General features: G+C 40.8%; 5 protein-coding genes across 6 annotated transcripts; 2 read left to right on the forward strand and 3 right to left on the reverse strand.

The window, feature by feature from the left end:
• Positions 1 to 4,691: 4,691 nt before the first annotated feature.
• On the reverse strand, positions 4,692 to 6,628 carry eif1 (eukaryotic translation initiation factor 1). The gene is made up of 4 exons (XM_069676189.1): positions 6,453 to 6,628; positions 5,541 to 5,704; positions 5,277 to 5,378; positions 4,692 to 5,159 (listed from the first exon to the last, which is right to left on the reverse strand). The coding sequence occupies exons 1-4, from the start codon at positions 6,481 to 6,483 to the stop codon at positions 5,115 to 5,117; spliced, it is 342 nt and encodes a 113-aa protein (XP_069532290.1). The 5' UTR covers positions 6,484 to 6,628; the 3' UTR covers positions 4,692 to 5,114.
• An 814-nt stretch (positions 6,629 to 7,442) lies between these two features.
• On the forward strand, positions 7,443 to 10,822 carry LOC138604341 (GTPase IMAP family member 7-like). Its single transcript, XM_069676255.1, has 2 exons — positions 7,443 to 7,503; positions 9,145 to 10,822. Exons 1-2 carry the CDS (start codon positions 7,479 to 7,481, stop codon positions 10,011 to 10,013), a joined length of 894 nt encoding a protein of 297 aa, XP_069532356.1. The 5' UTR covers positions 7,443 to 7,478; the 3' UTR covers positions 10,014 to 10,822.
• A 2,461-nt stretch (positions 10,823 to 13,283) lies between these two features.
• On the reverse strand, positions 13,284 to 18,883 carry srsf2b (serine and arginine rich splicing factor 2b). 2 transcript variants are annotated; one of them, XM_069676220.1, is made up of 3 exons: positions 18,260 to 18,883; positions 17,293 to 17,617; positions 13,284 to 14,477 (listed from the first exon to the last, which is right to left on the reverse strand). In XM_069676220.1, exons 1-2 carry the CDS (start codon positions 18,661 to 18,663, stop codon positions 17,314 to 17,316), a joined length of 708 nt encoding a protein of 235 aa, XP_069532321.1. In that variant the 5' UTR covers positions 18,664 to 18,883; the 3' UTR covers positions 13,284 to 14,477; positions 17,293 to 17,313. The 2 variants fall into 2 exon arrangements, with proteins under 2 accessions (XP_069532321.1, XP_069532320.1); XM_069676219.1 differs by having other exon boundaries at positions 17,293 to 17,629.
• A 417-nt stretch (positions 18,884 to 19,300) lies between these two features.
• mfsd11 (major facilitator superfamily domain containing 11) lies at positions 19,301 to 28,067 on the forward strand. Its single transcript, XM_069675993.1, has 14 exons — positions 19,301 to 19,767; positions 20,368 to 20,530; positions 20,636 to 20,691; positions 21,841 to 21,948; positions 22,036 to 22,115; positions 22,207 to 22,303; positions 22,392 to 22,450; positions 22,565 to 22,724; positions 23,902 to 23,945; positions 25,579 to 25,644; positions 25,730 to 25,855; positions 25,969 to 26,143; positions 27,096 to 27,231; positions 27,355 to 28,067. The coding sequence occupies exons 2-14, from the start codon at positions 20,435 to 20,437 to the stop codon at positions 27,514 to 27,516; spliced, it is 1,365 nt and encodes a 454-aa protein (XP_069532094.1). The 5' UTR covers positions 19,301 to 19,767; positions 20,368 to 20,434; the 3' UTR covers positions 27,517 to 28,067.
• Positions 28,068 to 47,232: 19,165 nt separating this feature from the next.
• On the reverse strand, positions 47,233 to 61,046 carry ubald2 (UBA-like domain containing 2). Its single transcript, XM_069676314.1, has 3 exons — positions 60,817 to 61,046; positions 53,054 to 53,110; positions 47,233 to 47,586 (listed from the first exon to the last, which is right to left on the reverse strand). Exons 1-3 carry the CDS (start codon positions 60,934 to 60,936, stop codon positions 47,233 to 47,235), a joined length of 531 nt encoding a protein of 176 aa, XP_069532415.1. The 5' UTR covers positions 60,937 to 61,046.
• Between the last annotated feature and the right edge of the window lie 9,216 nt (positions 61,047 to 70,262).

The following is a 70,262-nucleotide window of genomic DNA, read 5'->3' on the forward strand; positions in this document are numbered from 1 at the left end:
GGAGAGTAATGTAAGTTTTAATGTCTCCTCATGTATCAGCTGACCGTAGGCAATCCTAAGCAAGTCAGTAAGGAGAGCTGTTTTGTGGTCACACTGTCGTCCCATGAGTTTGAGGCCAACAAAAGACATCTCCTGTCGGGTTATATCAACAAATAACTCAATTAACCTTTTAAAGGTGTCCTATCACAATATATGTTGATAACGTGGTACATAACGACGCTACACACTACGGTTGTGGATTTCAATCATATCAGCCACTCCGACTAGTTTGGTCTGAAAAAGTAAACATTTACAGATGTGAATGAAAAGAGAAAATTGAATTCAGCCTGCAAAGAAGGAAGCCGTCTGATGGCAGTAAGGGAGTCTTTTTCAGTCCTCTTCAGAGGTAAAAGTCCAAGAGAAGAATCCATGTTAATAACAACTCATAAGACAGTTGGGTTTAAGTCTGACTCGGGGCCTTTGTTGCAAATCATTCTTTATCACTCTCCACTGAAAACACTTAAAGGCTGACGGTTTAAAAAGTCACTCAGCTTATGATGGCATGCGTGCACCTGCGTCCTCTCCTTCTACTTGATCCTGATCTCGAAGCAGAGACAGTTGCAGGAGTCGCACTCAGGAGGCTGACAGCTGCAGTCAGGACAGTCCCACTGTGGACACTGTGGACACTGTGGGGAACATAGCCAGAGTTCATTAATATGAACTAGAATATGAAGTCAGCAGGTAGACGTCTACATAATCAGACCTTTTCTATCTCTGTCTGTATATGAGGTTGCTGGATTCCTTTATGCTGCTGCTGTGTTATTTAATGCTGAATGTCTTCTGTGCTGATCTTTACAGCAGGCTGAAAATGGATCTGATGCTGTGCTTTGGGAGATGGTCAGCAGAGATGTAAAGAGGACAGGATGTGTTTATGTTTAATGTTACTTACAGAGAGACAAGAGGGACATTCTCTCCAACATGACATCATGTCCGGTGGCTTAAAGTTACACATCTCTGCCAGTCTGAAGCACTGCTCAGAGACAGAAAGGTTCGGACAGCAATCACCACAGTCGCAAGAACAGCGGTCCTTTGGGGAGAGAGGGAAGTAAAATGAGCATCACACGTTCTGAATAGATGTTAAGTGCCTGTATGCAAACATAGAATGTGCAGCAGGCTGATCACTAAAAACATAATACTGACTGCCACACTGTCATCACAAGTGACAACTTAATATTGAAGAAGGAAATGTGCCCTGAATCAGGTAAAAGGTAGAAACATTTCACCACAACAGCGTAATGTCAAATGTATTGTTTTCCAAGAGGGAATAACATTGCTTATTACTTAGTGTCTTGTGTTTCTTCGGGATTGTATGTGTTGAATGTTAGACATTAGGGTGAATTAAATTACTTTGTAAAAACACACTTTTATGCACTTGGAACTGATAGAAAACACTGATTTAAAAAAGATGCTATAGATGAAGTACAATATGTTTGGGGTTTAATATAATTTAAAGACAGTATTTCAAGATTACTGATATATTAAGAATCCTCAAAGTTACTTTGTGTAAAATGTTTTATGATGATAGCATCTGTATAATGATTCTGACCAAATAACATTTTATTTTTCGAAAAAGAAGACGAACCATAGACAAAGATGGACGACATGACAGCTCCCTAAAAGTGAAGCCAAACCATCTCTATCGTCCCCTGCTGACTAGCTGCAGTATAGGTCCTAAAGCCCGCCTCCTCCATGTTAACAGATGGGACATGAGTCAAACTATGAAATCAAAATTCACGTCAAATAAATGTTTCTCAAACGTGGTTTCTGTCATTAAAGTTAGTTCTTATCATGCTGATTTACGTCCAAGTGTTCATTTTTCTGACAAGTTTATTTTTAATCAGTTATTTGATGCTGTCAAAATGATGATTGACAGCTCTGTTGACAAATACGGCTCCTGCAGACGATCTGTTCCGGATCAGCAGAGTAGAGGAGGAACGGCGAGAGGAGACGTAACTAAAACAATCACCACAGATATGGAAGTTTCCATATCTGTGAATGTCTGCTTCAGACCAACACAAGAAGCTGTTCTGCTGTTAAACACACCGACATGCGGGATGTTTGCCTTTTTTTGTTTTTAAGTTCTACTAAACAACACATTTCATTTATTTTACAAACTGTAGTGAAGAGAAAGGCCTTAGTGACGAGGCAAGACGCACTAACCTTGAGGCAGTATCGGATCCACAGCCCAACGCCCAGGATGATCATATAAAGACTCACAGTGATCATCAGCACAGCTGGGAGAGGGATGGCGAGCCCCCAAATAGGCAACACCTGAGGAACAGGTGAAATACATGACTGTATCTGACAGAAAGGAGGAAAGGAGATATCTCATAAAACGTATCCAGATAAAAGCTTAAAGTATTCTTCTTTACCTGCATTGTGTCTTCCTGAGAGGACATCTTTTACTGTCACAAGGAGGCTCACGTCTCGGGGAATTCTGAGAGGAAAAACAAACTGTTAAAACCTGACACTTACATTTTCCTATGTTCCATGCATCACAGCAAATTATACATCAGGTTACATGTTAAGCAATTTAATCAAGTACTGTCATTCAGTACAATTTGCATCTCTAATTTGTGCTACCATATAGTACTTTTTATTTTACATTTATTTCCCAGCTTTAGTTACTAGTTACATATAGTGATTCCGTTTTAATACAAAAGGTATAATGAGTTCATTCATTACCATCAATTTAAATAAGCTCTATATTCACCAGTTACAACACTAAAATGCTGGTTAACATGTGTTTATAATCAAATATGATATATTACATAACTTTCTAAGACTCAGAACTTCTACTTTTGAGAAGTAGAAGTACATCTACCTGAGTCAAATGTGAATGCAGGACCTTTACCTGAAATGTTGTATTGACTTTTTAAACAGCGATATACAAGTTTCCAAAACTGCTTTACATATTTTCAAATACGATAAACACTTCAATAAGCATAACTTTTGGTTTGGTTTAATATCTCCGACTTATAGACTCTAAAAAAACACTTTTAAAAAAAGGTAAAACTATCAATAAACAAAAACATGCTGTTAACTAACTAGGTAAGCGTACAAGCTAGCTGTTAGCTATGAGCATTGAAACTGACTCAAGTATAAGTACTGTAGCTGTTGGTGAGGAATGGACCTGCGCTAATAGTCGCTTGATAACATGTAAGAAGTAAAGAAAATGAAATACATTTGAAGCATTCCCCCAAGTTCTTTTAACTGAACAAAGAATAACGTACACGAATTGAACGTTAGCGGAGATTTTACTTTTTATTTTACCACACTGCTACCACCTTACCGTAATGTAGAGTCCTCCACTTTCATAAATGCGTACTTAATAAATAAAGCCGTTGGTATATTTATTGTAAGGTCACGTTTTTCTGTTTTATTGTTAATTATAGAAAAAGACCAAAAACAGCCGCATGCAGCTGTAAACAAACGGGATACGCTCTGGCGGTAGCTGCTTTCGTTGCTATGGTGATAGAATGGTACCGAGAAGGGACAAAATACATGCACGGAAGGGCGAATGGGGGGAAAAAATCCTTCTGCTTAAACGGGTGTTATTTTGTTTAACACAAAAAACGGCATTTCTTAATGAGAACTATTATAAAACGCTCAACAATATTTCAAGTTCGATGGAGGTATTTTTTAAAGACATCATTATAGGCATGTTTATCATTTTAGTTTGTAGGTTCATTAGTTCATTATTTTTGCTTGTGCCTATCTGCAGGGGACTATAAACATTTGATGCAGAAGACATGTAACCATACTACCACATAGTCTTGCCAATATATTAAACATGATTCATTGTATGAAGATTAAGTCAGGCAAGGTGCACAATTGAGCGTACATTTGTATCAACAGTACTAGTGTAAATGTATTCCTTCTTGGGTGCAGAAAATTGGACAAAAGGTACTCAGCCCCGTCTGTACATGTCATCTACACCCAGCAGTGTAATGCCCATTATTGAGTGTCTGCGAACTTAAGTAAAACCACCCACTCAAGTACAAAAAAACAGGACATGCTTATCAACTACAGAAATTTTATTGAACCAAATATGTATTTTTTTTTAAAACAGGCTTGCTCTCCACCACCTTCAGTCACAGGAGCACAGTATGACCTGGCCATGGCTTTGATTGTTACTGTATTACTTTAGCATCACTCCATCTTAATTGACATTTATAAATTATTGCATTACAGTACTGTAAATTAAAGATTCAAGTGTCCATAACCACAGGCCGCATTACAGGCCTCACTTTGACTAAAGTAAGACCACCTCTGAACGTCCATTTAGTTTTAATACTTGAATTGGCAGAAGGAAAAAAAAAAAAATAGAAAAATGTGCCATTAAATAAGAGCGAAAGCACAGTTTGCTGGACAGGATGGTGGAGATGGTATTTACTTTACACGATCACTGCTCTGTAACCTAAGCAGGCAGCTGGGCATGAAAAAAATGCAATGTGGGTTATTGAAGAGGCTGAAAAGAGGGAAGTCACTCAAGTTGGCAAACTCCCTTAACAAAAAGCATACTTCCCCTCCTTCCACCTGCAGCATTTATTCCTCCAAATTCACCCACTTCATTCACAAACACTGGTATAAAGTCTGACCTTTTGTTCACACCCAACCCCCACCCAATCCCATATGACACCACTCCAACATATGGACACTCATTTTATTTAAACACCTTTAAGTACAAAACAAAAAAGTTACACAAAACGGTGCCTCCTTAATGTGGCACAAGAACCTAAAAAGAAAAATTTAAAAAAAAGGAAATTAACAGGGGGGAAAGGAAGGAGGAAGTGTGTGTGGGGGGGTCATCACCACTCATCCCTGATGTTGTGTGGAGCTGCAGTGGTGTGTCTTTGTGAGAGCGAGCCTGCCCCCTGGTGTTGTAGGGGGGTGATGGTGTCAAAGAGTCCCATGTTTGTCAGAGGTAATTCACGTGTTAGCTAATAGGAGCTGGTGGGGCTGCGAGGGGGGACAGGAAGAGCAACAGCAGCACATAGGAGAGAAGGATGGGAGAGGGGGAAGGGGGCGTTTAATGGCCTTCCAGGAGAGAAGGGGGAGGGGGCTGCTAGCTTCTAGAAGCCGTGGACTTTGAGCTGCTCCTCCTTGGCCAGGTCAACCTACAAAGAAAAAAGGAGATCAATTAGGACAGCCTCTAACCTCCAATCTGTGGCTCAACTCTTGAGCCAGAAATGGTACCCATAGCAGAAAAACAGGATTGTTTCCTATAGACATACCTCCATGATGAATTGGCAGATATTCTTACGCTGGTCACCCTGAAGCTGAATCACTTCACCATACTCTGGGTGCTCAATCACTGTACCATTGCACGCAAACTTCTGTTGGGGTGAAACAAAGGACAATGAGTCGGTGTAAGCAGGGTAAAAAACAAATCAAAACAAGGGTACATGCATTATTTGTTTAAGGGGGCAGATTATGTTGGTTTAAATCATACTAGAAATAAACCATTTTAAGTGCCAGACCCCACCCAGGGCTAGTACCTTCTTGAAGGCCTTGACTAGCTTCTTCTTGTCATAGTGAGCGGCAATGCCCTGAACAGTGGTGAGGGTCTTCCTGCCGTTCCGCTGTTGGATTCTTATGTGGATGTAATCGTCTGTCCCGGCTGGGAGGCGGTCATCACCCTTACTTGCATCAGCAAAGGGGTCTGGAGGGAGAGAGTGGTAGAAGGCAAAAGAACATTAAAAACGATAACAATCTAAATAACAGAGGGCTTTAAAAAGAACTACAACAATATTTAGTTTTCCCAGATTATCTAAACTAATCTTAAAAGTGTGCGTTTTAAACCGGTCTTAAAATGGCTTTAAAAGACAACACTACTATCTAAACTCTTCATCTGCCCCTTGATGTCCATCTGGCAGATCTCTTTGGTGGAGTCATATTTCAGATAAAGAACTGCGCAGGCGCACGAGCTAAATATACAGCTTAACAGCTTAGGGCAGCGTTAGTTAGCTTAGCAGTACCCTTTAGCCATCCAAAAAAAATGCTAAGGAAACAACAGCAGTCATGACATGGCAACTTTCGTTTTAGCATTATATGCCATAGCTTGAATAAAGAAGTGAAACCGCTACAGCTCATTTCAAGCAGTAACGCGAATTCCTTCTCAGATCCGTTGAAAAGAATAAGCTAACTGATTAGTAGCTAGATTCAGGCCTAATGGCGGCCGTTCAACCATTAGCAAAGGCCTGCTAGGCGAGCAACATGACAAAACCAACTTGATTTGACTTTAAATTGTAACATAAAATTGATCAAAACATTGAACCATCATTTTAATCCACTCAAACAAATATTAAGTAAATCAAACTGCGTAAATTAGACGCTTAACAGCAGCTTCGCAAAATCTCGCCCTTCCCCCCACCTTGTCTAGGTTTAGTTTCAGTAAAATAACGACTTACCAAAAGTATGGAGGTTCTGGATACCGGACATACGATAAGATTTGCTTTCCTTTCGGATGATAACTTGGTTAGCGAGCGGTTCGTCGGCTAACTTTGACTTTTTGTGTCGATTCTGGGTTTTGCCTTTTCACGGGAACGACGCTCAGCTTCAGCAGTCTTCACAAAATGGAGTTTGTCGAGCCCGTAAGACTGAAAAACAAGGCTTTATAGCCCCGCCCCGAAATAAACGTCACTGCGTCGCTGACGTACAGATAGAACGTCGTCGGCAGCCACGCCTTATTATTTCTACACTTTACTGGAAAGGTGATGTCATCTCGTCAATGTAGTTTCTTCTTTGAAACAGGAAAATTACCATATATGAAACATTTCCTTTCTCTAATATTGAATAACATTTTTACTTGTAATATGTTATGTTCAGAAAGTGTTTTTTTACACTTGACACTAGTGGCAAAATGTATCCAAGTACAGCACAGGTTATTACTGATAGACTTATTTATAGTATTAAATCCTTATGTATCAATCCAAACACCTCTAATTTTGAAGAACTTATAATTATTTCCAAGCTTAAGTTATTTATTTTAAGGATTTCACTTACAAAATATGTGATAAGCACATAAAATATGCAGATTTTTAGCATTAAACTACACAAGAGGATAAGTCATCAAAACAAGTTAAGGTAAATGCACCAGTTGCAACATACAAATGTTGCTAACATGTTATTGCACCAATAATAATTTGAATAATTTTACAAGAATGATCAAGGTGTTATCCCATTTAATGTACTATGATTTTGTAATTATTTCTACCAAACAAAAAACAATACAATGAGATTGGTTGTAGTGAATTAATGAATGAGAGGAGACGCATTGCTCTTTCTGCACTTTCCAGTCTTTCAACCTGTCAGATGCGTGTGATTGAGGGGAGGGAACAGCAATTGTCTTAGAATATAATTGGCATGAAAGTGAAACAATTCAAAAACTAAACATTGACTCGAGCAGGACATCACAGATCAGCTGCAAGACAATTATGGCCCAGGAAAACGTTCAGCCCCGTAAGTTTATTTAATATAGTTATTATACTTTCTTCACATTCTTTTCTTTTATCATACTTTTATTTCCATGTGCGGCTGTTACATATGATGTTTTTGCTGTTGTGTTTATGATCAACAATGTCTGACAGTGTGGAGAATGGTGTTATTTATGGTCAATACTGACAGTTTGGGGGGTTAAATTTGGAATATCCTTATTTCTAATTGTCTCCACAATTATTTTTGTTTTTCCCCGTTTGCTTATTAGAAATGTATTATGAAGTAAGGTGCCGACTCCTTGTTAGGTGCAGGAGCAGGTTTTTCCTCCTTCTATAAATAATACTTATAATAGCAATATATTTTTGCTGTGGGTTCCCAAACTTTCACTTTATGAATATAAAAAACCCCATCAGACCTTAATTGAGACAAATTCTGTCCATTCATTACTTAAAAAATGGCTTCCTGGTGTGAAAGTAATGGTACAATATAATGGTGATATTCACTTTGACCTGTGGAAAGTTTTAAAGCATGTGACCTGATGGATCCTCCTTGAAGAGAAATCTAATCTAGCCTGTTTCTAACAATGTGTAGGTCTGGGTGCTGCCAAACAGTGAGCAGTTACAGTCTCTTGTAGTGAGAAGAGCTAAAACAGAAGTGATTTGTCCTGTTGTTTACTAATATACCAAAATAAGTCATTAGAGAAGCTAACAGGAGACCAAAATCTAATAAGTCTATTCTGTGTTACACACCATTTAACATCATTTAAGGTTTTAAAATGTTATTGAAGAAAAACATGATAATGATTGTAATAAAAGCATGTACAACATACTAAAAGTCTCTAAAAGAAAAAAAGTTTTATTATCGCTAATCACTCTAATGTAGAAAAAGCTAATGTTAATAATTTAAAAAAAAAAAAAGTACAATTTTAAGGTAGACAGAGGCCAAAGAGAATAAGCTTTACCATTAGTTCACTTTCTGGGTCCCTTACATAAAAAGCTATGTCTAATACTCTCACTGAGATGGAGAAAAGTTTGTCCAACCAACAATTCAAATAAGTGAGACCAAAGATTGTGTTTCACTTCTTTTTATGGGGAAGTACAGCTTTGTGTCATCAGCGTAGTAGTAATAAGGGATAGTGAATTTTCAAAATACATAACCCAGTCGAAGCATTTCCAATGAAAATAAAGCTGGGCCTAGGATGGACCCTTGGGCTACACCAGATAGGGGGGAACAGGTGCAACCTCTGTACCAACTCTTACATGCTTACGCTAGCAGTGTGACAGGCAAGTTGCTACCATGACAACACGAAAAAGGACTTTTTTGTGTTATTGCCAACATGCTAGCTAAAATATCTACAGCATGCTTGTCATATCACTCAGCTAACACAACATAGCAGAAAACAAAGGATTCACTTTTGCATACTGCATGCCCAGCTTACACCATCAGCTAGCAGCATGCTAGTCCCCTACAACAACCTAAAAACATGCTAAGTTAATTAGCACGCTATGCTATGTAGCATGCTGCTGTTACCACCAGATAGCCACACAATCTTCAATGGCTAAATTTTATTTGCAAGAGAAAAAGCATCCATTATTAAGGCAGAATATGTCCTGACTGATATATTTACATATTTATATATAAATATGATCCATGTTTGGGTTTCAGTGACAAAAGACCCAGAGCTCCAGATTGTGATGATTGGGAAGACTAAGGTTGGAAAGAGTGCAACAGGAAACACCATCCTGGGGAGAAAGGCTTTCAGGTCATTCATAACTAATTCCTCTGTGACGCAGGAGTGCCAGATAGAAAAAATAGAGTTGGAGGGACAGAATCTGGCTGTCGTTGATACTCCTGGTCTATTTGGAAGCACAACATCTGATTCCTCTGATGAAGAAAGCCCAGAGACGGTGGTGGAGAAGATCAAACAGTGCATGCTGCTTGCTTCACCTGGCCCTGTTGTGTTCCTGGTTGTGCTCCAGCCTGGCAGGTTCACAGAGCCCGAGCAGCAAAGTGTAAAAATAATCCAGAGTAGCTTTGGCAAAGAGGCAGCGCATTACACCATGGCCCTGTTCACTCGAGGAGATGATCTGAAGAAGGAAGGCCGTTCCATTGAGGAATTAATCGGCGCAGATCCAGCTCTGCGTGACTTCATCAGGGAATGTTGTGGAGGATATCATGTTTTTGACAACGGAGATGCAGATTTACCTCAAGTTACTGAGCTACTAAAGAAGATCAACGGCATTGTGCACAGAAATGGAGGAAGCAACGGTGAATTGGCCCCAGAAGGGGAGGGAGTCCCCAAGAAAGAAAATCATAGAAGAAAAGCAAGAAAAGAAGCTGAAGGAGGAAAAATATTAATGAAGGCCTGCCTTAAAGGGGCTATTGCTGGAGTGTGCTTTATGGTCTTAGTAGATCGGAGAATTATCAAATCATCTCCAATGGAACTTTTGAAAGAAGCTGTAGAGATAGGTGTGATTGGTGCAGTTGCAAATGCAGCAAGTAATGGGGTTTGTGCCCTGATCTGGGGAAGTTGATGCAAGTGAACAAGCCATACAAACTGAGGTGAAAACCAATAATGCTCCAAATGGAAAACCATTGTTACATTTGTTTGTACAGAAAAGTTCTTGTTCAGAATAATATTTGCCCGGTTTGTCTTCATATTTATCTGCTGCAGAAGAAGTTTCTCTGAGCTCGCCTTAGATGCCAGTTTAACCCTGCACTCGTAGTGTCGTAACAATTGGGTTTCGCACAGGGAAACGTACATGAAAGCCTCCTCAAGTCTGAACGAATATTTGAAAAGTTGAGTGAAAGACAAAGTGTAGAAAGAAAGAAAAAAGAATTAGAAAAATAAACAACAAAAGTGTGATATGGAGAGTTATATACCTCTAGCATACATCTCATTAATGGGACCGGGATCATTGGAAACTAAATGGACACTTCACTTGGGATATATTTTGTCTTTTACTTTTGAAACAAAAAAAAGTTCACTGTATAAATATGTTTTATAAGAAAGTTAACTAATTAATTCAACTAGATGCAGTTTTATATCCAATGTGGAGTGTTTTCTGTGTCATCTAACGTGATAGTATGTTTAAGCTGTAATCCACAGGGTTTGAATCTTTAGTGTTAAGTAGATTGATCTAATAATGCTTTTCAGGCTGAGGGGTGTGTGTGTGTTTGATAGGCCAATATCTATTCATTCTTGTTTTGAATAATAGGCCAATTTTATTTTCCTTAAACCACTAATTTAACTGTGTATACTTCTATACTTTCTTCTTCTCTCCAAAGAAGAAATGTAATGGAAAGCTTGGATAATGGTGCAATGAATATAAGGTTGCCAATGTTATGTATTTTGCCAACCTACAATAAAAATCTTTCCTTCATTTTGTTTGGCAGTGTCTGTCTGTTGCTGTACTGGTCTGACACACAATGACACTAAATATAGCAAAGCCATGCTAGCAGCTGTGTGAGGCTTTATGAAAGCACAGTGCTGCTTTGGGTTTAACACTTCAAGTTAGTTGGCATACACACAGTCTTAATCCCCCTTTACACATGCACTGCATGCCCGAAAATTTCCAGACATTGGGCCTCATTCACTAATATCTGCGCAGAAATGTTCTTACTCTCCGCAAAAAATAAGTACTTGCGCAAAATCACTGTCGGATTTATGACACGTGCGTACCGGCCAATTTTGTTCTCACCACCGTGCGTATGTTAGTAAATCAGAACCATTCTAAATTGACAGGCGCGTGTCCGCGATCTCCAATCAGCATACTGCCACGCCTCTATTGGTGCCGCATGAAGAGAGCGGTGTTACGGAGAAGCTGAAAGAACGTGAAAGATGGCCTCAAAAGGAAAAAAGAAACATTTCACATCAGCCGAAATAGAAACAATTGTAAAAAAAAGTGTTACATTTCAATATGAACATTTTCATATGGTCTACTCTATTGTAAACTTAATAAACTAACTCAACTGCTATAAATTTAGATTTTAATGATATGACAATAAATTATGAGGATGACACGGCATTTATGTTTGGTCCATACATTAGTAAATTCAATTATTGTCTATTAAAGCCTTTTTTTTTTTTTTTTTCAATAAATGAAGTTTTAATATAGTATGCATTTAGTTAAAAGGATGTGTGTTAACATTTCCTAGGACATTTCTTTCATCATTTGTGCGCACGCATGGTCTGAGGGAGTTCTAAATTTGTTCGCAGAGTACGAAGAAATTTAGGTAAGAACAAATTGATGAATCCCAGATTTGTGCGTCAAACGTACGTACGCACAGTTCAAGCACAGATTCGTGCGTACGCACTGTTCGTAAATGAGGCTCATTGTCCTGGTGGGCTGCATGTGTAAACGCAAAGGGCTGAATTTTGCACCCAGACTTTATATGGACTTTTTCCTGCTGACCTTCTAGTCAAATGTCTACAAGAAGTCAGGGTGATCTGATGTGTGAATGCAGCAGGTAATGCTCAGGACTGTAAGTGAGTGGGCAGAGTGATGATGTTTATATCACGATTCTGCGAAACTAGGAGCACATACAGGATGAGCAGGATCATTTACCAGACGATAAGAGCAAAGATGTCTGCAAATTGAAGAGATGAAGAGATTCAGGAGCTTCTAGCAGTTAGCAGTAAAGTACAGCTGAGGCTGATGGGAATGTCATTAGTTTAGCAGGTATATGTTAAAAAACACAAGGCAAAAAGGGATCGGAAAAAGAATGAGTTTGAAAAATATCATTTCATTTTGAGAATAAATCGAAAAGTTCACCTCTGAATTATTTTTACCTAAACCTGGGACAAATATGGAAAGTTCGACTTTATTTTGAGTATTTATTAGTAAAATCTTTGTTCTGCTGGGGACAGTTAACGTCATAGATTTATCAGTGTCTTTTGTATTGATCTTATGTCCTTCAGTTTCTCAGTGGTTATCTGATTTACTTTCAGCCGTCTGATTGAATCCAATCTAAAAAGGGATTCATATCACTGGAAGAGTAATATGTTTAAATGATAGAAGAGGGCAAAACACAACTTACAAGATCAGCAAAGAGGAACGTCTTTGTCCACTGGGGGGGGGGCACCAAAATCGACACAAACTGAAAGTTCCTTAAAGGAGCTTTAAAGGGGGGGTATTATCCGAATTTTAAGCTTAATATTTCACTCTGATACCTGTGGAGTAGCTTAGCATAATTTACAGTTTAAAAAACTGCTCATTTTCCTCACACTGGCGCTCTGTGCAGACCCACATGCAGCCTCTGCCTGAAACGACTCAGTCAGAAACCCCGCTTTCTTCTGATTTGGCCAGCCCTCCGCATCCTGCTGAAGCTGCACTTTTTGAAGCCACTTTTAGTACGGACGTCCAACATTGTATAATTATACTTAAAATGTGAAACGGCATAATACCCCCTCTTTAAGTAAAACACTGAAAGGGACCCGACACTGACTGCCTGTTCATCACATAGCTAGTGTTGCTAACTGATCCGACGCCCCTTTTAGAGATCTGGTTACCATGAAAAGTTTGTAGTCTAAGTGTGATTTCAAAGTCTGGATCATTTAAATTCAGATTAAACTTTTTGAACATCATGAAAATCTGAGGCTACATTTATGGCTGGATATTTCTGTCACGACCAACATGGTGGATCAACTGTCACTTCATCCCCTTGAAAGACACCATAATAACAAAAAACTCCACAACATTTAATGTGATGGATGGTTAAACTGTACTCAGCTGATGTGTCTTTATTTATCAAACCACGTTTTTACTTTAACTGTATACACCAAAAATAAAAAATCAGAGTCCTTTTTAGACAAAACACCAAAATCTTTAATGAAAGTCACATTTGTCATTCATGGTACAGAGGGTTGAGACTGCAGCGAGCGTACGGCTGGTAGTCACAGGAGCATTCTGGAGAATACCGGAAACACCCAAGCACTCAGCAGAGCAACACGCAACCTTAACAGCTAACCAGCAATACCCATCTGCTACACAACTGCGCCTAGTGCACAAAGAAAACATACAAGCAGGATTAGGATCAAAAACTTTTAACAAAAAGAAAATACTGTGTCCAGAGCTGAGTTAACAATTTCCTTTAAAATTACATGATTTGAGAAGATGCCTGAAAATCTGTGATGTCTCTGATGCTTTATTGTAGTCATATGCCGTTACAGTTAACACATTTATCACAGAGGTAAGATGATCTGCTGTCCTGTCTTACAAAAGACACCCTGAGCCGCAGAAATCAAAGATCGTAAAGGAAGCAGGTGAGTTTGACGGGTAATTTCAGTTGGATTATTTTCACTGCTTTGAAAACGATAATATGAGCAAAGTTTAACTGGATTATATCACTTTGGATGTTTATTTATCTCATGCCCAACAAGAAATAAACAGAAGGAAATGAGGAAAAAAAGCCCTGATGTGTCGGGCCTGTATCACTAAGCGAGATTAAAGTCTAATCCAGCTAACTTCAGGTTTAAGCCAGGCTTTTTGGTATCACAAAGTTTAGCTAGCTCACCAGGATTGATCACCATTGGGGACACAAAAAAACCCCACTTCTACATCACTGTAGGATCTTGTCATTGACTGAACCAATTGGTGACCAAATTTACTCCACAGTTTATACAGGATTAATGTGAGCTTTAACAGAGCCAAAAGAAGGCTGGACTATGTGCTCGCTTCTTGATACAGGCCATCGGGAGAAGAACTTAAAAGAGAAGTCGAGACTGACACCACCAGTACTGACTTAAAAACGTGTACATTATCCTGTGTTATTACAAAAGCAGGGCAGAACTGAAATTCCGCTCCACGTTGAACCAGAGTTTTAAAAATGGAAAGGAAATTAAAAAACACAGCACATTGATGAATAAAAAATAAGCTGTTTTGGGGCGAAATGAAAGCAAACCAAAGCATGGAAGACAAATAAAAACCTTTTACAGCAGGAAACTGTCGTTTGCGTTGGAATCCGGGTCTTGGACTTCCGAAGTCTTCGCCTGAAAGCTGTTGAGAGAAAAGGTTGCGGACATTTTTAAAATCAGATGGATATTGATCAGCTGCTTGATTGGCAGCATTTTTTTATCAAACTATGTAGACAAGAGGAATTTTACCTGGAAGGATTTTAAAGAAGAATTTTTTTGGCACATTTGACATATTTTGGGGACTAAATTACTAAAACGCAACAAAAACTTGTGGAATTGCTCCAGTAGATTGATTGCTAATTTCAAGCTTCATATTTCACTCTGTTATACCTGTGGAGTAGCTTAGCATAATTTAGTTAAAAAAAACCCTCATTTTTCTCACACTGGTTATCTGTCGAGGCCCTCATACAGCCTCTACCAGAAACAACTCAGTCAGCTCTGTAAGAAACCCCGCCCCTACAAGCCCACTTTCTTCTGATTGGCCAGCTCAGGCTGCACTTCGTGACGTCACAGTCTGAAACCTGGGGATTACTCCAACATACTTTTACCTACAGATTTGAAACTTTACCCACGTTTAGTCTGGACATCCAACATTGTAAAATTCTATGAGTCTTAAAATGTGAAACCGCATAATACCCCCCCCTTTAATTTCTTGCTTTTTCCATTGATGGGCAAATGCCAACATACTTATGTTGCATTTGCACCCAAAGCTATTACAGCCTGCTGAACGGCTACTGACAGAAGCAATTTCAAATATTTCTGTACTCATTCGCCATTTAGACCCCCAAATATGTAAAAACTGGGTGAAAAATAGGAAATATCCTTGAGTGTAACATTGTAATGTGGCAATCATGTCCAATGCAAAGCCTAAATGTCCATGTATATCCTCCATCATCTCACATCCTTAACAGGTAAGCACAGAGGACTTTTTGCATCCATCAACAATTATGATCATGAAACGCATACCTTCCTGCTTTTGTTTTTTAGTGTTATTTGTGCATTTTATGCATTTTTTATTAGACAGTCGACAGGTAGAGATGCAAATGATAAGGGGGTGGGAGATGCAGGGAATGATATGTAACGCAGGTCCTCAGCTGACGGTGCATTTCATTGTCAGCTCCTTAAATCCTGTCCAAGTGTTTTTTTCACTTGACATAAAAGTTGCAAGATGCCAAAAAAAAGTGAACTTTAATAAATTTTTCAGCTAATAATTCTCTGGCACCAGCTTATATATTTAATAATGTATGTGTCTCTTCAGGGTGTGGTGTTTATACAAGATATTACAGGTTTCTACCACACCCTCACAAAACACATTCCTTTGTTCCTTTTGTATTTATGTGAAACAAATTAACAGAAACTGGATTTGGACGCTTGTACAAAGAAGATGCATAGAGGCATCATCTTGGGATATGCATCTTTCTGACATTATGGAGAAAAATTGATCAAAACAAGGTACGAAACGTTTTTAATTGCTCCTGCAGATTGCTTCAGTCTGCAGCCGTGAAACAGGCTGTAATGGCTGCACAGAATCCTGGAGGGCAAATGCCCCTATGCATGTTTGTCCACTAAACATGCTTGTTTTTTTTTTCTTCCCCCATAGGCACAGATTGTTATTCTAAGTGTCTGGTAACATCCCAGAAAGAATCCCTATGGTTAGAGTTTCATGAAAGCAGACACAGCTTTTACATCGATGTTTTCCAGGTAATTGGCAAAACATGGGAGCTTACTGTCTACTGCTGCATTGATCAGTTAGTTTGTATTATTGTGTGTTCTGCAAATATTTTGTTGGATCTGTATTGAGTCACACAAGAACAAACTCATCCATCAAAGCAGCGGTAAAGCATCAACTTGCATTTTCTGCAAGGTAAAGTTGCAGTTTTTGTCAATGGAGTCTGGTGGATAAAAAAAGGATATAGGTCATTTTTAAGGAATCCTTTCTGTAATGTTTTCAGGCACTTAAAAAACTAATCTGAGCCTGTCAGTGGTATAAACAGGCCCTTTTAGTGCATGTACATTGATCAGTCACAATTGCCCCAAAGGATTACATTGCCAAAATTACAGCCTGATTCCAGGCTGCAGGCTGAAGCAATTCCTATATTTTATGCAGCTATTGTTAATTTTAGGCCAGAAATATGTAAAAGTAGGGTCTAGGTTAAAAAAAAACTGGAATCTCCCTTAATGCTCAGTTTTGCTGGACTACACTCTGCCTCAATACATTCTGTCATACGGAAATGTGGTACGAGTGTAGTTAGCAAAAGATGGAACTGACTGACATGGGAGGAAAGTTGGACAAACCTCAGCGCCCTTCCAGCACCTGTTCTGGAGCTGCAACCAGGAGGACAGTTTTTTGTCCAGTGGTGGAAAGACAGACGTACCTCAACACCAAACCCCAACACTGACAGCCTCCACCCTGCTGCACAGAAACCCTCACCAGCAGCAGCAGCAGCAGGCAGCCTGTGGGCGGCTCACCACACACCTTCTAACTGCTCATACTGCCTCAGCTCAGCTCAAACTCCGCTTTAGCAAACAGGATGCCGCAGCTTGGGAAGGAGAGAATTCCAGATTTGTTTACCGTCAGAACTGTACTTAAAAAGACTTAAGTGTTCAGTGAAAAATATGAGCTTTGTATACTCTGATAGAAAATGTAAGCTTAAGTTCTACAACTTGTGTTATATTTTTACAAGGGCATGAAGTTATTTTGAAAAGCTAACTAATCTAGAACTAACATAGTAGTAACTAGCTGAATTGGCTGCTTCAGAGGATAAGTTTACCTGCTTTATCCACATTTGAACAAAACTGCCCTCCACCCCGAGGCTAACATCTTTTAAAAGATAACTAAACTTTAACAGTAAAATCTGCTCCTGCCTGTGTGACATCAGCATCTAATCAAAACTCACCTGTTGCCAGCACGGGGAGATCTAAGGGGTTTCGCCTCCATTTTCTGCTGCTGACTTGGGCTGGCTTTTAGATCTCGACCTGGAGCCTCTTTTGGAGGCAGGGGTGTGGCTTCTGGACCTGGACTTGGATTTGGATTTGGATTTGGACGGGGATCTGGATCTAGATCTGGAACGAGAATTGGACTTGGCCTTGGGCTTCTTGGTCTTGGGAGAGTGGGACTTGGAACGGGAGTAGGAGCGGGACCTGGATCTGCTGTAGCGGGATCGACTCCTGGAGCGAGAGCGGCTCCTGCTGCGGGATCTGCTGCGTCGTCTGCGTCTCGGGCTGCGGGAAGAGCTGGGTACAATCAGTGGGCTGGGTTATCAACTATAATATATGAAACAGCTGAAACTGAAAATAGGACAACAGTGGCCTGCATAATAATCATTAGAAATTACTAAAGATTTTTATCAGGGCTTCCTTGGGTTTTCAATAAAATAATAAAGCAAAAGATTACCTTGATTACCTGGCATTAGCCGATAAAATAGCCTATGTAGCACCCATTTAAAAAAAACTCAAAATGTCTTGGATTAATGTTCTTAAAAAATGACAAAACTGACAGAGTTCATCTGATGTACAGCTATAGATTTTTGGGCTTAATCATCATTTAAATTATCCACCCACAAGTTTTTTATAAACAGCAAAATGTGGAGATGGTGCAGCTTCATTGCACACATTTCGCCCTCAGAGGTTAACTCTTGAATAAATAATCTTTTTTGATTTTTTTGTTGTCTAACCTGAGCCGAATTGTACAGCGGATCATGCTGATTCCCAAACATACTTATTTCGTTCTTTGAGGAATCTGATTTGACAAACTGAACAAGGCCACCCTAAATAAAAAAGTTCTTCAATGGAGTCTGGCAACCCGACTGCGTCCGTTGATCTGAAGAGGAGTTATCCGATTAGCAGTTTCGCGGTTATTCTTACCTCCTGCTTCGGCGTCCACTGCCTCCGCCGCCGCCTCCGCCGCCGCCACCACCACCACCGCCTCCGCCGTGTCTCCTTGGCGGCCCTCCTCGCCGTCCCCCACCGTAGTGGGAATCTGGGGGTCTTCCGTACCGGGCCATCTGGACCCTCAACTCCCTTCCATCCAGGAGCGCGCCGTCCATGGCGTCCATTGCATCCTCGGCGTCGCGTTTGTCGTGGAACCGCACAAAAGCGAACCCCCTACTTTCTTTTGTGTAGCGGTCTCGGGGAATGTACACATCCCCTACCCGGCCATAATCCTCGAAAACACTTCTGAGGGTTTCGGGCGACGTTCGGTACGTTAAGTTGTCCACTTTGAGGGAAGTCATGCCATCAACGTCTGGCGGAGGCCTACCGTAATTCATGGTGATTAGCTCGTGAGGCCTGGCAGCCTTCCTCTAAACAGTTTAGTTCTTTGCAACGATCGACCCCCACTGTTTGTAGATGCACAAACGCGCACACGATTGTGTGACTTAAAAATAATAGACTTGCCTGTTGGATATCTCGGCCTGCAAAGTAGTAAAATAAACGACTTCTTCAGTCACAACTTCGTCCACGTCGTTTCGAACTTCCCGAAACCAGACAAACCAGTGAGGCAAACTTCTTCTTCTTTAAAAATCAGGCGCTCCTTGGTGTTAAACTTACCGCAACGGCGCCCTCTCGTGGAACTATCCGGTAACTTTTCGAGTTTTAATTTATCATAAATATTAAGGCGCCAAATACCAAAACTAACAAACAAACAAACAAAAACAATTGTCTTCGAATACGGATATATTGACACTGATTCGTGGTAACGTATAGAATAACGTATCGTGTATAGAAAAACAATATTCTTGTATTCAAATGTTGTTTAATTTTTAACCGGAAGTAGTTTGACTTGACTCGTGCTAGCTTCCGTGCCATATGGCTTGATTGCTAGCTGTAGCTTTAGCTCAAAAGTAGCAAAAATACTGCGTCTTTTTAAAACAATACACGCATTGGTATTTATACGGGATTATTCAAACGGTATTAAATGTGGATACAAATCATTTAGCTTTTCGCCTGTATTTGAAAGAAGTGTAATTACTAAACTAGTGCCCGGAAGTAGAATCTTTATTCCACGAACAAACAAAAAAAGACTGGATAGGTGTAAGCACGTTGCTGTTAGTGAATTTCCTCCGCGTTCAGTATTTGTAAATCGACGGTTTAATGCTACAAGCACAGTCACAGCTCTACGGTCAGCTGATTTTATTCACATGACAGCAATTTCCACTTTGGAGCAAGTACGGGTTACCGGTGCTGTGAGAGTAATCCAGAGAATCAGTTTGACACGACGGAAAGCTTTATGTTACAGTTAGTTTAGGAACTACATGGAGAATATGAGTTTCTGAGGATACCGGAGGCGCCGCAAAGAGCCATGTCACCAATAACACTCTGAGCCGCACAAAGAGGAGCAGCCAGAGGTTAGCTAAACAGCGTCAGCATTGTTGGTAAGTAGTTTGCTGTGTCAACCCTAACTTAGTTGTTGTTTTGAGATTAACTTTACATATACTTAGAGACCTCTTTCTCTTGCAATCAGGCGATCCTTATCCCATTGTTTACGAAATGATCACAGACAACCCCGCCTTTAAAGAAATATGTCAATAATTGCCCTTTTAGCTATAATGAGATATACAACATACATTTAGCTTTTATTGTAACCTAAATTTCCCATTTAATAATTCACCACACAATTCATTAACTAAATAAAGCTTATTTTAAGGCAATCTGGATTGATTTCCAACAAAACACATCGAGACTGCGAAACAGTGGGACACTGTTGTAAAAGCTATTATTTTATAGAAACAAAGATGATATGGATCTCTTGTATGCCGAAATTATAAGTATGCACTGTCAAAACAATAGTGTCTAGAAATGATGATGACATGCCAGAGTCGTCTTATGCTACTGTATTCATGATAAAATAACACATTTTTGAATGAAGTTTGGTTGAAAAATAATAATTGTTTAAATGTGTTGGTGTGAGTGCATTTATGTTGCTTAAATGTCTCACGCTCTACTGATGTCTGCTTCTCTTCTTCTGTTATCAGATGTGCTGTTCCTCTCGCATTTCTTCTTCGATTCACTTCCTCAAGAAATTAACAAATACCCTTCAAAATGAGTCCAGAGGGGAAAAAGCTGTTGAACATCATTATCCTAGGCTTCGGCTTTATGTTCATGTTCACTGCTTTTCAAACATGTGGCAATATAGAGGTAGGTTCACAAGACTTTCTGATGCACATTCCAGATTGATCCCAAATAACTTCAGATCAGATAATCAGTCAGTCTGATAACAGCCCCTTCACTTCATCTTTACAGCAAACAGTTATCAAGAGCTTCAACAGCACAGAGTTCCATGGGAGCGGATACACAAGGTAAAGCTCTGGCTTTCTTACAGCCACATATACTTAGACTATGTTTTGCTTTTTAAATAAGGCCTCAGTACACAATGTCTTGGCAGACAGCAGTCTTTAATTAAATGTGTCGTCCTCACAAAACCTTGAAGGATTATTAAATCTTGGGTAAACTATTTAAGGGAACAAAGTTTGCTTTGAGTTTGCAACAGTCAGACAAAGTGGAATACTGTGTTTTTAAATCCTGGTATTTTGTTTTATTATTGTTTTTTTATATCTATAAATATATCTATCTATGTATATATTTCAGGTCTAAATAACTGATGGATACAAAAAGTTTTGTATTGCTCCAAATTTCAGTAACAAACAGGCACTTTAAGTGGCAGTACTTTGATCGGGTGCAATTGCCCCTATGGATTATGTTGCAGCTGTTACAGCCTGTTTTGTTGCTGCCAGCGGAAGCAAGTCGGGACACTTAAAGGAGCAATTCGCCCCTGGAAAAGCCACTGTCGGTCAAAGCTGGTGTTCTCTGTAATCGATAGAAGAAATAATATTTGAAATTGGCGGCAAAGCTTTGGAGAAAGTTTGCGGTTTCCCCCATTCTACATTACTACAACACCCAGCGAGCATTGCGCCCCTCCCTCTGAAAGAAACGACCCAGCAAGAGACACCGGAGTGAAATACTACCGTTACGCGGCAGGCAATGGCTCAAAGCGGTATAGAAACCGAAATACAATAAGAATATACCGGTGGATCGTCTAAAAAATCTTCAGGTCTGCAGTCTACATTTCAAACCTGACGATTTTGAACGAGACATGACATCTGAGGCGGGCGTCCTAGAGTGAGGAAGTATCGTTTCGCAAGCTCCCTGGCTTACGCAGTCTGGCGGAGGTTTTACGGGGCCCATTGGAGAAGCGTATAGCATCCTCCAAAGGCACAGAGCCAAATTGTATTTTTTTTCTCCCATAATGGCATTAGCTCCCCATAATAGCATGATAGGACTGAGGTTGAAAAATGGCAAATTTATGTATCTATTAGTCATTTAGACCTAAAATATGTAAAGAATAGGGCCCAGGTTTAAAAATACTGGAAAATCTTTGAAAGACACAGGGAGAAAGTTCTCCATGGCCTCTGTAGTCTGTTAACTGTTCTGCCATGTGTCACTTGCAGCATGGCCATCATCTATGGCGTTTTCTCTGCTTCCAACCTGATCGCCCCGTCAGTGGTGACTGTCATCGGCCCGCAGCTATCGATGTTTTTTAGCGGGCTTTTGTACAGGTAAACCCACACAAACTAAGACACGTGTTGCCTTCTATGTTTCATGCAAATTCACATTTCTTATGTGTCTTAATGTTGTTTTTTCAGCGGCTACATTGCTATGTTCATTTACCCGTACACATGGAGCTTCTACACAGCGTCTGTGCTTGTTGGAATAGGAGCAGCAGGTGAGGAGACTTTATCTAAGGACCACTTCTACATATCTTTAAATCGTCTCCATGTTTATATTTTCTGATCTTTCTCCTCTCTGTGTTTTAGTCTTGTGGACGGCTCAGGGAAATGTGCTTGCAATCAACTCTACTGATAATACTATAGGAAGAAATAGTGGCATATTTTGGGCGCTGCTGCAGTTCAGGTAAGTCTATTGCCTTTTTTTATGGAGTGAAATTACAGATCGCTGTGTTGTTTTGGGAGGTTTTGAACACAAAATGTTTTCTCTGCAGCTTATTCTTTGGAAATCTCTACATATACTGTGCCTGGCATGGACACGTCCACATAACAGGTAAGAAGCAAGCTGCGTTTAATAAAATGTCTGCCTCACATGTTTATTTCTATTCCCAGAGTTCAGTCCCCATGCCGACTTCTCATACAGTGTGACTCATGTGTTGTGTCTCAGACAAGGACCGCCAGACGGTGTTCATCTCTCTCACGGTGATCAGTCTGGTGGGTTGCTTCCTCTTCTTTCTGATCCGGAGGCCGGACCCTGAACCGGCTCCCTCTGAGGTGTCGGAGTCGCTGCTGCAGGCGGAATCCATAGAGAGCAACTCAACAGCGAGGTGAGGAATCCCGACAGTCCTGGAAAACATAGAAATCTGTCACTGCGTGTTACTAAAGGGTCACGGAAGAATCCTGGGAAATGACACGATTTCTCAAACTTTCCAAGGGAACACAATTTGTTTTCCTGGAAAGGTTTTAAATGTGCAAACAAGTTATTAAAAATAGAAGAAAAGCAGGAAGTGAGTGACATGATTAATATTGCAACTTAAAACTACAAATGTAAAACACGTTTGTTTTTTAAACATAAACAGCAGTTTCATCGCTCTTTTCAAAGCCACCAGACTCCATGGAAAAAAACACAAATTTTACCTGGTCGAACATAGGAGGTTCTGGTCTACCGCTGCCTTTATCAGTCATTTTTTTTTGTGTTATATAATGAACCATTTAAAACACTAGTTCCATAATATTATACTTCTACTATAGCACCTTTTGTGGTGTTCCATTCAAAGCACATTCACTCACTTAATAAGTGCCATGCAAGGCAACATTAGCAGCTAATCTAATCACACATATTAAAAGCAATTTGAGGTTCAATACTTCGACGTTCCGACTGAACCACCGATCTTTAGATTAAAGGACGACCTGCTGTACCTCTGAGCCCCAGCTGACTTTCCATACAAAGAAATGGAGGCAGCGATTCACCAGTGACTCCCGTATTCTGCTATGTTAAATTACTGTTTTTGTCAATGGAGTCTGGTGACTTTTAAGAGAGGGGAGTAATGTCTGTCTCTCGGCTCCAAAAAAACAAGACAAGTGGCAAAAACAAGCACTTTTAGGTCACCTACTTTTCATGTCATGCGTATGTCCTCAAGGTTTACATTCCAGTCTTTGTACCTATAAGTCATTTAGACCCCAAATGTAGAAAATAGGGTTTAAAAACAGTGGAATCACCCTTTAAGCCCTTGATGGGACACAGTGCACAGGCTCAATATCCGTTTTGCTGCTCTGCTGGAGGGTGTGATGAGTTCAGTTTCCCACAACTTGAAGTCTGTGTTGAATAATATTAGCTACATGGGGTGTGCAATTTGTCCTGTTAATGGTCACTGTGTTTAGTTCCACTGAGGTATCATTTGTGGCTGAAATGACAAGCCTGTGAAAGGTCGAGTGCTTTTAGACTAAAACATCCATGCACTTTTATCATCATGTCTTTAACAACTTTCCTTCCACTCTTTGCAGCTCGCCGCACCCAGGCCTCGGGGCACAAGCTCTGGACGCTTTTGGTAAGTTTAAGACATGACCTTCACTTCACGAGCTCTTTAAAAGGGATATTTAAACATAGAGTATATCTTGTACATTCCTTTTACATATTTAAGGGTCTAAATGACTAGCAGGGAACAAAAGTTTTTGAATTGCTCCAGTAGATTGCTTCAGCCAGCAGAGGTGGGAGTAACGAATCACAAGTCCTCACGTTACTTATAATTGAGTAGCTTATTTTGTACTTGTACTTTTTCAAAGTCAGTAATTTTACTTTTACTTAAAGGGCCAGTTCCCTGGTTTTCAACCTCAGTGCTATTATGGGGAGCTAATCTCATTATGGGACGCTATCTGCTTCTCCAGTGGGCCCTGGAAAACCTCCACCAGACTATGTTAAACTCGTCATCTGGCGGAGGCCAGGGAGCTCGCTAAACTACACTTCCTCAATCTAGGACGCCGCCTCCGATGTCATATCTCATTCAAAATCGTCAGGTTTGAAATGTAGACTGCAGACCTGATTTTTAGACGATCCACCGGTATATTCCCATCGTATTTCGGATTCTATACCGCTCTGAGCCGTTGCCTGCAGAGAAAACAGTAGTATTTCACTCCAGCGTCTCTCGCTGGGCCGTTCCTTTCAGAGGGAGGGGCGCAATGCATGCTGGGTGTTGTAGGAATGCAGAATGGGCGAAGAGAAGTAAAGAAATTCAGTATATTTGTACATCCATCCATTACTGAGCATAATGTTTATCCTTGGTTATTGCGAGCTAGAAAGAAAACTAACTTGGACCAAACACCAATCACATGCATCGCATCAAACTAACCAATCGAGGCAGCGGTAGACAATCAGTATGTCCCGTGTTCTGCAAGGTAAAAATACTGTTTTTGTCAATGGAGTCTGGTGGCTATGAAAGAGGGCTATATAATTGTTGTTTCTGGTTAAACAAAGGATCTTACTCTTTAACAAAAGGTCCATCTCTCGTCATTTTGACACCAAAACATGTTAAAAAAAAAGGGCCCAGGTTTAATTTTATCACATCTGCATAGGATGCATGTGTACGGTAACCTTGGGAAAATGAGTTTATTATAAAAATCAGCTGGGTGGAAAAGTAACAATTTCAGTCAAGTAGCAGTACTTCTACTTGAGTAGAATATTTCAGTACTCTTTACACCTCTGTTAGCCAGCAGCCACATGACGGGCTGTAATGGCAGCCTGTTAGTGTCTGACAACGTTAAAGAAAGGATCCCTACAGAGCTTCATTTAGAACGACAGGTTCGTTTTTGGTACTGTGTGACTTTGGGGTTTTAGACCTATTTGCATCCCACACAAAAGTTGTGTAACACACCAAACTACATTATAAAACTAACAGATCAAGGCAGCGATAGACCAGCAACTTCCTGTTCTGCAGGGTAAAAATACTGTTTCTGTGAATGGAGTCTGGTGGCTTTGAAGAGAGCGATGTGACAGCTCTGTTTCCCCCATTACAGCCCGTTTCATGGCTGTCAGCTGAAGGAAAATACTCTTTCATTTGATTTGTCATTTTGATCTCAAAGTAAAAATAGGGCGATGTTTTTAAAAAAAAAAAAAAGTTGGTACATTTATTGAGTAACAGTGCTGTCTCATTGTGTGTTAACGTCCACCTTCTTTTTTTTTCGCAGTCAGAGCATGTAAAATGTTTGTCACCAAGGAGATGCTGCTCCTGAGCATCTCAATAGGATACACAGGTGGGTGAAATGAGAGGAAGATGTGTGAAGGTCAAACTGAAATGTTTGTGGAGGAAGTCACTAAAGAGTCTCTCTGCTGTGTCAGGCCTGGAGCTCACTTTTTACAGCGGGGTGTACGGGACGTGTATAGGAGCCATGAATCGGTTTGGCCAAGACGCTAAGAGTTTGATTGGCATCTCTGGCATCTTTATCGGCATGGGCGAGATCTTAGGTGAGTCTTCTCTGCTGTTTGCCACCTCCTTTTGCGATGTCTGTCACATAAAAGCAGGAAATGAGGCAGCAACTTATTTAACTTCCTTCTTCTCTCTGCCTCTGTCTGGCCAGGAGGGGGCGTGTTTGGGATGCTGAACAAGTGCAACCGGTTTGGAAGGAACCCCGTGGTGCTGCTCGGGCTCATCACTCACTTCATTGCCTTTTACCTGATTTTTCTTAACATTGCCAGCGACGCTCCTCTGGCCCCAGAGGCAGGAACAGAGCTGCAGGCCTACATCACACCCAGGTAGGAAGACCACAGTGAGGAGCTCAGAAGCAGAATAAAAAGGGCTCCTTTCAGACCAGTATTTATTAAGTAGTTATTACTAGTTTAACCAATACAGAAACTATAGAATTAATTTGGAATAAAGTGCAGGCAATGACACAATCTCTAACCTAAGTCATGTTCACAGAGCAGCAGTAAAGGGAAACTGTAAATGTAAGCACGCACAGTTAACAGCCCTGATATCTACTGATATCCTTGGGACCATCATCCAATATGGCTGCCAAATTATGGCCATTGTTTGCCATTCCAGTCAGCCATCTTTAAATCAGGAGACGCCAGCGCTGCGTCTCAATTAGGGGGGATGCATCCTTCAAAGGACGCGGCCTACGGAGGACGGGTCGTTCGTCGCCTACGTAGAACGCTGAGGCCGAACTGAAATGAAACAGTCCGGTCTACGGAGGATATCCTGTTTGTGTCACCAGCTGCTCTCGTCCTTAACCTTGCGTCACCAAACACGGCTCCTGTCGCCTAGCAACAGGTAGCTAGCGGGCTAACTAGCTATCATAACTAACGTCGTATACGATTGAGTTGAAGCCAAAAACTTTGACATTTAAAAGTGTATTCCTCGGCCGTTTAAGAGTCCGCCATCTTGTTTGAATTGGTGCGCAATCAATCTTAGGATACTGTGGGCCGCAAAGATGCACCTGATGGATCGTTCGTGGCCCGGGAAAAGGAGGACGCATTTGTCGGCCGCATCTGAAGGAGCCTTCGAAACAGGACAGCCTTCGATGAGCCGCTGTGGCGCAATCTGCCTTCAAATACGCCCTTTGACGGATGCAGCCCCTGCATTGGGAGACAGCTCAAATTTGTCCTCTAGTAACTTCATCATAGCACCCTACAGTTAACCTGTGTATGCCCAGTTCATAGGACTTGTGTGTTATCCATATTATAATGCTTTTGTGTCTCTGTGTAGTGTCCCTCTGGCGATGTTCTGCAGCTTCCTGCTCGGTCTGGGTGACAGCTGCTTCAACACTCAGCTGCTGAGCATCATCGGCTTCACGTTCCGCGACAACAGCGCCCCCGCTTTCGCTGTCTTCAAGTTCATACAGGTGAGACCCAGGTCACTGTGATGGTAACTTCAAAGAACACGTGTAGGCAGATATTTGGAGTTTATAGTTAAGTGATCCTTTCTTTCACCTTCAAATATATTGTAACGTGTTTTTTCCCTTTAGTCCATCATGGCCGCTCTGGCCTTCTTCTACAGTAACTACCTGCTGCTGCACTGGCAGCTGCTCATCCTGGTCGTGTCGGGTTTCCTGGGCTCCATGACCTTCTTTATGGCCGAGGCGCAGGCTGAATCCAGCAGGCGGGAATCGGACTATGACAGCATCTGATGCGAGACTGGTGAGGAAGAGGAGGATGAGGAGGGCGCAGCTGGAGATGTTTAGCTCTCCACAGCTGGAAAACTCAAGCCTGGACGATGATGATGATGATGAAGGTATCACAGCCTGACACTGTGACCTTTACTGAACCATGGGACTGTTAGACGCCTGGAAATCTAAATCTTTACATTTAAATCAAAAGGTATGTACGGTACTGTGTGCACTCAAGTTGTACCTCCTTTCGGTTTATCCCTGCCATGTTCCCATTACTTTGTGCACAAACATATAAAATTATACCTCAACCAGATGTAGGCCTCGTGGGTAGAGATTTACTTATCAAACAAAAATCACTTTTGATTCAAGCCCTAAAGAGGGTAATGAGATCCCACTGCTGGTGCCTGTACAAAGAGATACTCATTTTGTGTGAATCAGCTTTACATTTAAAGACAAATCCCCAACAGCTTGTTGTCACTGAGGCTGCCGCCATGACTTTGAAGGAAATTCCGGTATTTTAAAACCTGGGAACTATTTTTTTTAACATATTTTTGGCTGTAAATGACAGAAACCTTGGGAATTGCTCGAGTAGACTTCTGCAGCCTGCAGCAGTGAAACAGGCCATAATGGCTCACAGGCTCTGATGGTTATTCTTAGTGTCTAACAACATTATAGAAGGGATCCCAACATGAATAGACCGATTTATTAAGGTAAGATCCTTTTTCTTTACCAGAAACAGCCATTACATTTCTCTCCTTAAACACACCAAACTCCATTGACGAAAACATGAATTTTAGCTCGCATTACATGCTAATCTAACCCCGCTTCAATATGTTGGTTTATTTGTATAATTGTGTGATATTAGTGTTTTAAAAGGTTAGTTCAGATCCAACGCAATATTTATAAGGCACACAATAACACCAACAAACTAATTCAGGAAGCAGAAGCCCAGAAACTCCTGTGTTCTGCCAGCTAAAATGGAGAGTCGGGTGGCTTTAAAAAGAACGTTTTAAAGGTTGTTTCAGGTAAAAAAAAAATGGTAAAAGATCTTACTCATTGAGAAAAAGGTCTATCTTCGTAGCGATCCTTTATGTGATATTTAGTCATTGAATCTGTCAGTGGTAAAAACAAGCACTTTAAATGGACGTAAATTGATTGGGCACATTTGCCCCCAACGTTAAGTTGCAGCCGTTAGAGCCTGTGACACAGCTGATGCAAACTGTTTGTACCACTTAGTCATTAATGGGTAAAAATAGCAATACAAATACTGTAGTTTCCCTATTAAAAGTTTTCCATCCTCTTTAAACATCTACCCAGAGAAGCACGTCGTGCACAAATTCAACTTTGATTACAAAGACTTACTGAAAAAACAGTCACCTTAGGCTCCATACGTCTGGTAAATATTGTTCATCCATCTGTGCAAGAGACGCTGTGAAATACTGATACACTGAAGCAGTTGTGTTGTGTATCCACTTGCTGTACTCCACAGTTTATCCTAGCTATGTTCAGCTGCAGTTAAAAGCGAACCACAGCCTGAACATTGACTGTAAAGACAGATATTTATCAGCCGAGCTCTCTTTGGCTTCGGACGTCTGACTATGCAGTTTAAAGGGAAACATTATCAATATTTATGTGTGTGGAATTAATTTCTACCCTAATTATTTTGTGATGCTGTTTTCTTTTTTCCTTTTTCGTTCATTGTACCCTTAGTGCCATGTAATTGGTTTATTTGTAATAAGATCCAGACTGGCTCGAGGGTGACCCCTCACTCTGCATTCCAGTAAACTTTTCATAATCACATGCCAGTGACTGCATTTAGTTCAAATGAAATTATAAGACACTATTTGATTTGTGAGAAAATCAAGTCATCGTTCTTCCTTGCTACTTTTTCTCCTTCTCTAAAATGGTCACTAAATTAAAACTGATGCCAAATCAACACAGTGCTAAAAATGGGCCTTAAGACATGTCGTCTTTTCCAAACCGCTTTATGTTATGTGGTTGGAGGGAAAACGGCTACACTATATCATATGCTGTATTTTTTCTTATGTTTAAAGAGTCAGTATATGGATAACCGTACATTATTTTGGTTAACTTATTGCTAAAGAACCATTCGGGGTTGGGTTTGCTCAAGTTTTCTTTGGTGTTGCAACTGCATTGGATGTAATCAATATCAAGGATATTAAGGGAAATGCATGTGTACTATAAGAAATGTGATTTTATACTTGAATGTAATTATGAAGAATGGCACCAGAAATTTTGCTTGCTTGTTTTTATTATCAATAAAATCTTATTTTGAACATAAGTTGTGTGCTTGATCATGATAAACCAAAATCCCTTAGCGGACATGCATCCATACATTATATTTACTCCGTTCTCCCGTGATAACGAGTTATTTCTGGTCGTTTTCTCGAGATCTGGACTAATTTTTCTCCTTATTACGAGTTAACGACACGCCGCCACCATAACGTCAGATGATCATAACTCGTAGTTGTAAAAGCACAAAACGAACATAGAGACAGGTTTAACTTAGCTCATAAGTGATGGCAATGGCAGCATGTAGTATCGCAGTGATCAGCCTGTTGGTTTGTTTTTCTAGATCGCCGGAAAATAATCCTGTTGTCATGAGATAATGTCGAGATAACGAGAAAATGACCAGATATAACGCGTTATCACGGGAAAACGGTATGGAGGCATGTCCGCTAAGGGCTTCCGTAGCAATGTACTGGAGGTTTAATTATTTTAAATTAGATTACTCGCCCCTTTCTTAACTTATTTAAGTCATTTTGCTGGAAACTGTGAACTTACTAGTATGCAAGAGGACAGGAAGTTGCTCTTATCTGGCAAAAAAAATTATTCCCCTTTTAAAAGATCACTTAAAAGTATTACAGCTAGTAGTAGGTGGTAGTATTTCTATGTTTGACAGTTTTATTGTATAAATTCACATGAAAGTAAATAAGTTGGGAGTGCCTTTTGCCAGGTTTCATTTATAAATAGCCTAAAGTATCAACAAGTTTACAGTGAATTCGATGTTAAACTTTACATGTTTAACCGTTATATCCGTTTGTTTTGACTACACTGGTCCCGCTGAAGTTGCTATTTGTCTTTAAACATGACTACATTCTAACACAGGGGTTCCCAAACTTTTCCATGCCAAGGCCCCCCAAACAGCATTAGCTTCTGGCCGGGGACCCCCAAACCCACAGACAACAGAGAGTGGGACAGCGTCGATTTTTTTGGCAGCATCCTCACCAAGCAATTCTCGGACAATGTCTTTGGTAGCTGGTAGAATCAAATCCTCTCCAATTGTGTGAGGTTTTTTAGCACGAGCAATGTGGTATGAGGCTAAAAATGATGCCTTCAGGGCCCGCTCGGCATGGTAGCTTGCTGTGTGAATGCAGCAGATTGCCTGACCAAATGCTCTTCTTTACGTTTGAAGAAGTCTACTGTTTTATCGGCCTCTGCCGGATGTTTTTGCATCAAGTGACGCTGAAGTTTCGAAGGCTTTAAACACTCGTTTGAGAGGGTCTCCAGACAGAGGACGCATTTCGGGCAATCATGGCCATTTTTCTGTATTGCTGAATTTGAGAATCCGAGATTACGGCAGTTTACGTGTTGTTAGGTTCAGGACAAATGGTTATTAAAAAAAACATATATTAAAAAAATAATAATTTTGTTGTTGTTTTTTGCATTTTTTTTTCTCCTATATTCTGAGGCCCCCCTAGCGCCCCCCACTTTGAAAACCACTGTTCTAACACATCAACGTCCTCCGAGGTAACGGTCGCCGGTTGGCTTCAGTATCAACAGCGGTGGCGGTAAGATGTCGGCGGCTGTCACCGCATTTGAAACGGACCAGCACACTGAGGAGGAGCCCCAGATTCAGGGGAACATCTCCACAGGTGCCCCGGCCGACGGCCAGAGGAGGCTCCGGTTGTCCGAGGTGAGTGAAACAACTTATTTTAATTAAACAATTGTTGGCTTTTTTAAGTGTTACTACTACTACTTTTGTGACTAATGAAGTTATCGTATGGTCTTTTATTTTGAAATGATTGACTTGTCATGCTCGCAGTTCCTTTTAAATCAGTTGCAGAAGAAAATATGAGCTAAAGTTGTAAATAAATTCGGTTGGGCATTTCTCTGAACAGTAAGTTGATTACGCTCACATTTTCTGCTTTAGAGTCAAAGGAATTTTCCTCATGATTTACATTTTTTGCATGCAATGAAAACCTAATTCTTATAATAATAACTTGTGCATAATTCAACTTCAGTAACATATTCAATGCAGTGACTTTTATAGATGGTCCACTACTTTTGCATAGGTAAATGATACTTCCTCCACTACTCCACAACTTTAGGCACTGTCTCTTTTGCATTAACCCATACATATTTTATTTTTCACTGATATTTGAGTTGTTTTTTGTATTTCTCTTACTTGTACTATATTTATTTGAAGCTATCTGGCACTATAATTTCCTTCAGGATTTATAAAGTTCTTTCTATTAGACATATATTTTTATTTAGTCAGTAGTTGCACATCTTCCAAAAAACAGAAGCCACCTTTGCTGTTAAAAAATGCCAATGGGTGTAGTAATGTTGGGAGAAAAGTTAATTCATTTTTGCCTGCAGCAGGTAATGATTTACTGTCCAAATAGGCACAAAAGTTAAGAAAAAGTATTGTGGCCACACCCCATGTAGTGATGTCACAACAGGTGCTTTTCTCCTATGATTTTAAAACAGATAAAGCAGGACAGCAGCATGTTTCACAGCGTGTTCTTTTGTCCTTAGTATTTATTTGTAATCCGTCCTCCTCACCCTGAAAGACCTCTGAGTCAGAGCCAGCAGCATACTCCTCTTCTTCCCTGGCGTGCAGCGATAAACATTTCAGCGTAGTATTAAGCTGTCGATGACAGAGCAGAGGACAATAGGAGATGGGTGCCACCCTGACATCTCAAATGACCTATGCGTGTGTCCCTTCGGGTTTCTGCTTCCAAAAGAAGCGCAGGAAGAGGCGAGGAGCGTCCACACTCTGCAAACCATCAGCTGTTGATTTAAGAGGAGATTGAGTTCCAGTGGAGGACGAGTTTTATCTCTGCAGAGTGGAGATGTTTTTGTCTGGATCACCTTTTTCCTATCTCGCTCCTGATCTCCCCCTCTCTCCCTCCCTCTGTGTGATAGGGGGTAATTAGTCCCCCGCAGAGATGACTCTGGTTGTCAGGGGTTGAATAGATCTCAGGTGAAAAGCAGGTGCAGGCAATGCTGTGTCTGAATCATTCATATCCTCTCTGGGCATCATTGGGGTCAGCCGCCGTATCCGCTGACTCAACTATGATGATTTGGCCTGGCGTGCCTTCGTCCACCTGTGTCATCCCCATGAAGGCCGCAGAGCTCATTTGTTTAAAGCGTGTCTGCAGGGGTATCTGCCACATGTCAGGGGGAGCAGGACGTTTGCCATGATGCACCTCAGAGAAATTGTTTTCAGCTGGTCTTTGTTGTTTAAAGAGCGATAAGAGTCGGTTTCAGTTAACTGAGGAAACAGCGATAAAAGTAACAAAGATGAAGCTCAAGGCTGCTTCTCTTTATGTCACCAGAGTCGCCATGAAGAGAGCGAATTGATGGAGAGGCTCAACAAACTGGAAATGATTTGTTAAAGGCAGCAAAACGCTGTTCAACATCAGAACCAACAGAGGCTCTGATGATGGTATTATCTGTCTGACTAAAGCTGGACATTTTGGAGGAGACGGTTATGAACCCAACGAGCCCAGAGCCAGCTTCAGGGAGTGTGGATCCACATAGCAAAGCCTATCATGAGCTCAGACAGCAAATATAATATGTTATTATTAACATCAACCCAACATCAGGTTCTGACGTCGTCCTTAAGTCAGGTTCTAACGTCGAGTTTCTAACGTCGAGTTTCTAACGTCAGGTTTCTAACGTCAGGTTTCTAACATCAGGTTCTAATGTCAACTTTTAACGTCAACTTCTAACCTCAGGTCTTAAAGCAATTATTACCTTTCTGGCATGTCCCTCAGCACTTAGTTAAAATTTGAACAAGAACAACTCCGCCTATCTTCAAAGTCCCACCCTCTTCCCCCTGCTTTGTTTGTTTACAGTCAAATGCGTCGTTTTTCGACAGAATTAATATTTTCTTGCTGTCATAACGTCTTACCTTGCCTGAATTGTCCCAGTAACGTTTTTCATTAAATTAAGAGTAGTTGAAGCAGTTTTGTTTACAGGTTAACTTTGTTGAGAACCTGTTTGTCAGCTAACGGTAGCTAACTTTAGCCCTCGTTCAGACGTTTAGCTTCAACATTTCTTTGAGATGTTCAGCAGCTTTCTATATTTGTGTTGACATCATTGCTCTTTACAACAACATATATTGACATTAATTAGTTGTTTTTTTTGCACAAAAAAGTGTCTTGTAAATGTTTACATGTCTGTTGCTGCTTTTGAAATTTTCTTTTTGTGTGTGTGTAAATTTTAAGCCATTTTGTGTTTAAAAACAATTGTATATATACATATATTTTTATATTTCTTCATATAGTTTTGTATTTTTTCTTATTCACGTTGTTCAATAAAACCTTGCATTATATAATTGTCTTTGTACTCACATAAAGTAATGTTTATTATGCTTTACTTCCATTATGCCCCTTTTTTCATATTCCCACTTCATCTGAATGAACTGCAGTGAATTGCTAAAATACATTTTTTAGAAAACATTTATTATTGTACACAGTTTATCTTTTTATTTTTTTACAGCTGTCTTCTATAACAAAGTAGTTATTTTGTCCCAATAAAAAAAGCAAATAAATAACAAGGCATTTGCAAGATTACTGTTTAGTAATGCAAACAAATCTTTTCGATGTAACATTCAGATCTTCATGAGTTCCAGGGGTACCAAGTCTTGGCTTGTGCTGGATGTCCTCCATTACGGTGAGAGTGGTGTACCTTGACAAAGAGTTAAAAAAAATAGAAACGTGACACAGGATATAAATTGCATAAACTCAAACAGGCTAGATTTTATATAGATCTTAGGCTGCTTTGGCACAGAGTGATGTTATCACAATGTACAGTAAGTGGAGCAAGTGTATGTATCAACTTCTTACAATTTAAAATTCCCTACTGGTAAATAGTACTTCTTCCCAAGGATGGAAAAAGTCACAAACATAGACAGATCGGTCTTATTTACACAGATGTCAGCTAGCCAGCATTATCTATTAGCCGGAGAAGTCTTCTAGCAATGTGCTGAACTAGCTCTGGTTACTGTACAACCAACCAAGTCAAACGCAACCCCGGACTTATAATACTAAAACTGGGTTAAAGACAACTTCACAATAAACACTGAGGCTAACGCTGAAGCTAACGTCACCGGTAGTGTAACGTTAAACAAACCAAGCTGTGGAGTCAGTTTGTTTACACTACCGGCGCTAACGCTGACGCTAGGCTAAATTTCCCTGCACAAATAACATAATATTACAGAACGATAGTAACTGGTAACTGATGTTATCACATGTAATGTTGTGTTCTAGGATTAGGCAAACTAAAAGGACCTGTCCAGCAGAAACTCCGCGACCATCTCATCTCTTTTTAGCTCCGGATGAAGCTGCATTAGCCTCCTCCATTGCTGGAAAGCAGAGCCGATGTTGACTCCAGTCTTGCCTCTTGCCGCATCAAGCTCTTTCTTTATGGCAGCTTTTTGTGAAATAGTCTTCTTTGTCCTGATAATTTTCTCTGTGGGGGCAGCTGATGATGGAAGTGGCGGCTCGCCTTGGTCAGTCATTGTCAGTTCTCCGTTCCTTGCTCTCTCTCACCGCTCTACTGCTCTGCCAGAGAGGCGCGCGACTTGCGAGCCGTGACAGGGGTGCAACTGGGAGGGACGCGGCGACGGATGACAGACAGGAAGCTCAGCAAATCAATTTACGCGGACCGAATAAAATGATTGGTCAGACTTTTATCAGAAATATATGAGAATTAAATATTTATGAGTTTCAACACCTAGTGGATTTCTTTTACATTTTATTGTGCTATACGCTTTTATGAGCATTTTATGATTACAAAAGAAAAGTGTAAAAATGCCAGAAAGGTAAGAATTGCTTTAACGTCAGGTTCTAACATCAGGTTCTAACATCAACCCAACGTGGGGTTCTGACGTCGTCTAAACGTCAGTTTCTGACTCCAAGCCAATGTCGGGTTCTAACGTCAGGTTCTAACATCAACCCAACGTCGGGTTCTGACGTTGTCCCAACTTTGGGTTTTGGTTTTAACCCAATGTCAGCTTTTTGACATTCACACTTCTAATGTTGTCATCAATCCATTGTCAGGGTCTGATGTCATCCCAACAGTTTCAAAGTAAGGTCTTGAGACTCGTCAGTCCAAAGTCAAATCCACACAGGTTTTGACGTCCATTTCTGACGCCAACCCAACGTCACTTTCTTCACCAAAACAAAACATTCATATGAAATTTGGGTGTGTTCCGCTATAAGCAGCTAATGTAGCCTGGAGCCACTAGCTTACTGCATGTCACGGTTACGAGTTAAACAAAAAGGTGAGGACCCAGATGCAGACTGAAATAATGGATTTAATAAACAAAAGGCAAAAAATGCAAAAACAAAATCTAACTCCAACAAAAGACAAAAAAGGAAAATCAAAAGACACAGCAAAAAAACTTACAAACAAAACCAGGAACAGGGTAATCCAAGGAACACTAGGAAATCAGGGGAGGCATGAAGATAATCCAGAGTAAGGGACATAGACAAAACTCCAGAGAAGGACGACACAGGATGGACGACATAGACTCACGTACGATGGATCACAATGAACAGGCAACAAGACGGGAGCACAAAGACTAAATAAACTTAGGAGGTGAGGCTAATCAGACACAGGTGAGACAATCAAGGGGCAGGTGAAAACAATCAGGGCAGGGCACAGAATCAAACAGGCGGGATACACAAAGGCAGGAAGTGGACCAACACGAGAGACAAGGTGACAAAGTAAAACAGGAAATGATCTAACCAAAGAGACACAAGTGAAATACTTAACTAAACAAGACTAACTACTGACAAGAACACAGAATAAACTAAATACAAAACTAAACGATGAAAACTCATGACAAGGGACAAAGTGACAAGGTAAATCAAGAAATAATAACTGAACATCGAAATACAAGACAAAAACAGAACTAAACTAGATTGGCTTATGACACTGCATAGATGAGCAGCTACAAAAGTCGGGATAGATTTCTCTAATTTCCTAACATGTATTTTTCAGCCCAAAATGATGCTCTGACATTTTACAGGCTTCATACTGTTTATCTTAGATATGTAGTATCATTCCCTGACAACTGATAACACACATTTATTGTCACAGTTAAAAACAGGTGGGACATTCATTCATCATTAGGACACGTGTCTCTTAACAGATTCATACCTTTCGTCTCTTTCAGTAAACTGTGAGCTGTTAGTAATATTTCACTATGACCTGTTTGTGTGTGTTTCCAGAACATGGAGCTGGTGAGCGAGGTGCAGAAGGTGATTTTACAACTTCTAGAGTCCACCAAGTGTCTGCAGCGCTATATTGAGGTCCCAACATAAACAGCCCTCAGCAGTTTTCAAGTTCTTGTTAACACATGCATCTTTGAACTTCGTGCATCATATTTTCTTCTGCTATCCTCTTTTAAATTGTTGCTTAATATCACTTTTTTTCAGGAACTGTACAGAATAACAGAAGAGCTGGAGGAGAAGAAGGCAGACAAGCTGATGATTGACAGTGTAATTGTAAGTGGGTTAATTTTGACTAAAATTCTATTAATACTGTGGAGAAAAGATACCATGTTAGCTTTGGTGGTAGTTACTCATTGATTAACAGGAGGGAGAATTCTTGATTATTGGCAATGCTCTACATAGAGAATTAGAACAGTACAGTACTCCCAGCCTGTGTTCTTACATCCTCCTAATCCTTGATTTATCATTTCACCTGCATGCAGAAGGCAGATAAATGTGCTCTGGACAGCAAGGTGAGCCGAAGCAAAGTGGAGTTCGTCCCTGTGAAGGAACAGCTGGAGGGTCGCCGGAAGACGATTCAGGAGAAGCTGCTGGCTCAGGAAGCTCCGGAGCTGGACGACTCTGCTGCTTTAAGAAAGTCAGTATTAACACCTCACTCAGTCATGTAATCTGAAGGTTGTGGAGTGACAATAGCATCAGTGGATGTAGTAGTAGTCAAAGTTTTGGACTGTGTTGCACCAGCAAATGCATCAAGTGTGTGTCTTAAAGGGGGGTATTATGCTAATTTCAAGCTTCATATTTCACGCTGTGATACCTGTGGAGTAGCTTAGCATCATTTACAGTTTAAAAAACTTTTTCTCAAACTGGTGCTCTGTGCAGGCCCTCATACAGCCTCTGCCTGAAACAACCCAGTCAGCTCTGTCCCTTTAAGAAACCCCGCCCCTACAAGTCCACTTTCTTCTGATTGTCCAGCTCTCCGAAGCCTCCTGAGGCTGCACTTTGTGACATCACAAAGTGCAGCTTGTAGAAAAAACTGTGAAACCTGGCGTCCACAGTGGCCTGCAGACTGAGCTGAGAAGCCTGGGGATTACTACAACATACTTTTACCTACAGATGTGAAACTTCACCCATGTTTAGTCCAGACATCCAACATTGTAAAAATTGTCTTAAAATGTTATACAGCATAATGCCCCCTCTTTAAGTCTAACTAGTAGTTAGTTAAAAACCAGTGAACATCTGGTGCACCATCAAACCAATCAAAAGCAAGTAGTAATATTAACAGGAAGTTGCTGTAGCATTTGAAGAGTGTCAAAAAAGGCCACAATAATTTTCATTGTCAGTTAATCAATTACTTGTTTTGGTTTTAAATGTCAGAAAAATGTTTAAAAAGTGTTGTGTTTCTCAAAGCCTCTTCAAAGTGAGTGATTTAATTGTAACTTCCTTATTAGAAATAACCCCTTGAGATGTACCATCTCATTTTCAAGGGGGTACTAAACACTGTAGTACAGTAAACACTAATTTAGATCAAGCAAAACATAACAAGATTATTAGAACTAGAGAAAATGTGACAAACAAACAGGAGACAGAAACAATAACAAAACAGAAGTTAGTTGTAGCCTGATATATGGCTCAGCATAATCCAAAATTGGTAAAATAAGTTGTAACGAAAGCTTCTTTCTAACAGTAAAAGAAAAATATTTCCTGGATGGGTAAAGAGTACCAATACTGAGGTTTGTTTTCTTCACAATATAATGATTATGGCGTTTAAATGAGAGACCCAAATATTTGGTGTGTTCAACACTCGCAGTAACATACCATCAAGACAAGCAGTAGAGCATGGGTAAGCTTTGGATTTGAAAGCCAGTGTTGCAAGGTAAAAAAAAATCAGACCGCGATGCTGATTCAATCAATTGTAGATTGGTTCTGGACGTGTATATCAACGTATTATCTGCGTAAAGTTGAACACAACATTCAGAGCAGAATGAGGGGAGGTCATTATTAAAAATAGAAAAGAGAAGTGGGACAAGAGTTGAGCCTTGTGGCACACCTCGTTCATACAGTAAAGAATAAGTGTAAAATATCAGATTCCATAACTTAACTTACATTATTAGGTTATTTATATTAAATATTGTGTACATTTATATTGTGTTTTTTTTTATAAATTTAAAGTTGGAAAAATGATCAGACACAGTGTTACTTCATGGAAAGGCATTAGCTTTGTTTTTTTCTTTTCAAATAAGTTGTCTCTGCATACATTTAAAATCATTTGTCACAAAAACCTCCATCTCAGACACGCAGATGTAATCTTTATTTAATCTTTGAATTATGCTGTAACAAAAGCATTTGATATGTGTGCAGTTAAGTAGTAAGACATGCCATATCTACCTCATACCTGCTCACTACATTATTTTCATTACTTGCTGTGAAAGAGGACACCTGTGTTCAGTCAGCTGTGAGGAGTTGTGTCATTTTTTTTTTTTTCTCTAGACAAGTGGTGGACGGATTTCACTGCCTCTCCTGTGACCGACCTGTCAGCAAGAACATCTCTGGACCGTGAGTGAACACTGAGAACGCCCACTGTTGTGTTTTTTAATCATTCCAGAGATAACAACATGAAACCACTTTAAATGTTCACTCCGCTGGTCTCTTAAATCATCTGCTCTTGGGTTTTTGTGTCCTATCCTTGGGGAATAAAAGGAATTTGGTAGAGCTGCCAAACTCTGCTTGTCCCCCCTCACACAAGTTCGTCATGCCGTTTGGACATCAAAACAGGTGGCGAGATCAGTCGAGTTACCTCCCCTCTATTTATCTTCTGTGTCCTCTGTTCACCAGCAGGGGGCGCAAGATAGCTTACAGTAATCCACACAAACAGGACCAGAGGCAGAGTTGTCATAGGAGTATTAAAGTCATGTATGTAGTCAAACTCCAGTGCATCAGCAAGCATGAGAGCATACATGACAATATAATTGCTGGAATGTAAAACAGCATGGATGATCATCTGCATCAAAAGTCACAGTTTCTCTATCAACAGCGAGCGCATCTCAGCGATTTCAAGGAGCTGCGGCGGAAGGGACACGATCATAACCCGCCACATGCAATTCAGCAACCTGAAGAAAATGAGAGACAAAAGAGCCAGAGACCGAAAAAATCTTCTGCAGGTATCTGTTGCACTTTTTGGAACCTGTTAAAATCACAAACAATCATTTAAAGTCCTGGAAAATGGCAAAATATGTCCAGTGAGTTCTGGAAATCAAGTCTCCAAACCATTAACTACTTCCTCTGTTTGTGTGTGTGCGTGTGTGTGTAGTCGCAGCAGGTTGACATCGTCGGACATGACAGCCATATCTACAAAGGTGGCCTGAACGAACCTGCCAGCAAAAATACAGAAACCAAAAGACCTACAAGCTCCACCAAAGACCGGGAATTCTATTGTATGTAAACTCCCCCATTAAGAATCTATACCATTCTGAGAAGCAGGAAAATGTCTTGAAACATATGTTATGTCGCAGCATTATACACATCCATATGGAGTCTAGGAGTGCCATAAAAAAAAACATACAACTGTAAAACAATAAGGAAATAAATGTGGAAATGTAAAAAATAAATAGGCCGAACTATGTGAGGAAAGAAAAAGAACTGTGCAGGAATGTATGACTCCTGGGCAGGAAGACCCGCCCAAAGCTGGTTGATTGACAGCTTGACCCTAAAAGGAATAGCAAAATCAATGGGGAAAAGGAATAAGGGAGAAGTAATGGATAATGTAGTGAGCAGGTGAGGCAATATCATAGACATATATGAGAGACATAGCAGAGGAACCCCTTCAGGGTGAGACACAACCTGCTCACCCTGTCTGGGTTCCATTCCGCGATAACAGAGGTTTACTGTCTCGTCACTTTGAGTCTGTTGCCTTTTCCATTCACCGTCTTTAAACACCGCCGTATCCCGTACTGTGTTCCGTATGTTTACCTCATGTGTCGTCATTTTGTAGATCTCTCTGCCGTAGCCTTTCGTTGTTGCATCTTGTAACCTTTATTTCTGTCTCTCTGCTGTTTTCATCCCTTCTTTTTTTCCCCTCTGTAAACAAACCAGTGTCAGATTTACCTGACTTCTTTTGGCGGATTGATATTATTACAGTTTGTCCTCCGGATTGTGAGATTAGAGCCGCATCCCTAGCAACGGTCTGTTCTTCATAGCAACGGTCTGCTATCGAGAAATAACACGTCGGAATGCCGTAATTAACCAATCAGAATCAAGTATTTAACAGCCGTGTATTAAAAATTAATAAATGGCAATATATAGAAAGCTTAATACAGTTAAAAGAAATATAGACAGAGAAAATAGACACACTTGTATAAAAAATGTTCTAAAAAAGATCTAAACAAAATGTGGAATAAATAAAAATGCTTATATTCTTTAATATTCTGCTTTTTTTCTAAATTAATTTAATTCACTATATCTTTAATTTATTCTTTATATACTATTATCTTTTTAACTAAGATTGAATCTGGAAAACTATATTTTTATGGCACTGTGACTCCGTAGATGGCAGCAAATACTGTTATTCTTCTCTCAGGTGCCTGTATGTATTATTATTACTTTAATATAGTTACATGAGCTGTCAGCAGCTTTAGCCAACATGTTTTGTTGGCTCTTTGGGCCTTGAAGCCAACTAAAAATTAAGCTCTGTGACAGTTTATGTGAAATTTCGGTGATGGACGAACACAAGTGTCTTTCTGTGTATTTTGGAAATGTCAAGTTGAGCTGCAGCAGGTGTGTTTGTGTTGCTAGTTGTTAACCTTTGTCCCACTGTGTATTTTCTTGTAGACAAAGCCAGGTGCTCTCCGTCTCACCAGCCCTCTGCTTCTGTGGAGGTGGCACAAGGCACTCCTCTTCATCAACCACACAGTGCCAAGAGCGCCCAGTTCAGCCGCCCGGGCCACTTTTGACTCCGAACGGCAAGTTGGGCTCGCCTCCATATGGAGCTCTGAGGAGGGGATTTCTTAAATAAAGACTAGCATATCAGACAATCGCTTTCCGAGTTTTACTCAAGACATTTGGACTGAAAGAGATCAATGGTCTCCACAGCCAAGGGCAAAACTGTCTGCAGTGTCTCTGCTTTGTAAGAGGTAACACACTAGGGAGGGGCTGTCACACAAATGTCACAAAAGATAATTAATCCGTTGCTGGGAACCGTTGCGTGCAGCTATCTCATCTTAACCAAAGGTTGGTGGCATCATGAGGTCAGTTCAGGTTGATAGTTTATAAAGGAACTAAATACTAGCTAATTACTACAACTGTCACATTTCTGTAGGAAAACATGCATTTTTGGGGACTATTTTCACTCGTGATTAAACCACATCTCGTGCAGTTGTGGGTAATTGAGGCAGCAGTATGGTGAATGTGGGATTGAGTCAATATAAACTTGTAAATGTTATTGGTTGTGTAATATGGTTTTGTCACACCCTGGTGAAAAGCCACACGCTGCAGAGGACACTCAATAGGCTGCTTCCGTATATATATATAGGCAGCTTAAGTAATAAAACTTTCCCATGTGTTGTTTCCTTCAACTGTCAGCATTGTGTAGCAGATCCCAGGGGTTGCATCATGACAGGAAACGCATCACTACGATAAGCAGAACTGTACATCCTGTTCACAGAAACATCAGAATGAGAGTAGGAAGGACACTTTGATGAGTAAAGATGAAAGTATTGTTCTCACAGGGAGGAGGGGACGGAGGGGTGTGAACTTTGACATGTGGTCACAGCTCGCTCCGTATTATTTCCTGCCGTTGAAGAATTTGGTTTGATGACGCGTGATCTATAAACGTTTGCCTGGAGTCGATGAGAGCGTAAGGACACTTCATCACATCAATCTAAAGTCTCTTATTTTGAAGATGCGCCAGCTGTAGTACAGTACATTTACTTAAGGACTCTACTTAAGTACATATATAAAGTACTTGCTATTTCACTTCTACTCCACCATGTCTTTGTGATGTAAATCAGTGTGTAGCTGCAGCTCCTTTTCACATTCTCAGATGTGTATATCTGTAAAAGTATTAATACATAGGTGTAAAATTACTCTTTTAGAATAAGATGTCCTATATACGAGTTGTAGCTTATATAGATGTGGATGTAGCCTCTGTATCTGAAATACGAAGCCACTGCAGAATTACCTTTTACCTGCATTCTATGTAATGACCACCAGGGGGCGACTCCATAGGTTGTGTAAACATTTTCCTAGTACGTTTATGCTGTCAATTACACATTTCAAGTCTGCTTAAACACAGCATGATATTTATTTTATAAATTATGATCCCATTTCAACAAAAAGTAGTATTTCTGCAATAGGGCGTGGCTACTTCGTGACTCACAAGATGCTACCACGGCAACCTCAAAAGTGTCTCGTTCAGCGTTCTATTATAAAAAACACTCTTAGGAGTTGGTTGTTTTGTTTAAACCCTTTTTTTGTCAGCCAAAATTTGCATCCAAATGACACTATGGCGCCATGTTTGTCGTGACTACGCCATGCTAACCAAGCTAGCAATCGTAACATTGAGATTGCTAATCGCTCTCCTCTCCAGCGCCACCATCTCGTCCAAATATGGTCGCTTCTTCCTCCAAAATACAGCAACGGCAAAAGTGCCAAACTAAAGGCTTCAAAACATTAATCTACAGTCCAGTGGGTGATGTCATGGTGGCTACGTCCAGGATGACCTGTTTAATAATCCCATAATGTATATAATTGGGAAAGCATAATCCGCCATTGGTACCTTAATTTGTGTTACTTAAAGTTTCTCTTTTCTGTACTTTAAGATAAAATAATTCAACACAATTTTGAATGCAGGATACTTAAATTGATAATACTTCATCTCCTGCTGAATATAGTCTTTTATTCCACTTTTTTTTTTTTACTTTAGTCACTGCAGGGAAGCCCCACACTTTGTCTTTTCTAGGCAAATGAAGTCTGATGAGAAACAGCAGCTAAGTTTAACATTCTGCTCTGACCACATCCTTCCTCAATCTTCAGTCTCTCCAATTCAAAGACAGGCTGTTCAGTTCTTGAGCATTCTCAATCACCCTTCAGCTCTTTGACTAAAAACCAAAACAGAAGCGATGAAGCGGCAGTGAGACATGAACGCATCGAGAGCAGCAGATCATACATTGTTTTATTAAACATATAAATACAAATTTCAACAGAGGAAATGAACACAAAGTACTTGAGAGAAATCTCTATAAAAGAGTGGAACAGAGTGAATCTCAAAGAGAAAAAAAAAAAACGTCATCCACCTTGTAAGAGCAAAATAAATGTTGAATGGGAGGTAAAAAACCAAACAATAACATCACCCAGTTTGTAAAACCCTCAGAGGTGGCTGGGACACATCAGCTGTATTTCACTAAGGTCTTGTTACAATTCCTAAAGGAAGCTCACTCGTTAAACATTTGCCTTAACTTGTCCACAAAGCAGAGTTTGATTTAAAGGAAAAATCCACCCTCAGGACACTCACTCATTTTCATTGCTGATTTAAAAGGGCCATTCCGCAACTTTTCTTGTACTATCCTGTTAACTAAAAATCTATTTTGATCGCTGCCAAACATGTCAGTGTGTCATTTCTTTCAACCGTCCATTGACCTCAACTCATCCTTAACACTTACTTAAGCCTTATAATCCATCACAGTGGACACAACCGTGATTTTTAAGCATATACGTCATTAGAAGCTTATTAGCTTAGCTATATGTGATATGTCATATGTAAATGATTTCCGCCTTCATTGAAGGCTCCTTAAATCTAATACTATATCATAGTTTAAGTACCTTAAATGTGTTCTTCAATTCTTACTTGGGTAAATGTATTTAGGTACTCTCCACCATTAAAGCTAATAAGGGCAATTTGTAAAATTAATTATTCTAATGTTGAAGTAATTGATTTAAAAATGATTTTTTTAGAATAATTACTAAAGTAAAAAATGTTTTTTCCATATCTAAAATTTATTCATAAAGTTTAAAAAAACTCAAGTTGAGTTCAAGTACCTGAAAAAAAAACTGTACGTGTGTTTTTTATATTTACTTTTCTTTACTAAAAAAAAAAAAAAAAGATAAATCAACCAAAACATTTGGTGATGATTTGATTAAAAATGTGAGAAATTGCTTCTTTTACGCATCTCACATGATAGCAAACAATATTTTTGATGTTTTGGTTGTTGGTCCAACAAATACGTGACATTTAAAGACGTCACAGTCAGGATTTTTCAAAATTGGAGACGTAAGCTGCACCAAGCGTTTAAGTTCTCTGTGATGGATTACTTTACTGTAAAAAGCTTCAACAGCCTCCAGACAAATGTAAAACTTTCAGAATGATCGTAAAAAAATGTAAAGCTCACACATCATTGAAGTCGTAAAAACAAAGGCGTGGCCCTTTAAGAAGCTTAAATAAGCCAGAGAAGGGGCGAGTAAACATCTGGTCGTAATGTCGGGATGGATTTTTCCTTTATATTTTGTCACATTTCTGCATCGGATGTTCAAAATCGGATCTTTATCAGGCTGTTGGATTTGATCAGTACTCAGTTATACATTACATAGTAACCGCTTTGACAGTGAAGCCTGACCTCCCCGAGACCAACAACCTGCGTTAAAAGTGAGCAGGCGTGAGAAGAAAGTGCAGGACAGTAAAATCGAACACAGAAAAAGAGGGAACAGTTTGATTGTCTGCAAAGAACGTGTCCTTCTCTCTGCGTCCATCGCTCCCTGACAACAACTTCCCCTTTTATGGTGACTGTGTGAACTAATCTACGGGTGAGATCCTGTGTGAAGAGGACGCCGAGGTTTTTTTTTGTGGATCTCGACAATCACGTCGGATTGAGAACCCTCTGCTCCTGTCTGTGTGCGCGGCAGAGAATACATTCAGACACACAGAGGTAGGAGTGGTTGAGTGTCTGACAGGTTGTGTGGAAAATCACTGAGTTGGCCTCTAACCCCTCCTCCCGCCACACACAGACAGCTGCCTCCAAGTGTTCTCAAATCAGATACTCATGTGTGTGTGTGTTTTTCATCATCAGTTCATCATTTGGCTGAGGTTTGTATTTACAAAAACTGCCCCTCATTGTCAAACCGAACAGGATCAATCGGAGCCTTTCAGCTGGACGATTAAAAATACATCCTGCCGAGTTCTGTTGAAGTAATTCATGAAAGGATATTAACATTTCTGTCATCAAATTATTGCAGACTTCTACCAAAGTCCTCCATCATATCTTCATCATCAATCACCTTTATATTCACGTCAAAGAGCCTGAAAACGTCCTGCTGTTCTCAAGGTATTTACTCCTCAAACGGTGTGGATGCAACATACGATTCTGCGGCTGGATTTTCTCCCCAGGTCTTTGGAAACAACGAGGACGTTCTCAAACTCCACACAGGAAGGCCCACTACGTCCGAACTGGGACGCGAACTAGGAAGCTTGTAGCTGTGAGGCGACAGCGCGAACCACTGCAGCACCAAAGTAATCATTCTTTGTAGCTTACGTGTCTTAAAAATACAGAACGTAGTTAAGAACGTGACTCGAATAAAACTGATGTTAAAAATGTAGTCTTTTTCCAGCAACCATAAATTGATTAAATATATTTCTTTGTGAGGTTTTAAGAGTCTTTTGATCCTGGAAATACCTTGAGAACAGTTGGAATTGTTCTCAAGGTATGAAGTTACTTAACTTTTCCTCTGTGAAGCATTTTGAAGGCGACAGCGTCTCTGATCCAAAAACTGTCCACATTCCGCATCCACTTTCTGAGCAATTTCATCCCCAAGCTTCTGTTGATCTGCTGGTTATTGCCGACTTCCTGCCAGATTATTTCTGAACCCCGTTAGAGAAAGAGAGAGTTTCTAAAAAAAACAAAAAAAGAGATCACAAAGCAGTTCAGCAGGTAACATGGCTCCTCTCCTCAGCGGGTGCTCCGTGGGGTCCTGGGCGTGTTTGCATTGATGATTATAGAAAGTTTCCGTGTTCGGCTTCCTCACAAAAACGACTTGCGGCGAAGGCGGAGAAGAAAAGTGTCCAAACTGCTCGTCTTCACGTTAGAAAAACAAGAGAGGAAAACAGCAGTCTTTGTCTTTTTCCATTTCCTCTCATTCCACCTCTAAACCCCCCCGCCCCAACCCCGGTTGACCTCCCCTTCCCCAAACAGATTCATTTGGCTAGACTTGAACCAGTGCCCGACCTCCCTCCCTCCCCCCTGCATCCCACCGCTCAGTCTCATCTCTGGCCGTGCAGCGCCGACACGACAGGCGGCTGCTGGGAGCCGCTGGGCTGAGACACGGGGGGCCACATGGGAGTCTGTTGCATGTGGTGGTGGTGGTAGTGATGGTGGTGCATGTGGTGGCCCGTGGGCGACGAGGGGGGCAGCCAGGCCGGCTGGTGGCTGGGCGGCGAGGAAGCCCAGAAGGAGCCGAAACCCGACGAGGGGGCCGGCGGGGAGCCGGCCATGGACACCTGGGAGGGGCCGCTGCCGGCGCTGGAGCCGCAGTCTGACGCCCGCAGCTTGGAGAACATGGTGATGGCGTCGGGGAAGTTGGGCGGCGTGGCGGGCGTGTTTCTGGGAGTACACATCTAAGGGAGGAAGAGAGAGGAAGTAGTTATTAACCCTTTCTGTTTTAGACTATCTTACTTGTTCTATGCAATTTATAGTACATTAATGGCACTTTCTAGCCTTTTACAATTTTTTCTTGTCATAAAAATATAGGATTTTTTTTGTCTTGTAGCCTCTGTATATGGATACCTGCTCTACCAACTGAGCCAAACCAGCGCCCCTGTTTGCTTATTTTTTAAACAATATGTAAAAAACTTTGTGACCTTGCTGTTCAATAATAAAAACAGAAACTCGTTGGAGTTTTAGAAATGGTTTTAAATCATAAACATGAGCGTTGAGAGTTCATGCTTAGGCCAAGAGTTGCCTCGGGGGTTGTGTGATGTGTGTGCGGCGGACATCAATCAAACTACTGTTTGTCAAAAGGAAACATTCTGTCTGAATAAATAAAGATTGCAGTGTCAGTTTACTGTAAAGACGTTTTGTGTCCTAAGATTAAACCCTCAATGTTGTTCATAATCTTTCCTCACTCTGCCAGGAATCCTGGTTGAGAAATCTTGTACCGTAAGCGGGTGTCACATTTCAAAACATGCTGGGTATCAGTCCGAACACACCCGCAGAGTCGTGTAACTGAAAGTGTCAAATATCCACGTGTGGTGTTTAATAGTTAGTCTGAGTCTCAGGCTTGTTTACTGGTTATTTGTTTTAAATCTGGAAACTTCTGTGAGATTGAAGCAGGGAGCAGTTTCACATGTTTTGTACGATGGAGAAAAAAAGGTTAAAACATGTTCAGGAAAGTAAAGATACAAAAATATGTCATGTCTTCTTTTAAGCCTATAAACTACACACCATGTGTTCGATCTCTTGTGGATCAGACTGTGGAGCTGCTAAATGCCAAAAGTCTTCAGTGAGAACATCCATCAAAGAGCTGCACACACACACACACACACACACACACACACGCACACACAGATCAGGTAGCAGTCAGAAATAGTGGACACAGGGGGGGTCAGTCCTCTCAGCTGTGCAGCAGGAGGATCAGTATATTTAGAGCAAACACACACACACACACACACACACAGGTTTCATGTGTTTGGTTGTGTTGAGACCAAAACAACTATAATTCAGACATACTAGTTGACAACTATTTAAGATTATTTTCATCATCAATTAACGTGCAGATTCTTTTTTTTTTTATTGTTTTGTGAATAAAAAATCTCCATCAAAGGTTCCCAGAGTCCAAAACGATGTCTTAAAATGTTTTCAGTTCAAACCACAAACATTTAGTTTATATCGATAGATGAATCGATTAGTTGACTCATTAAAAGCTTTGATTAGAAGGCAGACACTTTGTTTTGATTTTTTGCTAAAGAAAGTATCAACAATATAATTAAGGTATCTCAAGACACTTGACTCTTCGACATGACTACATTACCCAGAGTGCCGTTTTTGGATGACATTTTAATGCAAATTCCCTGTCTCCTCATTTAGGCCTTATATGGTGATGTTTCTGTTCAAGACACTTTAGAGTCACTACTTATGTTGGATGTATTTAGCTTTTTTTCATTTAACTAAAATAACTATTAAAGTTGTTTGTAAAGTTACTCATCTTCTACCTGGCATCTTTTCTGGTTCTTCTGCTGCATGAGATCAATAAAGTCTTTAAAGCTCCTGTGAGGAGTTTTTTGCTGGTTATGAAACTGACTGAAATGAATACCGATGCCTCTTTACGACCTACAAAAGCAAATAAGACCATCAGTGACAACATTGATTATATCTGTATAGTTATTTTAAAGGTGTCAGACGAGGAGGTTAACTCTTAAAAAGAAAAACATAAACTTTGATCAAAGTTCAGTCTGTTTCTTTTATAAATAAAGATCACAAATGTCTGTGCTGATGGTCACAAGTTCTCAGTAAATGTTTAAATTCCATAAATATAAAAATGGCGGAGTGGTTCTTTGTTACAGCTTTAATATAAAGTGAATTTATCTTATCAAATGGCTTTATTTGGAAAAGAATTCTAAAAAAGTTATTCAGAGTTTCACCATGAAAAAGGAGAAATTAGAATAAAGAAAAATGTACAAACTTTTAGAAGAAATATCTTTTTTTATAATCATATTGGTGTCCCACTACTTGCACACAAACAATTATTTTGGTGCTCAAATGAACAAATCAGCCGCCGTGATTTCATCTGTTTTTGCTCCCTCATTAGTTGTGGTGTAAATTAACTTAAAATATAAACGTCCTCACTTTTTCGCACTAATATTTTGGTCCATTTTCTACCAGACTTAAGATGTAGTTGAAGTTCTGTCTTAAAAATGCCATCCAACTGTATCATACCAGATGTTATTGACACTCAGTGGATGCCAAGTTCTTCCAAGTAACCCCGCACTCTGTCTGCTTCGTGAAAACAAACAGTGACTCACTGAGGATTAAAGCTGAACAGAGACGCTCATGTCTTGGAGGCTGCTCGGCTCCTCGGGGAGTGCCGGTGTTTTTGGCTGGATCTGTGCGTACGTTACAAACAATAACCTCTCTCAGAGGAGGAACAGTGTGTACCACACACACACACACACACAGTGAAACACATGACCCTCATGCTTCAACTCCCTGAACCGGTTCTCCGTCAGAGTCACCACCTTTAATGTCATCAAAGCCTGAATCAAAACACACAGATCTGTTTGTTTTTGATATTTGACTGTGTGTGTGTGTGTGTGTGTGTGTGTGTGTGTGTGTGAGTGTGTTAAAGGCCTAGGCTGTATACAAGAAGTGGAAGTCAACAATGACGTGCCTTAAACCTGCATTCTCTTTAATGTCCAGCAGGGGGAACTCTATTAATTGTAAATAGAAGTCTGACTCTATAGAAGTCTATGAGATAATTTGCCCACTTCTCACTTAATTTATTAACTAATGAAAAAAATTTCTAACAAGTTTTTTGTCTTAATCCGTAATTTAAAGTCCTCTTTAATACAGCACGATGTTTATTTTGTAAAAAACTGGAGCCAGTTTGTTCTTTAGGGCGTGGCTTCCTTGATTGACAAGTCGCTACCAAGGTGATCTGAAAATGACACTTCCAAGTTATCAGCTGTTATTTTGCTAAAAGCCTGTTTTTGCTTTGTTTCCATTATTACTGACGCACCTCGCAAATCAAGCTAGTGCTAGCTTAGCATTTGATCTTCTCTAGCTCCACCTTTCTGTCAAAATATGGTCCCTTTAAGCTCTAAAAAAGGCCAAACTTGAGTCAACAACGTCACAGTGACTACGTCCACTTCTTGTACACAGTGCATGGTTACACCTCCATGAAACAAACCAGGCTCTCTCCCTCAGCAAGGTCTGTTTTTCAGACCCCACCTCGTCTGTCTTGTGTGGAGGAAGAAGGAAGCAGTGACTAACTTGTTGTCAGCAGAGAGAGTTAATATTTAAGAGCTTGTTATTGCTGCAACACTGACTTCCTTCTCTTCTAAGCTGTCCAACATGGCTCCCTGAAGGCCCCTGGAGCCATGTTAGGACAGCTGAAGTGTAGGAGGAGGGGGATGGAGGGGTCTTGAGGCTTTCCTCCCCTCTGTCAGGCCTGAACAACCCTGTGCTCTTACACACACACACACACACACACACACACACACACACACACTGAAGACTGGGACGGGATGATGTCAGCGCACTGCACCCAAAATAATAACAAAGCAGAGCTGCTTCTCACACACACACACACTCCCTTTGCGTCTTTCACGCTCCAACACGCCTCTCACAGAGCAACGGACGGGCATGAACACAGACACGAGGAGGTCACGCCGAAAACAAAACGCGGCTGCGGATGTCGGCACGCCGCCGCTGCGTGATCAGGATGGGACGCGGGAGAGAGTTCAGACACGCACAGTTAAGAAACAGGATTGCATAAGCAGCGCCGAACCAGGACGCAGACATCTGTATGTGTGTGTGTGTGTGTGTCAGGGTGACGCAAGTCTGCTCAGCAGCAGAACAACTATTCACTTTGTTTTGTGAAGAGAATTCATAAGTCGGTAATTATTGTCTTACAGGGCGGCAATTAGAGATTAAGCTGCGATCATGTCTGCACACACCCTTGTTTAAGCAGAAAGACTTCAAGTGCAGCCAGAGACAGGCATGCTTACATCCTAATGATGAGGAGAGTTTTCAGCTTAACTGACCAGAAATGTAACAGATTTCTGCACTTTTTTAACTAGTTTTTATTGATTTTTTAAAGTTTCTTATCCACTTTGGAGTTATATCCTTACAAAAACAGATATATTTAGACGAATGTTCAGAGTACAAAACCTTTTCTACCACAAAGGAAAGTCTTAAAAATTGCATTGTCTCCTTAAAACATCTGTGTGAGTGAAACAAACCGGATCGGATCAGCCTAGATGCACGTTAATGCCAGCTATAAATCCTAACTAGCATACTAACCTGTTGAATCCAGGATGAACATCCTGAGCGTACATTCACCGGCCACTTTATTAGGTACACCTGCTCAACTGCTCATTAGCGCAAATATCTAATCAGCCAATCACATGGCAGCAACTCGATGCATTTAGGCATGTAGACGACTGTAGGTCAAGACGACTGTCAGACGGGCAGGTCCTTATGACCACAGTGTACCCATGTTCTGATGGCTACTTCCAGCAGGACAACGCGCCATGTCACAAAGCTCAAACTGGTCTCTTGAACATGCCGAGTTCATTGCACTCAAATGGCCTCCACAGTCACCAGATCTCAATCCGATAGCGCAACTCTGGGATGTGGTGGAACGGGACAGTCGCATCGTGGATGCGCAGCCGACAAATCTGCAGCAACTGCATGATGCTATCATGTCAATATGGAGCAAACTCTGAGGAACGTTTCCAGCACCTCGTTGAATCAATGCCACAAAGAATTAAGGCGGTTCTGACGGCAAGTGGGTGGTATTCTTGTGCTTTGGTGTGTCTGTGTTGCTCAGCATTTGTCGTAGCGGGGTATCTATGCCACAAACTTAAGCTTCCATTAGCTTCTTCATGCCCTTAAGAAAATGCCGACTAAAACTGAGCAGATTGTGTTCGAGTTGGAGCTCATAAATATTATATAACTTACTAAAATTACTGCATAACAGAAGTATATGCACACATAATACCACTATATACATTGATATTGGACCACCATCCTAGTTTGAGCTTCATGTGGAAGCTAACGTGCTGGCTACACGCTAACATCAAGCACAGTATCCTCCTAACTGAGTGTCCTGTGGGTTGTTAACAGGGTGACAGATTTGACCGCATTCATAAAAAGTGTCTCTGTTCTTCCTCGTGTCGAAGAGCTCGACCTGCGGCTGTGTGAAACCCAGCTGTGTGTCTGAAACTGCATTCAGCCCAGTAGGTCAGTGGGTGCATCCGTCCCTCCGCCCAGCTCGAGGGAATCGGCCTGTCAGCCTCCGCTCAGACACACATGCCTTCAGTCTAATTTATTTTTTTTCCTTTTAGAGGAACCAAATGCACTTACCATCTGGTGGTGGTGACTGGGGATGTTGGCCTCCTGGAAGAAGGAGCTTAAGGCCGTCTGCAGGGACAGAGAGAGATAGACAGTGAGGTAATGATTTATTTTGATTATAACCTGACAGCATGAAGAAGCTGAGGAGTCAAACTTTTTCCTCTTTTCCCCTCCGACCACACAGAGGAAGAGCGGGCCCATCCCCCCCCCTTCACCATCAGGCCTCAGGTCAGTAAACACAACTGGTCATGTGAGCTGGGGGTTAAAACTATTATCTTCATGCTTGGATCTAAAATAGGGTCTGAGGACCGCAGAGGGGCCTTTTCAGATTAGCTACAAGTGAACTGACTCTGTTTTACAACAAGAAGCGAGTCTGAAAAGTACAAAGTATTGGTCTAAATATCTACTTTAAAGGTTCATTATTTAGCGGAACTTTAAACCAACAAGTCTTTTTCATTCAATTTTTCTAATGACACAATGTCAATACTTTTGTCTATAAGCAACAGATTATTGGGACATGAAGTATTTGATAAAACTAAAGGAATGACATCACAACAAGCAAAAACAACTATTTCTTTTGCAGTAATAAAAGTTTGAATTTGACTGATAAGTGATGCAATGCGCGATACGATACATGATACGATATGCGATACACGATAAGTGACGCAATACGCGATACGATACGCGATACGATACACGATACGTGATGCAATATGTGGCCCACGATAATGATAATATCACGATACAGCCATTCTGCGATAATCAGTCATAATAATGATACATCATGATATCCAATTAATTTCGTCTTTAAGTAACTATTTTCTGTTCACATTACCCTCATTCATGTCATAAGTGCCATCATGAGGACTCATGAAGTAGTAACATGGTGAGCCAAATTCACAGGGAATATATTTGTAAATGACAATATTGATATTTAGCACCAGCATAATGATAATTGTATTGCACGAGTCGGGATGACAATATATAGATCCATATATATAATTTTCCCACCCCTGTATTATACACCTAATGAGTTAACTGAGAGGTAACCTGCACGTTAATTATTAATGACAATATTCACGTCTTGCAGCCTGACAGCGTTTCAGAGTTTCTGTTGCTGGAAGTTGAAAAGCCGACCGGCTGGGAAACAGAGAGGCTGTAAAAATGTAAACAGCAGCTTTCAGGGCTGCTTCGCTGCACAAACAAGGAAATGAGTTGGCTTCTGGTGTTGTTCCTCTTTGTTGTGAACACAGCCAAGGCCAGAGAACAAAAACACACTTGATGACCTCTGAGAGACAAAAACACAACGCTGATAACAGTCGCAGCCCAAACAACACTTCTCTGAAACTGCAGAGTGATTCATGTGCATGATGAAAAACACTGAGCGTCATGTCCTGAACTAACCTGTGTGTAAAGATGGTCGACTCTGTAGCTTTAGTAGGTTCAGTTCATTCAGAAGAAGAGCCTTCCTGCTGTCTCAATAAATGCCTCATTATTTTTTAAATACTTTAGAGGGCGATCTTAATTAGCTTCTAATGTTGGGGGAAGGTGAAAACGTGTTAGTCATAGTATCCTTTGAACAAAGGCACTTCAGGTGTACAGACAGAGTGCAATGCAACGTCTGTGTTCATTCCCCCAAAGGAGCCAAAATAACAACTATAGAGTTGTTAGCTTTAAGCTAGCTAGCAACAATCCCACTACGGCGGCTGTGGGAGTGTAGGGTACATAATTTTTTTATCACAAGTTAAACATTTTCAGCTTCATCTTCCCATTTTGCTATCAAGCCTTGTCGTGTTTGAATCCACAATAATGCCCGATTCTTTCTCGAGCTTTGAAGCTACTTATAGCTGTAGCACACAACGAAACATACGCAAGCGGCCTAAGTTGTTGTGAGCGATTACACTTCTGTCCTGTTGTGTCTAACTCAGCAATGACAACACCAAAAGGTTAGTTGGAGTCCCGACCTCTTTGCCACTGTGTTAATACTTTGGGTTTCTTCTTGTACTTTAAAAACTGCATACTTAAAGGGATCAGGTCCTGTTTTAGTTTTTAGTTTAGTTAACAGCTACGGACTGGCCAACAAATAGACAGCCTGGTTGCGTTGCTAATAACACTTGTGTCTTCAAAAAGACTCTACTAACCATCTGGATGACATAACACTCCGTCTGTAGCACAATAAAAAGATTCCTTTCCCGCTTCCTAAGTTGTGTCTCTTTTCCTAGACTAAACAAATATGTTAGCAGGAATGTATTTTTGCTTAAATTGTCAAATATTTTATATTTTCCGAGATAAAATACTGGGTAAACTTTTTTCTTGTGTTTTAAAAACTTAGCGAGGTCATGTTGTAGCAGGGTAAGACACGGAAAAGAGCCATAAACAAGCTCCAAACTGAGCCATGTTTTTACCATGACAGAAGGTATCAGACAGGGAGTGTGAGCTTGTTTTACTGCACAGCAGAGCCTTCATTTCCCCTCCACTCGAGGCCTCTTTCTTGCCAACACTTCAATGAATGTGTGGTTTTCCCCACAGCCCCCTCTCACTCCTCCTCCCTCCCTCCCCCACGTTCCGGTTGTTTGACAACAGCAGCAGCAGTGCAGGAATGTGCGCCGTACAACGTGACACACATATCAAAAGCGTGAAAGTGCTGCTGAGCTGCCATTGTGTCCACGCCATGCTTTGTCTGCTCTCAGTTTATGTTTCAGAAGTAGGCTGGGTGAATGTCACCCACTAATGTCATACTGTCACTAAACATTTCCTGGTGCTGTAAACACAAACTCTTCCTGTATGTGTAACTACAAAGGAAGTTATTTGTCCTCAGTAGTGACGAAGCAACACAGAGACAAAACATTGAAGAAAAGGCATGTTTTTTGTAGATGAACAATGCTTCCTGTTCATACACGTTGAGGGGTATTTTTGAAGGGACAAAACATACTTTAACTCAGGAAGTTTAGGAGTCATCACAGTGTAAACAAACTAAATCAAAGTGTACAAAATGTGTAAAATGGATGTTTCACTGAAAACATTAAGTCAAACAAATAAGTTGAGTGCTCCAATGTAAGCATGGCAGTAGCTTAGTTTAGAAAACATTCGGTTCGCTAATGTTAGCTTGGTAAAAATGAGCTTAATCATTAGTTTAATATACATGAGCTTAATTAAAAATAGCTTACAAACATTAGCTTGGTAAAAAACTAGCTTTATCATTAGCTTAATAATCATTAGCTTAGCTAAAAATAGTGTACATACATTAGCTTGTTAAAAATTAGCTTAATCATTAGCATTGCTTAAAATAGTTTACAAACATTAGCTTGGTAAAAATGAGCTAAGTTTGTTAAGAATAGCATAGATAACATTTGCGCAGGAAACGGTAGTTTAGAAAAGCTAAGTAAAAATAGCATGGCAAACAGTAATTCAGTAAATATTAGCTTAGTACTTTAGCTAAGTAAACAAATAAGCAAACATTTGTTTACTAGTCAAGAATTTTCTTAAAAAGTAACCATAAAGCCATTAATCCATTAGCTATAAGATTAGCATGGTTTTTAGCCAGTGTTATTTTCTTGCTAGTTTGCTAACAACATAACTAATGTTTGCCATATTTCATAATCAGAACATGGCGTTAACCCCAATCGCTACATTTGTTAGAATAATAGCAACTTGTTCATATGTACTGTACATTCACTGTGTGGTAATTTTTTTCATTAGAGCAATAATCAGATACAAAATATGTAACTATAAAGTTTTTAGCTAATTAGCATAGCCTCTATCTTGTTATTTCAAATTGTCCAAGTTTCAAAGCCCTTAGATTTCATGTGTGCGTGAATACATTTAAAACCATGTCATTTCAATTGATGTGAAGAGACATTATATCGAAAACGATGATCAAACAAAACTCTGTTGACGTGTTGGGGACATGCAAGAGGGACAAAATGTCACAACAGCAGCATTTTCTGTGACAAACATTTGTGTTTCGGTTTTGTAAGATTTCAGTGTTTAGAGCACAGTATCTTTTGTTCTCAGCCGACAAAGCAACTTTCTCAGTCACAACAGAAACCGCCATCATCCTGTCATCACTTTTCAGGACCTGTGATAACGAAAAAATGATGCCCTAATCTCTCCTACGTCAACCCACTGAAACTTTTCTAGCAAAAAGGCAGACATGCTGCATCTATCGATTCTTGTGGACATGACATGAATGCTGCTTTAATGTTGTAGAGGCTCTGGGCTGACAGGCCTCGGGGGGGGGGGGGAGTTCTGAGCTGAGTATAGAAGACGCCTTTGGCTTCAGCTCGCAGCCAGAACCAGAGAGCTGAGAGAAATCAGGCCACTGCTGTCACGCTGAAACAAACAACCGGCTGTTTACTACGTTCACTGAAAGAGAGGAGGCAAACACAACACAACCCTGTATTCTCAGACACATACAGACACATCAGAGCTGAAACTATTAGCTTAATGACAGGTAAGTCCATCGAGAGAAAGCCAGTAAGTTTTTGACTTTTGTCATTGATGGTGATCTAGAAAAAATTGGTAGTTTTAGCTCTTCCTCATTAAAACGCAAAACACACAAAAACGTTAATAACAAAGGAATTTATCTCCTCAGGTGTGTGAATTGGAAGCACGTTGATTTCCATATGATGCTTTTATACATCCCGCTTTTGGACTTGGGTCCAAAAAAGTCACTTTTTCATTCCTTCAACCCTTCTGGTTTCTGTATTTGGAAGTTGTGGGAATGAAAATGGAGGAAAATGTAAACTGCAAGTCATAAATAAAATATACAAAATCACGGGTTGGTAGAGATTGGGTGTCTTGCAACGAAGTTATTGCAAGGTAACTCACGATATGCGATACATGGCCCACGATAACGATAATATCACGATACAGCGATTTTGCGATAATTGATATATTGCAAGACAATCATATGATACATCACGATATCTCTGTTCACCCTCCTTCATGTCATAAACGCCACCGTGGGAGTCAAGAGGTAGCGACACGGTGAGTCAAAATGGCAGGGAAATCTGTTTAGAGTGCTGTATATTTGTAAATTAGAATATATCGACATTTGACGCCAGCCTATCGATAATTGTAGTGGCAGGACGACAATATATTGCCGTATCTGTATTTTGTCATTTATTTGCCATATCAAATAATATTTTTAAATATTATGCCAAATCAATAAGTCAGTAAACTGCTTGAGAATTTGGGAAAGTTTCTGTAGTAAGAGAGCGTATTCAAATCGTCCAACCACCAGTCAAAAACCAACAATATTTGGTTTACTGTAAGAGTGTATTAATACTATGTGAACAACAAAAGTATCAAATCTACTCATTTGAGAAGCTTGAACAAATGGATTATTGCATGAAAATGGCTGCACTGGTTATCTAACAGCTCTCTGCTTAACTTTGCCTTTAGGTAACTACAATGAGGTTATTTCTGCCTCTGAAGGAGGCCTGCCATTACAAATTATGAATAAAAACTCTCAGTCAGATCAAGTTAGTTTCAGTCATAGGATTTATAAATTAGTTTTAACCAATAAAAGTCGTTACAATCTGTCTTCACAGCCACCAGACTCCATTTAATAAAACAGCGATTTTAACTTGCAAATCATGTGGGTGTCTGGTTTATTGCTGCCTTTTAAAAGGTTAGTTCAGATCCAACACAATATTTAACCTGCAACAGGTTAAATTGCTGTTTTTGTCAATGGAGTCTGGTGGCTTTGAAGAGACTGTTTTGGCTTCTGAGTCTGGTTAAAAAGTAAGCTGCTTACTCTTTATGAAAAAGGTCTACCTCTGTTGGGATTCTTTCAGTCATGTTGTCAGACAAATCTGAGTCTGTTAGTGGCAAAAACAAGCAGTTGTACTGACAGATTTTGATCAGTCACATTAGTCGTGTAGACCCCAAATCACCAGCCTGTGTATCAACAGTCAGAGCTCTTCTCTCTTTGTTGTCCTCCAGGGTTGTGAGTGTTATGCTGCCCAGGTAACATGAAAGTTGGTGACTCACAACAGTCTCAGAAGAATGGTCTCCGAATCTCTTTTCTTTTGAGAGAGAAAAACATCAAACAGTCCTATTTGAGAGGCTGGAAATGTTGAATGGTCGTTGCATAGTTGCAGATTGACTTGACCATAACTGACTAATTGTTTCAGCTCTTCTTCAAAGGCCTTTATAAGAAACTAAATTAACCAGCTCCCTGACTCATTACAGCTTTGAGTAAGTCCTCCTCCATTTGGGAGGCAATCAAGCCGTCCAAACATTGACAACGGCCTGAGAGGAGTTCAGCCAAGCCTCCTCCTTCGTCTCCTCCCGCCCCTCTGGTGAACCACCTGGCCCGGCTGCAGCCCCAACACTGACCGCACAGCCCTGACAGATTGGTCGTTCAAGCAGATGGAGGAGTGGTCTGAGCAGCAGAACCATCTGGAGGCTCAGGCTTCAAGTCCTTCAGGTGTCAGTCAGCTGTTCAACAGGCCTTATATATTACAGACACACTGATGCTGGTGGGAGGAGGCCAATTCGGAATTTTCTGGATATATTTTGGGGTCTATAGGGCTTAAGGGTAAAAATACATTTAATGGACTTCAGGAGATTGCTGCAACCGCAACGTCACCTTTTAAGGCAAATATGTCCATCAAAGTATGTCCATGAACGTGCTAGTTTTTTCAGGCGCAGGTTGTTATTCTTAGTGTCTGACAACATTACAGAAAATATCTCTACAGAAATAGACCTTTTGTTAAAGAGTGAGGTGCCTTTTTTCAAACCAGAAATCGCTCTCTTCAAGGCCACCAGACTCCATTGAAAAAAAGAGCAATTTTACCTTGCAGAGCAGAGAAGTTGCTCATCTAATGCTGCCTTGGTGGGTTATATTTTTGTGTTACTGTGTGTTCCACAAATTTTATGTTGGCGCTGAACAAACCATTTGAAACACTGAAGTCACACACTTACAAAAAAAGAGAATAATTTCAGCTTTAAATAACACTTAATAGCACAGGAAGTCTTGGAAACAGCTGGGGGGATAATGCATCTTAAGCAGGCTACATATAACTGAACAGGACCAGGATCAATGTCAGACCACTTAGCTCTAAAGTACAGTGAGAATGGCCTCTTTATCTCCTCGTGTAAAATGACCAAAAAAAGGAATAATCTGGGCAGATTTTTCCTCTGAACAGCCTCCACTCATGCAGGAAATGTGATTAAAGGATTGGTTAAAACCCGTCTAGCAGGGGGGGTTTATTTTATCACCTTGTGTGCTTCAGACGAAGAGATTGGAGCCAAACAAACAAGCCAAACCCGTAGTTTATAATCTGTGAGTAATGGCTGTTGAGTGCAGAGGAGAACATGTTATCAGACGGGCCTTGTCTGACAAGATGGCATCAGTGATTTGGCTGTTTGCGTCACTCATAAAGTTGTTTTCGGTGACAGCTATTAAACCATAACACAATGAGCACCCTTGAGCGGCCGTAAAGCTTTATAAAGGCTGGGTTATGCTGCCAGCGGCTAGGCTAACAACAATTAGCTTGGCAATGACACAATGGATTCCTGTCGAGAATGTAAACAAAAACGGCCATTGAGTGGAGCACCACGTCCTCAGTGCTGCTAGCTTAGCTCGTGTTAGCTTATGGGAGCGCATGGTCGCGAGGCAGGACGCAAAATTCTCTAAATAATAGGCACGAGGAGTTGGCTGTAATATGTCGACAGTTTGAACACAGCTTGAAGATTAAATAAGCAGACACCCAGAGGAAGCCATTATGTCCAGACTGAATAAATGTCCCACCGTTCACACTCACCTCAAACTGCCAGTGGGCCGCTTGTAGGAGCTGCTTCGCCTGATCGGCGGCGCAGCCAGCCGTCAAAACAAACTGGTTGATCATGACTTGATGTCTGAGTTCGTCCATATTCACCGACATGGCCACTTTCCACAAGTCGAAACAAATAAAAAAAATAATAAAACTATAATGATCGACACCTCAGAACCTTCAAACCCCCGTCCTGCCTGCCTGTCTCCCACCGCCGAGTCTCCGTCCGCAGCCTCCAACAGCAACAACAATATTTTCATGTCATCACCAACAACAAAGAGGACGGCGCTCCTGATTGGCTGGCTCTGGATCGAGATAGTACTCGTGAAGTGCTGATTGGCTATCACGGAGAAGCGTTTAAATTTACGGGTGTGCTTGGTTTACGCCTCTAACACACTGCCGATGGGTGGAGACGAGGAGAACGACGTTGAAGGATAACCTCTCCACCCTCTGAGATTATCCTGCAGGTTTGTACACGCGCTTTTGTTGATGTCCGTTACGCTGACGTAATGCGTTCGATTGGATACCTCTCGTGAATACATAAAGCCGATTGGCTGCTCAGTTTGGCAGGTATATGAACTAAATACATAGTCAATATTTCTATATATCTTTATGTATATTTTAATTATTATTATTTCATAATATCATAGATGCCATTGGCATAAATACCATTAGAAAGATCAACTTTATTTTAACTATTTATTTATTATTTAGAGACAAAACTCATTGATATTAATGTAAATAGAGGCATATGTGTCTGGTTTTCAAAGCAAACAGACAACATATTAATATTCGCCATACTTATTCCTATTTTTCATCTTCTGTACGCTTTTCATCTTGCTACCAGTAACACAACATGTAGCACACAAACAAAAAACATATGTAAACATGTGGCTCTATCGGTAATGGTTGCAGGTTTGATTTGATTGAAGGATTCACCTGGCAGTGGACATCCAGTTAGCTCAATAGATTCAGCACCCCCCTCCCTACAAACCCTGGTTTGATTTCAAACTATGGCAAAACATCAATCAAATCTCTATGGGTACTGGGTAGTTTGGTTTCCTGAGTGTGGAGTGTGCCCCAGGTGACCTTGATCACAACATTCTATGCCTTCTTTTACACAGACAAACTCAAGTGCGTGTGTCTCTTTTAATCATAATAAAGTAGTCACATACTAAGGGGATTAGAGAGAGATGTTTTGAGTCCTTTTTTAAAAGTTTCAATAGTCTGTGGTGCCCTCCTGTGGTTAGGGAGAGCATTTCACAGGCGTGGAGCAGCAGAGTGGAAGGCCAGATCCTGTGTGGAGCTTAGCCCTGGGGCGATGGAGAGTTTGAAGAGTTTCCAGAGTGGTGCTTTTGTGTGGCAGTTTTTGGGGGAACACAGATTTAAACTATGAACTGCACCGAAGAGTTAATAAAGAGATTTTGTGTTCAATCCTGAGGGAGATGAGAAGCCAGCGTATTGAATAAAGGATGAGTTTGATGTGTTGTACTCTCGTCAGGATCCTAGGGCTGCATGGATCCTGATGAGGATGTATGGACCATGCATGAGAGAGTAAATGAGGGACGGAGATTTGAGATGAACCTGAGGTGGTAGATGGAGGTCACACAGATGTTTAATGTGGGCCTCAAAGGTCAAGTGAGGATCAATTCTTACACCCATGTTGGTGACCAATGATGAGAGGGGAATGTCCTGACCAGAAACCTGGTGTAAACATAACCAACTTGTTGAGCTAGAAACAGGCGAGGGCTGATTGGCCTTTCAAACACATACCTGTAGTTTAGCAGCGTCCTGGATGTAGATTCATCTGCAGACAGCAGGAATTGTGGTCATTAGTGCACCTCCACAAGAGGGAGACAGAGGCCATGTCTGAAATCACTCCTACTCCCATCTTGTGCACTATAAATACTTCCTTCTACTATATTCAAGTGTCAGATGTTAAAATGTTGCACTATAGAAAAGAGATTCACAATTTTACAGACTACTTTGAAACTACAGGAAGCAAATGGAAAATAAAACCTCTTTAAAACAAGCGAAGAAAAACTTTAGTCAGGATTCTCGCCTGCAAAGACGTCTCAGAATCTGTGAAACTGAGCCTATCACCTGCAGGTGGCGATGCAGTCTAAGTAATAAGAGTTTTTGCTGCCGTGTGGGGCTGAATATGAAGTTGATTGTGTGGGAATGAGGTGTTGTGTGTGAGGCTGCATGAGTATTGTTCCACAGGAAACCACAGATGATTGTTGTGTCCTGTCTTTGTCTTGGCTGTGTCGCTCTGCACTCTCTGTCACCGACTCCGTCCAGCCGCAAAAACATGAGTCACACTGAAGCTGCATGTGTCTCAAATATGCAACATAAACGCGACAGACCACTGGCCCTGTAAACATTTAACACAATAAGCTCGGTTTCTTTAGGCAGCTACTTAACCTCTGACCTACTAACTAATGCTCACTTTTAGCGGCCAAGACAAAGGGTATCACATGACACTTTAGAGCAGGTTTAGACCATACTCCTTGCTTTAATCCACCAATGAGCTAACACTTAGCAACAGACAGAAACCTCAAGAACCAGTCCTCTGTCCTCTTTGAAGTTCACATTCTAGCCAGATTAAAACGGCCATGATTTACAGAGTCAATTTATCGCTGAGTTGTTGTTTTTTTAAGATAATTTTTTTGGCAAGTATTTTAAAGTAACTTTAGTGCTTCACTCACTTTAACTGCACCTCCCCTGCCCCCCTTATGCGACTATTATCTTATGACTGCTTTTAAATGAACTGAATATACAGGTTCTGTACATAATTTATACATAACTCACAAACCTTCCATAACAGCCTAAACATGTTTACTAATGTGAGATATGACCAAAACAGGGGATTCATTCTATGTTTTTACCAAAAGAAAAAAAGAATGCAATTGGAAACATTTGTTTTATTCTGACTCACTTTGGACATCTGTGCCTTTTTCATCCATCCCCAAACTTTCACCTGTTTGTCTTTGCCACATTTGGGGTTTTAACAAAAAGCGAGAGGACCAAGATGCAGACTAAGGATGATTTATTCAAACACGAAACAAGGCAAAACAAAGGCTTACTGTTCAGAATCCAGGGAATAAAAAAGAAATCCAGCATAAGGTTCAGCAAAAAAACAACAAAGGGAGAAAAAACAGGGGCTGCATCCTTCGAAGGATGCAGGCTACAAAGTATGCAGCCTTCAAATATGTACTTCTAAGGATGCAGCCCCTGACTTGGGACGCACCTTACGACTAAATAAACAGGGGAGGTGAAGGTAATCAGGCACAGGTGAGACAATCAAGGAGCAGGTGAAAACAATGAGGGCGGGACATATAATCAAACAAGTGGAAAAACACACAAAGGCAGGAAGTGGATCAACATGAGATATGCTACATGCATTTCGCTAACATGCGTCTTGCTACATACGTTTTGCTAACATGCGTCTTGCTACATACGTTTTGCTAACATGCGTCTTGCTATGCGTTTTGCTAACATGCGTCTTGCTACATGCGTTTCGCTAACATGCGTCTTGCTACATGCATTTCGCTAACATGCGTCCTGCTACATACGTTTTGCTAACATGCGTCTTGCTATGCGTTTTGCTAACATGCGTCTTGCTACATGCGTTTCGCTAACATGCTTCTTGCTAACATGTGTTTAACGTGCTGCTCATTTAAAAAAACATCTTCTCTTAACCTCCGTGCATATAAGTGTTTTTTATGAGAAGGAATCCTTGTTGAGGACGTTTATTTGTGCCTCATTCTGGGCAGGAACTTTCTATTCCTTGGAATAGCTTTAGTCACACACTAACACCTGTACAAGTCTTCTCCTGCTCCTCTCTGCAGAGGTTGAATACCTTGCTCAAGGGCTTGATAATAGTTGTAAAGGGAGGGGATTCAACACCTGGACTTGGATTTAAAGCACGAGGGAAGTTAAAATAAATTGCTTTTGTGAAATTCGTTGTTTTTCAATCCCTCTCTTCGTCTATTTCTTTCATTTGGTTCACTCCCTTCTCTCGTCTCTTTCTAAACCTTTCCTGACAGGATTAATTAAACGCCACTCCAACAATCAGCTGCATGCCAGAAGAGGGAGTAGGCAAGGAAATGCTGTGTGTGTATGTGTGTGTGTGTGTGTGTGTGTGTGTGTGTGTGTGAGACCTTAAGCTCCTTTTTTCTTCTTTTCCCGACCCTCCCTGCCGCTCTGCCCCGACACATCCAAACTCCTGCTTCTCCATCGGTCTCCCTGATTGGTCGGTTGCAGAAAAGTTCTCATGTGATTTGTGTGTGAGATTGAAATTAGCTTTTACTCTTAAATAAAAACAACAAAGAGGACAAAGTCAAGTCCTTTTCAGAAGGTGCCAGTTAGCCGTGAGCTAGTCTGTAGGTGTTAGAGAGGGCTTACTCTCCATCCTCTCAGAAACAGGCGCGGCCCACATCGACAGAGCAGAGTACCAGCGTTTCATCGTTCAGCCAAGTGCTGACGTGTCGTCCACCCTGAGGTGTTAACCACCGAGCACCAAAAACTTCAAAGATGTAATAAATCATGTTTCAATAAGACTTTTAAAAAAAAAACACGTCAAAACTTGAGATTTTTAACCTCGTTAAACTCCAAAATCAAACGTGATCAGCAGCTGGCTTCGGAGGATGGAGGACAGTGAGACATCTGAGGAGAACTAAAGGGAACAGACGTGCTGCCCACAATTATGTCTATGTTCTTTAAGAGAGCATTCGCAACACCTGTCCGTCCAGACAGACATTTGTCTTTCGCCTGATGTCTCAAAAATAAACGGAAGCCATCCAATTCTTTTCATATTTTACATTGGTTTGATTTTCTTGTTGCAAATGTCCTCTTGAAAACAACACACATACTAACATCTTATTAGTTGTTCTGATTGAGCATGACTAGTACAAAGCTACGGAAGCCCTTAGCGGACATGCATCCACGTACGTTTTGTTTTTTATCTCACTATCACGAGAAAACAAGCTTTGTTATTCGAGATAAATACATCGAGATCTCGGGAAAACAATCGTAAATTACTCAATATATGTCCGCTGAGGGCTTCCGTACATCTTTCTTCAAATATCTTTTATGCTTGCTTCTTGATTCTGCATCAGCTAAATAAAGCGTACTTCAGATTTAACATCAGAGAGTCTATAAAAGTGGTTGGTGCTGTCATCTGACTGCTAATAAGTTCCTGGTTCAAATCCCTGTTTGGACGGAGAGGGGGCCTTTCTGTGTGGAGTTTGCACGTTCTCCTCGTGCATGCCAGGGGTACTCCGGCTTCCTCTCACAGTCCAAAGACATGCTCGTCAGGTTCATTGGTGACTGTAAATTGCCCGTCGGTGTGAATGTGAGTGCGAGTTGTCTGATTGACGGGCGACCGGCCTTGTCTCTTTATTTTCAGTATGGAGGAGAGAGTCCATGTGTTCTTTTTAGGGGACGGAGCCTATCCCAGCTAGGTGAGAGGCGGGGTACACCCTGAACTGATCGCCAGTCAATCACAGGGGTGACACACAGAGACAGACAACCTTTCACATTCACACCTATGGCCATGTTTTAGAGTCCCCAATGGACCTAAAGAGCATGTCTTTGGTGTGTGGAAGGAAATACCCGGAGGGAACCCACGCATGCACGACGAGAACATGCAAGCTCCACACAGAAAGGCCCCCACATCTGAACCGGGATTCGAGCCAGGAACCTTCTAGTTGTGAGGCAACAGCGCTAACCACTGCACCACCGTACCCCGCCCTCTATAAACTCGACTAGGAAAAATGTTAAAACGTTTAGTCAAGAAAACAGTAACATTTGTTTTGTGGTTATTTTCACTCAGCTCTTAAGTCGAATGTCTTCAGTCCCTTTGCTCCTGTTGACGTTTATTTCCTGTTTCACTAACAGACTTTACACTGGACTATGTTTGCAATGGAATTTTCATCCTGCAATTGAATATCAATAAAATAAATAATCATATATTTGTTGTGACATTTGAAGCCAAACTTGGCACCGATCTCTGACCTTTTAAAAACCTCCTAACAAGCCCACGCACCTGACGCCCTCTGAAGTATGTAATCTGCCTCTCACGAACTTCCTCCCTGCAGATCCAGACAGATTATTCCACTGGGTGAGGTGCAATAAATTCACACTGCTTCAAAATCCAATTGTTATCATCTCAGGATCGTCTGTGGTTTTTATTTTACCTGAATGTAGAGTCTGACCCCATGTCACATATGTATTCAGAGTCTATCGGTTCCCTGTCAGCTGGTATTATTAACCGTAGAGCCTCCTGAGTACACGAGATCGTGAGAGTTGTTTCTCCTGACCTCTGTGCACTCGGCATCTGAAGCCACGCTGCTTTGTGCTTGTTGTTCCCTCAGGAAAGCAGAAAAACTGCACCTACTGCCAGAAGATGAAACTATTGTGCGGCAATACAATTGTGTAACAGGGCGAGCCCCGCAGCTCCTGCAAGCTGCCACAAAACATTTGAGTGTGTTGGTTGTTTCTTGGTTTTATTGCTGCTTCAGTGGTGTTGCACCTTTTCTCCCACCAGATTGCAACAACCCGAGGAGCAGCTGGGACTGCACAGACACCCTGAGACGAAGACATAAGACTTTACTTTAAATACAAAGCTGTTCTGTTACAGTGTGCTGTCTTAGTCTTACCCTTTTTCCTCTTGCTAGTGTTCAATGCAAGTGAACATTAATGTGGATAATTCAGTGGTGCTTTGATAACTTGCCGACCATATCCCAATCTTGTCGCTTCATTTACGCAGTCCAGAAACCAATGGGTGACGTCACGGTGGCTACATCCATTATTGATACAGTCTAATGGGACAGACAGGTTTCCATCTGCCCTGATTCAGGTCGAGCCAATCACAATCTTTATCTGATATGGGGCAAGTTTGACACAATGACTTGCTAAGGAGTGCCATTCGGGTATTTTTGTAAACAACCAAGATGGCTGCCATTAATGTGGAACATTTTGAAACTACTATTAAGTCTGTTTTAGACAAACTGGATGCTACTTCCTGTTACATTCAAATGCTATGTGTCTACCTGTTTCCCGCGTAGGTTTACAGACTTATAAGAAGTTTTCTTTGGCAAAGTGCAGAACAAGGACGGAGTTTATCAGCTGAAGAGGTTTTAATGAAGTTATAGTTACAAACAGGTTAATCTGAGATGGAGGCTGAGTGGGGGAATGAGAGGTGGGCAGTTGGAGAGGGGCTGAGTGTATGAACCAGTGTCGGGTTTCAAAGGAACAACTACATTAAGCACGAGAATATACTGGCTGGTATTAATGTTGTACCATGTAGGTGGACTGAACGATCTGGCGATGAGTGACTGAAGAACTAGAGTATACACATTATACAGGTGGATGACAGGAGGTGGTGATTGGTGGAGCAGGTGAGGAGCACTGATAATGGCCATGGAAAAGAGGCAACCGTGTAGCCAAGGCCATGACATACCATGGGGTAAGTTGAGTTGACATGTGGAAAAAAAGCCCAAAAAACAAATTTAGTTTGAACACACCACCTGTTATCGTCCATGGATGTGCCACATTGGTTTACTACACCTCCATTAAAACCTGTATTCTTCTTTCTGTCGTACAACAGTAAGAAAAAGAGCGAGCCAAGCAGATCAATTCAGGTTATATTAAAGATAGATTTGTGTACACAGTCCTGACTCATAACAGAGTCATAACAATAAGATTAACCGGTCTCCTGTTGTTTAAAGTACCACTGATTCCTCTTCCTTTGTTTGTCGCACAAATTATGCTTCTGTAGAGACCAGGAAGAACGTAACATCCTCATCTTCCATCATCGTCCGGTGTCACATAAAGAAATTTGAATGAACACTTGTGTGTCATCAATTGAGTCCTCACAGGCTAATAGGACGCTTCATTACCCAGAGGTCCAAGTGAGCGTGTACACACGCAAATTAAAGAATGACTCATGTCATGTGTCGTATTTGTTGACATTAGTGGATGATTTGACCCAATCCACTTCCACCTTCCTGCACACACACAAACACACCTCTCATATTTCTTATCCAATGTCTACATATATGTGTGTGTGTGTCTGCATATGTAGTAAGCTGCTTAAGTTGAAGGACCCAAGGGTGTGTCAACAAAGCTGAGTGACCTAAAAGAGGGCTGAGTCACCGCTTTGTGTGTATTGGGACCCCTGAGGCTGACTGGGACTCTGGCATTATCATGTATGATGAGCTTGGAGGGCTCAGCTAAATGGAGGATGTAACGATGAGCCCTGTTTGCCACTTTGTGTGTGCGTGTTTTTGTTTGTTTGTTTGCGTGTGTGTGTGTGTGTCTCCTCCTGGTTACCAAAAGTCTCTCATCTCCATATAAATGACCTGAGGGAAAAGGGATGGTTTCTATTTAAATGGGAATGTTTATGAATGTGTATTGTTCTATTCTTGGATTGAGGCACCGCTATCATACAATGCAATCATCCACAAAAACAAAGAATCTGTGTGTGTGTGTGTGTGTGTGTGTGTGTGTGTTTGTGGTTAGAGATTATATGTTGTATATGAGTAGAGAGTTTGTGTCCAAGTTGTTATTGTTTTTACAATAGCTTCTAAAGTCTTATGTAACGTGTTACTGCCTATTATTAATGTATTTCTAACATTTTACTGTTGTAATCTTCGTAGTCTTGCTAAAACGTATCTATTATCGTCAATATTTAGAGCCCGAGCACCAAGTGGTGTAAAGAAAAAGACATTTTTGAGGATCTAAACATGCTCAAATACCTATGACACTTTGCACACGCATTAAAAGTGGTTAACATTTAGATTTGATTTGGGTCACGCCAATTGGTGTAACAAAATGGCTCAGTAGCGCCACCTACAATTTTTCAATCAAGTACAACGTGCAGTGCTTTTTACCTACATGTACAACATTTGGTAGGCTTATGTATCATGTCCACAGCTACAAAAAAGTATGCAGCGCCCGAACTCTAAACCCAACAGGAAGTTGAAATTTAGGTGTATTTTTATCCATTTTCTGAGGTCATACTTGAACCAACTGCTCCTAGGGCTTTCATTCAATCCGCCTCAAATTTGGTTAGTATACAGAGGAGTCCTTAGCGATGAAAAATTGTCAAAATCTTATACATAACTCAAAGGGTTTGGCCGTGGCACCTCTCCAAAATCTGCCATGAACAGGAAGTTGCTGTAACTCCAACATACAGGGGCTTATCTCCCTCAACCTTTACATGCTTGATAAAAGTAGCTGCCTGAACACTTCTATATGTTAAGAATCAGTCTTTGTAATAGCAACATCTACTGGTAACAGGCAGTAAGCCTAGCGTTGACATGCACCACAAGCTTAACTGGCACTGTGCTGTCAATGCTTGATGTGAGGCCGTTTTCACACCGCCACACCCCGATGTGTGCACGTGTGGGAGGGCCCGTTTAATGCTGCTT

This window comes from Semicossyphus pulcher, unplaced genomic scaffold (assembly GCF_022749685.1).
Source record: "Semicossyphus pulcher isolate SPU_LCO1_2020_fin unplaced genomic scaffold, fSemPul1.0.p SCAF_25, whole genome shotgun sequence".
Classification (NCBI taxonomy): Eukaryota; Metazoa; Chordata; class Actinopteri; order Labriformes; family Labridae; genus Semicossyphus; species Semicossyphus pulcher.

Bases quoted from the DNA above. Each gene is read 5' to 3' on its own strand.
- LOC138604341 (XM_069676255.1), top strand. From the start codon at position 7,479: ATGGCCCAGGAAAACGTTCAGCCCC. The intron at 7,504-9,144 runs GTAAGTTTATTT...TTTGGGTTTCAG, and splicing joins CCAGGAAAACGTTCAGCCCC to TGACAAAAGACCCAGAGCTC.
- eif1 (XM_069676189.1), bottom strand. From the start codon at position 6,483: ATGTCCGGTATCCAGAACCTCCATACTTTTG. The intron at 5,705-6,452 runs GTAAGTCGTTAT...CTCTCCCTCCAG, and splicing joins CCAGAACCTCCATACTTTTG to ACCCCTTTGCTGATGCAAGT. The intron at 5,160-5,276 runs GTATGTCTATAG...TTTTCTTTGTAG, and splicing joins TCTGCCAATTCATCATGGAG to GTTGACCTGGCCAAGGAGGA.
- srsf2b (XM_069676219.1), bottom strand. From the start codon at position 18,663: ATGAATTACGGTAGGCCTCCGCCAGACGTTGATGGCATGACTTCCCTC. The intron at 17,630-18,259 runs GTAAGAATAACC...GATTGTACCCAG, and splicing joins AGTGGACGCCGAAGCAGGAG to CTCTTCCCGCAGCCCGAGAC.
- mfsd11 (XM_069675993.1), top strand. From the start codon at position 20,435: ATGAGTCCAGAGGGGAAAAAGCTGTTGAACATCATTATCCTAGGCTTC. The intron at 21,949-22,035 runs GTAAACCCACAC...TTGTTTTTTCAG, and splicing joins TTTAGCGGGCTTTTGTACAG to CGGCTACATTGCTATGTTCA. The intron at 25,645-25,729 runs GTGGGTGAAATG...CTGCTGTGTCAG, and splicing joins CATCTCAATAGGATACACAG to GCCTGGAGCTCACTTTTTAC.
- ubald2 (XM_069676314.1), bottom strand. From the start codon at position 60,936: ATGTCGGTGAATATGGACGAACTCAGACATCAAGTCATGATCAACCAG. The intron at 53,111-60,816 runs GTGAGTGTGAAC...CTGTCCCTGCAG, and splicing joins CGGCCCACTGGCAGTTTGAG to ACGGCCTTAAGCTCCTTCTT. The intron at 47,587-53,053 runs GTAAGTGCATTT...TTCCTCCCTTAG, and splicing joins CCAGTCACCACCACCAGATG to ATGTGTACTCCCAGAAACAC.